General features: G+C 50.4%; 1 protein-coding gene across 2 annotated transcripts; it reads left to right on the top strand.

Annotated features, from left to right (window-relative positions):
* Positions 1-21590: 21590 nt before the first annotated feature.
* PFKFB3 (6-phosphofructo-2-kinase/fructose-2,6-biphosphatase 3) lies at positions 21591-43425 on the top strand. 2 transcript variants are annotated; one of them, XM_082310670.1, is made up of 15 exons: positions 21591-21786; positions 26720-26845; positions 27168-27264; positions 27762-27828; positions 27983-28057; positions 28366-28422; positions 30248-30372; positions 31141-31348; positions 32202-32348; positions 32724-32828; positions 33845-33974; positions 34185-34247; positions 34418-34482; positions 36092-36262; positions 40427-43425. In XM_082310670.1, the coding sequence occupies exons 1-15, from the start codon at positions 21708-21710 to the stop codon at positions 40454-40456; spliced, it is 1545 nt and encodes a 514-aa protein (XP_082166796.1). In that variant the 5' UTR covers positions 21591-21707; the 3' UTR covers positions 40457-43425. The 2 variants fall into 2 exon arrangements, with proteins under 2 accessions (XP_082166796.1, XP_082166797.1); XM_082310671.1 differs by lacking the exon at positions 36092-36262.
* The last annotated feature ends 11902 nt before the right edge of the window (positions 43426-55327 follow it).

The following is a 55327-nucleotide window of genomic DNA, read 5'->3' as shown; positions in this document are numbered from 1 at the left end:
CGTGCGGTGCCACCTCGGAGGGGTGGGAGATGGGAGCAGCGGGCTCTGCTGCACCGCTGGCTTTCGGGGGGAGGGTGGGGGACACCCCACGATGCTGGAGGCGGGGGGGGGGGGGGGGTGTAGAAAAGCAGCCTGCAAAGGGCAACTGTCTCCCCTCCGCCTTCCCTTGGCTGTGGGGTTTTTCGTCTCTCCTTGCTCTGGGGGAATAAGCTGCTCTGGGCAGTGCAAGGGCTGAGGATGAGAAGGATGAAGGTTTCTGGGCAGGAGGGTGATGCTGGGGGTTGTTTTGAGCGATGCAGGCTGAGAACTGGCAACCTGCGTGCGTTTGTGGCGGTCCTTGGGAGATGCTCAGCTGGAGGAGCTGTGCCATTGGGAGCCTGGGAGGAGAGACCGGGGAGGTAAACGGCTTTTGAGTACCCCACCTGGGCAGCCCTCTTTCACGCCGTGGTGCTCTCCGATCTACACCCCAAACCATCTCTTTTCCCAAAACCTCCTTCCCAGCAGTGGGCAGAAATCCCCCCCTTGCCATCCCCTGGCTTGGAAGCATGGGGCAAGAAGGACCCAGCTATGAGACCTAAAGCCCTGACGACTGCTCCTGTGCTGCCCCACGGGGAGGATGGATGCGTTTTCCATCCTCTCCGGGCTGCTGTGAAGCAGACGCCCTTAATGTCACCTCCTCCTCATCCCAGCAGGGTATCATAGTGTGGGCATGGTGGGCAGGATGCTCATGGTGGCCCCTTGTCCTAGCAGCTCTATTGGGAGGAGAAACGGAGGGGAAAAAGTCTTCTCCAGGAGACACAAAAAGCAGGGTTAAGTCAGGGTGTGCAAGGACACGGGGAGAAGATGCTGCTCAGCATCTAACCCAGGTGCTTTGCTGAAGCAAAGCAGTGTTTCTGGACCAGTGGGCAGCCAGTGCCGTGCTGGGAGCTGGTGGTGCTGGGGCAGAGGGTACCGCTGCGGAGATGTTACACACTGAGGCTGGCATGGCATGAAAGGGCAGCAGGGAGGGAATGAAAATTTGGGAGAGAGGGCTGGATTTGGTTTTGTCACCTCTCCCTGCTCTGGGGAGGATGTTTTGGGTGTGCGGCAGTTTGCCCGCAGTGATGTTCGTGATCTCAGGCGTGGAGATTTATGTTGCCTTTTAAGGCTCAATGAAGCATGATGTGGTTCACACCCTCACATCTTGACAGCGCAGCAGACTTCAGGTCTTGATTTAATTTGAGGTGATAAACGGATTCGTTTAGAGCAGAAGGAGAGATGCTGGGGGGTGGGCGGCTGGAGGAAAGCAGAGCGTGTCAGGCTTTGAAAGCGCTGAGCCCTTGGGGGTGAGCACGGAGAGCCGGGGGGAGCTTCCCATGCTGGAGGGCAGCTCACGCGGCCCCGCTGCAGCCTCAGCAGGGATCCCAGTGACAGAAATGACAGGCAGGTCTTCAGTGCTTGGGGACGCATGGTGGGTTTGCAGTAATGAGGATGCATTTCCATCCGGTCCTGCCCAGCACACCCGAACTGGGGAGGACCCATTTGTAGGGGCACCATACTGTGCTTGCCGTCGCTGGTAGATACCTGGGGCACAGCTAAGCTGCAAGTCCTCGGGACCTTGCTATGGGCAATTCGGTTCTGCAGCGATTGTATCACCCTTGCAGCCGTACCTCCTCTGCAAACATCCTCTAGAGGTCAACCTTGAAATGCCAGAGCAGCTGCCAGCAGCTCCTTGTGTCAACTTGCAGCTCCACCTTGGGAAAGTCCAACGTGGCAGAGAGGCCAGCGTGGATGGGTTTCATCCATCACTTGCGCATGTGCATGCTCAGCTCATGCTGGAGACCCCCAAGGACCCCTTCTTCTTGCAGGGGGAGACTGTAAGACTCACTTAGACTAGGACAGACTGTGTGAGTTTGGCCATGACAATGCTTGTCAAGGTCCTCTGTTAGGTCTGGCTGTGGTCTGTGTAGACGTGACCCCAGCTGATAGCATCCCGTTGGGCTGGTGGGACCCCATGTCACCAGCTGTGCCTAAAGCACTGCTCGGTGGCTGCAGCTGGGCTGCCTGGGCTTCCCATGGGCACATCTATAAGCCACTGGGCAGGAGGGTTGTGGAGAGCATGGTCTTCTGGCTGCCCTTCAAAAGCTGCACAGAGTGAGCTGTGCATATCCTCAGTTTGCAGAAGAGACAGGCATGAAGATATTTTCCCTGTAGTTCAACTTGGTGCATTAAAAATCCTTGCTGAAGGTGGTGGCCTCAGCCGAATTGGAGTCAGGATGCCTGTCCGATCCTCCCAGAGGAAAACGAGGACTCCAGCCAGCTCAGTGAGGAGGCTGAGCCTTTTCTTTGGGAGCCTTTTGGGAGCAGCGTCTCACCCCAGGGCTTGCTCACGGCCACCCAGATCCGGGGTGCAAAGAGGAGGCTCTGCCTAAAGGCTGCTGCTCTGCAAACCCCAGGTAGCTTGAGGCACAGGGAGACTCCGAGATGTGCATTTTGCAGGCCCTGAGCTGTCTTTGCACACCCCTGCGTGTAGAAATGGAGTATCCTGGGGAATAAAATGCAAACTCCACCCCTAGCTCTGCCGGTTTCTCACTGCTTGCAGCTTTGGCATCACTTTTCTGGGTCTCCCCAACAAGTGCTAAATCCTCGTTGCCTTGGCTCTGTTCTGCGCACTTTCTCTCTGGGCATCGTAACCAGTGGCATCGCCTCAGGATCTGCGCTTCATGTCTGTACAACAGTTGCCATTTAGCTGACCTTGAGGCATTTGGCAGTTTCAGCTATTAAAGAAAGGTATTTCTAGCAGAGATGCTGGAGGACAGCTGGAAGGAAGGAGCTTAGGGCAGGAATTAATTTCTTACAGCGTCACCGCATCAGCTGGGAGCACAGGAGAAAGTCCTGATCCCCAAGCGGTGCCGTTACCCTGGCAAAGCCCCATCCATGGCTGCAGCAGGAGGTGTTGGGAGCTTTCACCTAAAATGCCCTTTGCCCCTCCTGAAAAGTATGATTTAATTACTGCAGCTGACGTGAGGAACCCTGGGAGTGAGCGTGCAGGTGATAAGCGGCCAGGATATTGCCAAAGAGCGGGACGTTTGTCATTTGTCAAAGGACAAATGAGATCCTGGTGGTGTTGCTGGCTGGGAAGGAGCTGGAGATAAGACTGAAAGCCAGGGAGCAGAGATCGAACACACAATGCTGGGAGCGACTGGCTCCCCAGGGTATGGGCACAGCCGTTAGCAAGTTGGCAAGGGCATGGCAGATGCGTGGTGCAAGGTGCTTCCCAGCTGAAAAAAAAATGCATGGCACCATGAATATATATATTTATGGATATATGTAAAGGTGTAGATTGGCTTTGAGCTGTTGGATGGGGGACCTGCTGGGTGCTGCTCGGATCACCAGTCATCAGGGCATGTTACTGCTTGTGTGAGCAAAGGATCCTATGTGGTGATGCATGGCTGGAGTTGGGCAAGAAAGAGGACTTGGGGCCCTGCTTGATGAGGGGGCAGATTCTGGAGGCATAGAATCATAGAATCATTTAGGTTGGAAAAGACCTTTAGGATCATCAAGTCCAACTGTTAACCCAGCACTGCCAAGTCCACCACTAAACCATGTCCCTAAGCACCACATCTACCCGTCTTTTAAATACCTCCAGGGATGGGGACTCAACCATTTCCCTGGGCAGCCTGTGCCAGGGCCTGACAGCCCTTTCAGTGAAGACATTTTTCCTAATATCCAACCTAAACTCCCCCTGGCGCAACTTGTCATTGGTGTTGATTTTGTCTGTTGATGGTCTTCTCTGGGACCGCCGAGGAGGATCATGCTGGTGGCAGAGGTGGGTGCAGGCTGTGGTTTGGAGAGGTGATGGTGGATGCCGTGTCCCTGCAAAGGGGCTTTGCTGCTGACATGGACATCAGCTGTGGTTCTGCAACACCGGTGCAGGCAGAGGCAGAGCTTGGACGACTGCAGCCGGCTGTGCTGAGCATGCTGTCTTCACAGGATAAATGAGAAGAGCTCATAGCAAGGTGGAGATTAGAAGAGCCATGGGCATGATGGACCAGCACTGGATCATGTGCAGCATCTGGAGGAGCAGCCACAGCTTGCAGAGACAAGAGAAGAAGGAAGGATGCCGGAAAAAGCACAAGCACAGAGGTTGGGGAGCTCCTGAGGGGTCTGAGGCTGAAACCTGAGCTCTGTCCTTCATCTGCTGGGCTGGAAGTGCGAAAGAAAGCCATGTGTCGTGGTTGCTGCACACGAGTTGGATTAAACATCTCTTCCCAGGCTGAGAATGATCTGGTGGGCATCCTGGCATATGTCACATGGGGTGAGATGGCTCTCACCTTCCTTAGCTCTGTGGAGTGAGGTGTACAGCGTAAGCCAGGTTGCCCCAGGAGGCAATGAACGGGCGGGCCCAGAGGAGGGTGCTTTGAGGATGGAAAGGCACAATGGCCCCAGTGGCAACCTCTCCATTGCCATTGACCTCAAGGAAAGCCAGGCACTTGGGTCCAAGCTGGCAGCACACAGCTGAGATGAATACGACCTCAGGGCTAGCAAGGGGCTGGAGGAGCTGAGCACCCACCACGCAGCGGGAAGCATGAGGTTTGAAAAACCAGCCCTAATCTTCCCAGGGTCCTCCCTCCCCACATCACACGTACCTCCACAAGGACCTATTCACTCACCTTCAGCCAAGCTGTTTGGAGATCTTGGAGACTCTATAACAGCAACCCCCAAATCCAGCTCTCGGGATGCTTGCAGGGCACAGAGCTGCTCTGCAAAGAGACCTCACCGTGTGTCGCATCTTCTGACCCCACTGCAGATATGTTTTGTTGGATGTCTCTCAACCACCACATCCCAGCCACGATGGGGTGCTTGTCTGCATGGAGGTTTGCAGCATCCCACGATGCTGGGTGGAGAAGAGCACCTGGTAGACCTGCACAAGCCCTGCTGATGTCCACCTTCCCGTGGCTCCTCTCTGCCGGTGGCCATCAGAGCAATCTCCTGTGAGCAGCTCCTATCCAAAGGTGGCAGAAGTTATTACACAGCAGGAAAAGTGATAACAGGAGTTGTCTGGGCAGGAGAAATGCCACTGAGGAGGTGATTTCTGCCACCAAGCCCTGCAATTTCCAGCCACATGGTGGGAGGAGCGGGTAGACAGCCCGGCCGCTATAACAATACTGCTCTTTATTAAGCCTTTTCACTCTCTGTTAGCAGAAGTTGTGACGCCTTCTGGTCTCATTTCTGCTTGCTGAGATCAAGGAGGCTCTTGTTAGCAGGAGCAGAGGTGCCTTTTGCACATAAGCATGAAGGGAAAGGGCAGGGCAGTGCCACGTCCCGGCGTTATTATTTCTGCTGCGTGTCCCCTTCTCTATCGAGCATTTCCTCGATACCACAGCTTCTGCAGACAGTCAGACTATAACACCCTCTGACGGGAAACTGCTTTTTCAGAGTGATTAGAGCTAAGGGTGGAGATTTGCATTTCTACAGCTTTTTGGGATAAAAAGGGATAATTCTGTCACTTTGGGCTGCTTTCTGGCTTGCTGGCAATGCCCTGCAAATCCACATGCCGCTGCGTTTGCTGGTCACGTCACCCGTCGCTCCTTGATGTCGTGCTTTCTTGGCAGGCTTGGAAAAGTTTTTATCCAGCGCTTCCCCTCAAAGGCACCAGGGAGGATTTACGAGCATCAATGAGCAATGCCTCCAAGCAACACGGATGGGGAGAAGCCGAGCGGGGAGTCGGGAGCTGCTTGGGGGGTTCCTGCCCACCGCAGCTCCCCGCAGGGGCCATCCCGGTGACGGTGACGGTGACGGTGATGGTGTGGGCGTCCGCTCACAGCCGTCTGCTCAAAGGGCACGGAGGAAACGTGCAGCAGAGCTGGCCCCAGCTCTCCTGACTCACCAGCTCGTGCCTGAGTCAAACTATCACCTTGTTTTCAATGAACACCTTTCCTGGAAGGCTGGAAACCCCCTTGTGTCCTGCTTTGCCCCCTGGACAGTGTTTCTTGCCCGGGTATTTTCCGTCTGACTCCTGGTTTCATTTCATTCCCTTTCTCCTCGCCGGCCTCTTGAGCGAAACACGAGTAAACGACCCAAAGGAGCAGGTGTCTGTCCCCCCATCACACCCGTCCCAGCACGTCCCTGCTCCCTGCAGCTCCAAGAAAGCACTTGGTGAGCACGACCTCTCCACTGCCTCTTTGACATTATGCTTTCTTTAGCATTTACGACCACTCATGGAAAGTTTTTAATGGGTTTAAGGAGCCACTGTGCCTAGCAGTTGTGTTCCCGATGATGCTCCCGGGGCTGTGCATAAGCAAGCAGCAAAGCCCATCACGTCTCACAGCGTTGGTGCAGGGGAGGACACGCCAGGCTGTGGTGGGGAGGTGGGATGTCCTTCGCTGCCAGCAGCTGGAGATGGGACCACCACCCAACTTGAAACTGGGGAAAGAAGCTTGTAAAGGGTGTGCAGCTCCCTATGGGGGAGCTGTAAGGTCCAGTGGGGGTTTTTGGGACCCGCTCTGCACCCCGATCGCTCCACAGAAACCAGCCGGTGGGAAGAGATAAATCATTACAGCCTCTCAGACTTCCTGAGTCTGGGAATTGAAACCACGTAAAGATGCAGTCGCTGATAGCATCTCCTCATCTCCTAACCTGGGAGCAGGCTGATATGCCTGCAACCTGCCTTCCCAGGGCCAGCAACCCCACCGATCAACCTGGAACGCTGGAAAACCTTCCTCTTGGTGTCTTGCCTCACTCCTGCGTGGACTGAGAAAGGCTCTCCTGTGCTGTATTTACATGGTGAACAGGCATGACCCCGGTGCTTTCTATCCATGCCACGGGCTGAAGACTGGGCTTGGTGGCCACGTTATGTAGGAAAAGCTGAGCTGGCTGGGCTAGGTTGGACTTGGACCGTGGAGAAGGGTCTGACCCCTCTGCAGGGAGCTCAACATGGGCTTGGACTTCACCCCAGCTCTCAGGTCACACCACCAACACCCCTTGGGCCACTTCTCTACCTGGCATCCCACCATCTCTGACGTTCCTCTTGCCATCAGGAGCCCGTGCCGGCAGGGCGGCTGGCATGCTGAACCCTTCCCTAACACACCCTCAACGATGGAGAAATTAATCTCAGCATAAAACAACTCCAAAGGCTTTAAATCAGATGACCACGGGTTTTTCGTGGAGGGACGTGGGAGGATTTCAAAACCAGCAGCCAGCGAGGCGTGATCCCTGTTTGCCTGGTGCGTGCGTGCACACACGCACACGCAGGCACGCACATCCCTGCAGGGCACCCCACTTTTTTTTCCCCTGCATAACCACATTTTAAGGCTGAAAAATAAAGGAGATGGGGACAGGCCCTGGTTGGGAGTCCAGATCAAACCTACACAAGCAGTTTCAAATTTCCCTTGTGTTTTCCCTTGGGGGATTCCTTGTCCTCCCAAGAGGTATTAGGCTTTCCCTAATACCTAGGCAACGTTTCCTATATCTACCTTCAACCTTCCTTGGTACTGAGGACAGTTACCATTTTCTTTATAACATCCTTTTTCAGACCGAAAGCTGTTCCCATATTTTCCACTCCAGGTTTCTCCTTCCTGGAGCACAAAATCGCTCTCATTTTGTGCTCTCCCATATATCCCATTCTGGAAACATCTCCGTGGTGTTGCCCACCTTGTTTCATCCCAGATTAAACCTCTTCCCGGAGTGAGATGTGCCCTTCCTTGGTGCTGAGGAACCAGCACCATCCGGGCGAGAAAACCGAATCTCCTGCATCTTCTATACCACCCTCCTGTTAAAACACTCTGGAATTGGGCTTTCCTTTTGGATTTTCATTATTGTTGTTTTTTCTCCAGGGGCATCATGCTGTTTGTTCATAGTGGGCTGCTGAGATTTTTTTTCTTCCCCCTCTCCCCAGTCCTTCAGTCCTCATTGGAGAATTTCCAGCTTTATCACTCGAGGCAGGGGAAACTGAGGCACAGGAGGGTGCAGCGGTACGCTGGAGGCTGCTGTGGTTGTGGCTTTAGCTGCTCTTATCTGCAGATCCAGTGCTCTCTGCGTTAAACCTGGCCGTGCCAGAGCATCCTGCAGCGTGTCCCCCATGTCAGTACGTTTTGGTGTGCAACGCTGGTCCAGACCTTACCGCAGTGCAACGCAGAGCCTCAAAATCAACCCATGGGGGCAGGAGCAGGGTGTTAAAACCCCACCTGGGGAGCTTTGGGTTGGAAATCAGGGAAAGCTTTGCTCAGCCCTGGAATAGGTTATTTGAGGACAGGGTGGGGAGTCTGAGATGGACAAGTACCTCCCTATGAAATGGCTTGGGGAGAAATGATGCTGCTTCGGAGCTGGGAAAGGGGTGACGATAAATCCACTGGGAAAAGGTGGTGCTGCTGTGTTCTTGTGCAGCCCCAGCCCCAGTTTGGGCTCGCCTGGTGGGGCCAGCAGCCTCCCGCAGCCGGCATTTGGGCAGGGACGCAGCAAGGCTGGCGTTAAATGGCCGCAACCCTCCAGACAACCTGATTTATTTCCCTCCCCAATGCCTTGGCAGTCAACTCTAAAGCTTGTTTGCCCAACCTGATGCAGGGAGAACCTTTTGCAGGGCAGCGAGGTGAACTTGTTTACTGATTTGTTTATTATTTTTTGGCCGTACATGGCCCGCTGGCATGTGGCCATCGACGGGAGCCCATGCTCGGCTGCCCGAGAGGGATGACGGGGACGCAGGGCTGCCGGAGCACGTGCCGGCCCCGGGAAGCCGCACGGGCTGTGCATGCCCCGTTCACATGTACACAGGAGGAAACGCTGCCGGGCTCTGCTTTCCTGACCTCTCCGTCACCCAGCACCACCACCGTCCCTCCCAGCAGCTGCAGCCTCCTCCGGAGACATGCGAAAGGGGCATGAACAGCTATCGCCAGTGCCGGGGGACTGCCGGGCTTTCTGGCTATTTCCAGGAAACATGGAGAACAGCTGAGCCTGGTAAACAACAGGAATAACATGCTGGGATAGGAGTGTTTTTCTTCCAGTGGTACTGGGAGAAAAATTGGGCGTCTTGCCTCCTGCACCCAGATCTGGCCACAAGCCTCAAGGGGGGATGTGAGTTCCCAGTTTCGGTCTCTCCGGAGCTGGGATGCTCCGGCTGCTTCTGCCAGGGGATAAGGCTGGGTTGCACTGCGCGTGGCTTGCTCGTGGGCTTGAAGGCGGGGACTGAGTGCCTGGCCCAAGAATCCTGAATTATTCTGCCCCTAAAAATGCAGACGGGCACTGCCGGGTTATCCTGCACAAGGGGAGAATAAAGGCTTCTTAGTCACTGATAGAAATTTATTTGGAGGAAACTTGTCCCTTCATCCCAGCTATGATCCAGGCGAGCATCCCACCTTGATGCTAATAGGAGACTCTAGCATGCCCAGTGCAGAAATTCGAGTTTTTGACTTGTTTTTTCTCCCGCTCACTGATTTTCTTAGAAATCCTCCTTATTAGCAAGGGATTTCTAACAGGAACAGTAGGATGTGGCTGAGGCTGTGATTTGGGCTTGGGCAACCCCATGAAGCCCCTCCATCCCCAGCACTGCGGGATGATGCCCCAATTTGTGCCAACCCCACAGCTCCAGGGATGGATCCACACTTGCGAAACAACATTCCCTTTGCAAAAAAATAAAAATATCCAAGAAAATAAAAGCCTTTTATTTTTTTTTCCCAGCCTGGGTCCGTTTCCCAGCTGGAGCACTGGATCCAGTTCACAGCTGAGGACAAGGTTTTGGGGTGGGAAGAGGGACTCGGAAATGGCTTCACTGCCGAAATCTCCATGTTGTTGAATTGACCCGAGCAGGACGAGTCCAGACAGAAGAGGCACCTGCCAGCAGTGATTTTTGTGTTTATTTGTTTCTCCAAGGTTGATTTGCCAAGGCAGGGAATGGATTTCCACCTCCTACCAGCTGTGAAGAACATGTACGTGGGGGAACACAGTCAGCAGAAGCCTTCGGTTCTCTTAAACATGAAATCACCTCTGGTTGCTGCCCTGTTTCCCCTCTCCTTTTTTTCTTTTCGTAATTTTTGGGTGCAGCTGAGCTGCTCAGAAACTAAACCAAGTCAAACGCATTTGCACCATAAATAGGAGAGCAATTTAATAAACCATTAAAAGGTTTATGGCTGTTGCAGCGGCAGCAATTTGGGCAACTTCTTGGTAGAGGACATGAGGGCGGGAAGAGGCCTTTTTTGGGTATGGCTTTACCAGTCCAAATTTTGGAAAACCTGAGGTTGCCTTTTCTGGCTTGGCTTTGGATGTCCTGCTATGCTGTGCTTGCAGTAATGGAGCTGGGTGGCCTTGGCGGCTAACGGCCCAGCTGCAAACAAGACAAGACAAGGCAACGTGGGATGAGGCTGGCGTGTGCCAGCGCCGAGTCTTAGTCACCCCGTTTCGTCGATGACTGACTCTGTCTGAATGCAAAAGGACCAGATTTTTGAGTAGCATCCGAAGGCAGCAGCGGCGCAGGCTGCCAGGGATCGAGGCGGCTGCGTGTGCTCCTGCACGTGTCTGAGGGAGCTGTGCTTGTCCAGGCGTGGAGGGCTGGATTGGACCCTGCATGAGATGGGTTTTCAGGACTATTTAGCTGGTGAGCTCTGGAATGAGCATCTGTGTTTAAGGCAGGACAGGGAGGGGACACGCAACGCATCCGTGCTCAGAGCATGTCCTGCAGACGTGGGGGACTGCGGCTACTGTGACCCTCTGGCCACCCTTGCCTTCACCCCAGGCCCATGCTGGTGGGATCCCCATAGGCCACAACTGCAGAAAGACCTTTCTTTTGCGTAGCTGGCAGGTTTGGGAAGTGCTCTGGGCTCTGCCCATGCAAAGCTCCGTGGGTCTCGGCACCCCGATGGGTGCAGACTGTAGCTCCTGTTGGCTCAACGCACACATCGGGAGACCCAACCATCCATCTGACCCATGAGGCATCACAAGCACCTTCACCCAGCAGTGGGAATGAGGTGCCCATCATTTAGGTGCCTGGGACTATCCAAGGCCGGGTGACAAATGCACAACATGAAGCAAAGAAAAGTTGTGCCTTGAGCCCAAGCCTGGCTCCCTCTCTTTATTGGGAAGTTGGCAGGAGAGCCTGCCCGGGAGTTGGGCGGCTGTCAGATCTCTTGTTGACTCAGGCCACTCTCTAGCAGTTGTTTTAATTCAGCCTGAGCGCCGGGTAAACAGCCGGGCTGGGAAATGTGAAACCCTCGCTCTGACCTTGCCGTCACCGCAGGCGTCAGCCCAGGGAGGTGCAAGCAGAGAAGCATGGACCCACCAGCGCAGTGCAGAGGAGCACGTGGGCATGGTGCGGGTGAACACGTGGGGTGAGCCCATGTCTCCTGGAGGCATTTGTTTGGTTCTCAAGGAGTGAGAAGAAAAAATTGAACCCTGTTTGGGGCACAGAGTTTGTGCTGTTGATTCCCTGATGAATGGTGTTGCCAGAAATACTGAAGTAGATGCAATAAAAGTGGTTTTCCCCCTTCTCCATCATATTTGGTGGGGATGACTCATGGTCAATGTCCAACGTGTGGTTCCATCTGTGCTGTCCCCTCATGGCTCTGGCTCTCAGCTCAAGTAACAGTAGTTGTTTAGGGGGGAAACTGGGGCACTCCCCAGTGCTATGAAGCACAGCATCTTCCCTTGTGATCCCTACCAAACTGCCAGGTACCCAAACACAGGTTTGCTACTATATGTTAAACTCCAGGGCAGAAATCTAAACATTCAACTGGATTTTCTTTTTTTTTTTTCCAAGGAGCTGTTAACAGCTTGTCATTGCGGGTTGGAAGATGTAAATGCATTTGAGAAAATATGTTGGCAGCAAGCTCCCCATATTGTTTCAGCTTGTCCCAAAATTCCAGAAAAATTTCCCATTAATATTTTTCATGTCTGATTGGAAAATACCAGGGAGAGAATAAATAAATTCTGTAGATATTTTTGGACAATTTTAGCCTTTTTTTTCCCCAGCCAGGTCTCCATGGCATGGAAAAGTTTAAATAAAATGCACAAATTAAAAACATCTGCTAGGAATTAGATAAATGGAAATTTTTGCCCTATAAGCAGAAAATTTTTAAGAAAACCCTGATAAGGAAATCTGGTTATTTAACTTCTGCATTCCAGCAATCTGTGTGATCTGATTCCAGTGATTTGGCTCCAAAAATTGGTTAGGAGAGTTGTTAGGAAATTGGAGATCTGAAAGGTTACCTGCAGGAGGCTTTGACTGTAGAGAGCTCTAGCAAAAGACATGGAAACTCAGACTGACTCCTGCAGCTGAAAAAAACCAACCACCCGCCTCGAGATGTCTGCTGTGTGAAGGGCAGAGCCTCAATCCGTCTTTCATCTCTTGATCATTTTTGTTCCTGGTGCAGAGAATTCAGAAATCTTTGCCATCTCATGATGGCTTTTCAGTTGGTTGGTCCTTGGGCATTTTTCAGTGTAGTTGTGGACCTTCCTATTCTATATTTCAACTTATTGACCATAAGCTTTCCCTCTTAGTTGTGTTTCACAGACTTCCTAAAAGCAGTCCCTGCAGGTCTCAGGTTTAAAATCACATGGCAACAGTCTAGAGAAGTGGGACACCTAGACCTCACCTCTTGATGCCTCATGGTTTCCATTGGTTGATTGGAGAGGTGAACCCTTGGGGAGGCTGATCCAGGGAACAGCTCAGCCCAAGGAATGGTGTTGATCCCAAAAGTGGTTCTTCTTGGACGGGGTTGAGGTGCGTAGGACACTGTTGGGCAACCATCACCAGCCATTGCCTGTATCATCCCAGCCCTGTGAAGAAGCAGGGACAAGCGGGTTGTCGATATGGCAGACGTGCTCACAAGCGTGTGGGTGGAAAGAGCCTCAGCACGTATGAGGTTTCGAAATGTATCTCCTCATCAAAGCTTTACTCTTCCTCCTTACACGGGACTCTGGATTGAACAAGGAATTGTGTTTTGGGTCGCCTCGTGCTGGAGCACACCGAGATGTGCGTTGGATGGCTTTGGACGTAGACAGCACTGAGGTCTCCCAAGATGCTTACAGGCTACAAACACCTCCAGGACACACCTCGTCCTGGTTTACAATCACAGCAGGACAAGTGAGCTGCTCCAGGAGTGCCCATTTCTCTCCATGGATGGTAGAAGGGGTCAAAAGTGACCAGCCCTTTTCAGACACCCAAAATGACATAAATCCTTCCCAAATACTACTCACAGCTTTCCTGTGGATGGAGGCAGACACAGCAGGAGCTGTGTGGGGCTGCAACGCTTCCTCCCTGCTCAGCATCCCCCAGGGAACGTTTCCATCCAAGCCTCCCAGATGGTGCAGATCGTCCTGGGATGCTGCTTCGTTAGGATGGCGTTTAATCACCCTCTGATCAAAACCCCCTGTGTCAGGAACTGTACTGATATTAGTGGGGGTTGATAGCAGAGATAAAAATCATCCTTTTTCCTAGGCTATGATTAATGCGGCGCATGCTGCTGCCTACAAGCACCTCCTCCTTGATCACCAGGAATACAAACCACCACGGTTTCTTCCCGAGAGCTTTGTGTTGTAGCTTTTTGTATTACTTTGAAGAGATTCCCCAGCACCTCTCGGGTATCTGGCTTCATGACAGCATTGCCTGCAACTCTTTAGAAGCCTCTTGGTCACCATGGCAATGCTGAGGTTGTCACTGGCCTGGGCTTGTTACATCATAAGGTGAGTCAGCCCCAGAATGAAAGGCCACAGCCTCTGCCATTGTTGGATTTAATAACCTGCAATGATGAGATAACGATCCAGGCCCTTAATGAAAGGTGGGTGTTAATAAGATGTTAGGAAATAGTTCAATAGCAAAGTCCATGGGATGACAGGCTGTGATTTCCAGAGGGTGACCATCTTCCACCTTCAATGGGTTGAATAGACTCATCCTTTGGGGGTTTCATGTCCATCACTGGGGCCCTGCAGGCAGGAGACTGGGAGAGCTGCATCCCAGATGCCACACTGGGCTGGGAATTCAGCTTTTCAGGAACACAACCAACTTCAACCATTGGGCACCTCCATGGAAATGGCTCCTGTAACAATCTGTGCTTAGAGGAGGGCTGGGATTTTAGCTCCTTCCTGCTGGATCTCCAACTTGCTGCATCACTTTGCAGCACAAATTAGGTCTGGATCAGGTGGGAGCACAGGGCTGTATTTCTGCTGATTTATCTGGAGAAGGCACTACGGTAACGTACGCCAGGTTTATGCTGGCAGCAGCAGGAGGGGTAATATCTGATCTGGCAGCTGGGACAGAGTAACCCTGTCAACACACTTTTCTTTCAAACCAGCAGGATTTTTGTGGTGGATCGGTGCCTTGTCGCAGGTGGTTGTGGCATCTTGCTTAGGGACGAGGTAACCTAAAGTCAAGTTTAACATCTTGTGGATTTACACCCTAAATCAAATCCCAGGACTTTCAGTGGGGATTTTTGCACCCTAAAATCACAGGGCAAATGGGGAGGTGTATCTTTGATGTAACTAAAAGTACCTGGGAGTAGGAGGCACAACCCAGTGTCAGGCTAATGTGAGTATTGGCTTCTCGGAGTCACTGACAATGCCAAACCCTGAATTTTGGCTCTCTGACTGATCCGCACCCTTCAACCCTTTCTGTTGGGACCAAGCCTGAAATTTTGCAGCCAGATTTCATTTCAAGGAGAACCAGTATCAGATTCCCGAGACTGGAATATCCCCAACCTCTTGCCATCTAATTACCCTGTAACCACTTTTAAAATCCCATATTTGTCTCCGCAACCTAGGGAGTAAATTAGCTTTATGATTTAGCCTGTTTATGGGGTGAGTTTTGTTTTACACTAGCCTTGTAAGGTCAGGAACTTTTGCAGGACGTTGCTCAATCCTCCTGGACCTGTTTCTGAGCAGACCTGCCAGCGTTGAGAAATGTCCCTGCTCCAATGGACGTTGCAGGTTCAGAACGTTATTTCCAAATTTATGTTTTTGAGAATTACAGAATGTAATTCTCAAAAATTACAGATGAAACTCCTTTCCTAGGATTTTAAATAACAACATCGGTCTTGGAGGCTCCTTTGGGGTCATCAGTCCTGGCTACTGGACACCCATCTTACACCTCCTCTTCTCTGGCCTTGAGCTTTACTGGGTCTTCCCAGGGACCCTCCAAGACCTGAGCACAGTCAGGGGCACCCACCTTTCTCTGGGGATGATGAAGGGATCCTTGAGTGATTTTGCTTCTAATCTGGGGAACTGAGATTAAATCCAGGCTCTCATCCTTCCTTCTTCCCCATATTCATCTCGGCCAGGCAATGTGTTTGCAACTCTCCCGTTTCCTTTCCTATCGACCTTGAACTCACCCGATTATAACCAAACGCCTCTACTTAGGGCGCAACTCTGGCAGCTCAAAAGAAACCAAGTTTGAACCCTCATCCTCCTGCTTGAAGGGCTCCTAAGTGAAAAAGAATTAAAACCAATAAACTGCTTTTAGCAAGGCTGAGGGCATAGCACAACAGGGGGCTGACTTCAGGCAGGATTTACCGTCCCTGAAATAGTTTCTGCGTTGCACCCAGCACGATGGCTACAGCGTGGAAGGGAGCTCAGAGCAGAGGGCTAAGCAAAAGCAACCCGGTTCCTGCACGGGCTGTCGGTTGAATATGGCTGGAAAAATGCTTAAAGAAAACTATAGGGAGCCCCTTTTGCCAGTGGACAGTGAAATGATTTTTTTTTTTACCGCCTGGGTAGTACCCATCGTTGCAAGCGAGGTCATGTGCACAAGAGCTGGTTTTTGCTGCTTGTTGTTTGAGTGCTGGGAAAAGTGGTCCCGTGCATTTCTGCAACCCCTTCGTGGCTTTTCCTGCCTCTTGGCTGCCAGGAAAGGCAAGGTCAGCTCCGGGCGCGATGTTTGACCGGGGCTGATACAGCAGGGATGAGCAATGCCCCGTGCCTCTGCAGGGATTTCCCCCTCTCGGGCTCAGCACTTGTTTCTCAATGTCAGAGACTGAACCCCTTTGAATTTTCCCCTTCTCTGCTTGCAGCTATTTTTAAGAAAAGCTGCACCCAAAGGCATGCATGCGGCAGCCCCGAGCGCTTGCTCTGCTGGTATTTCAGTGCTCGGCTGTTGTTAGCAACTCGCTGAATTTCTTGCGATCGGGGAAGGAAGACGTTTCATGAGCACATCAGGTCCAATTACAGAGTGCAATAGTCTCAAAAACTGGACAGCTTGTCCCCGGACGGGAGAACGGGCGTATTTCTCTGATGTTTGAGGGCTGGCTCAGGGGCAGCCCCGAGCACGCAATGTTCCCTGCCTTGCCCTGATCCTGCACCCCTGGCAGGGTTCACCCCTCCCAGTTGCAGACCCAGAGGTGTCAATGGGGAGGTCGCCTCTGATTTCAGGGCAGGGGACTGCGAGTCCCGTGCTGAGCAGCATCCCGTAATCACTGCAGGAAACCCTGCCTTGAAATAATACCGTGAAGAAATTATTTTGCCCAATTTCTGTTGCTCTTTGGCCAGCAGCGGGGTCGATGCTGCAGGTTTGATACCGTTGAGGAGAAAAGGGAGCGTGTGATTGCGAGGGCGGGGGGGGTGAAAGGCAAGAAATGAGGAAGGAAAAACCATCTCGTTAAGAGGAGAGGAGAGAAAAAGCTCTTTTCCATGGTAGAACCACCCCGATGCGTTACAGGGGCTGATGCAGGAGCCCATCGCTGTCCCCTCGGCAGCAGGGCTCCGGCACAGTGATGGAGAGGGTGAGGTGAGGAGAGGGAGCGGTGAGATCCCGATGATGTAGGTACCGTTCCCACTTAACTCCTTGTTTATTGATTCTTGCAATCAAAATACCTGTGAGGGGCGAAGGGGAGGGAGGCGACTGAAAACGTGCAGACACAAAGGACCATGGACTCCAGCTGCCTCTCCAAACCCAAACATTTTTTATCCGCCTTTGCAAAACCTTCCCCACCGTAAGCCCAACCCTCAGCAGATTTTGCAAACTTCGAGTCCTTGCAAAGAAAGTGCCATCAGCAGCAAAACCAGCTCAGCATCTGGCAGGCGAGAGGAGGCGGCAACCATTTGGTTTCATCCCTGACCTTTCTGAAAGCCCCCCATTCCCCTCAAGCATTGCAGACAATTTTCTTGGCTTCTCCAGGATCCCACTGATTTTTTCTGAAAGCGCAAAGATCTTAGTGTTTTTTTTTTTTTTTTCAAATAAGTGTATAAATACCCCTCAGTCAGCCCAGAGGAATAATTTTCTCTGTTGCAAGAGAGTGTTGTTAATGCACTAACAAGAATTTGGGCAGCTGCTGCCTGACTTCTGCAACTTCCCTCCCAGGGTAAGGAGAACTATTTGTGCCCATGTCCCAGGACGGTAAACTGAGGCCATGCTGGAAATTGCTGTAGGTCAAGCTGCCTTGCTGTTAACCGAGCACACATATGGCTGCATCTTTATGGTGATGTATGCACAGCTGCCAGCCACCGGCTCCAAATTTGAACCATGCAAAGAGTTGCTGGGTGCAGGGTTGGACCACACGATCCGGATCCCAGAAGGCATCACGCACGCTGCACTCTGTCCCCTCCATGACACATCCTAAGGAGATAGTCCGTGTTGCACTGAACGTAGGCATGAACGTGACTTGTCCTTTCCTTCCAAGTTTCCTTTAGATGGGGGAAAAAAAAAGGGAAAAGAAAAAAAGAGGAGGATGAATCATGGCTTAGTCAGAGTTGGGGCTCGCCAGAGCAGTCGCTGCCGTTGCCTGCATTTTGATGCCGGGGGAAGGGTGCCAGGGGAGGCTGGCTGCTGGTCCCTTGGTACCAGTAAGTTCTTCCAAAGGGGATGGGGAATTTAGTCCAGGATTGTGATTTTTGGGCCATATCCAGAGCCTAATTCCACCGTTCGGGGTGGGTTGCTAGGTCAGTTCGGTGTTTGAGCAGCAAAGAAACAAAAAGGGCAATTGAGGGGTTTTGGCTTTGGTGTTTTAGAGAAGTTTGCAGCCTGTAAACCCTGTACAAGATGGGTGTCCTGTTCTCGCAGAAATGGTGTTTTTCACCCTTTTCCATCAGACTTCCCTCCTGTGCATTGCCCTCCCCTCTCCCACCCCTCTGGACCTGCCGCCTCCATCCCTCGGATGCTCGAGGTCATTTTTTTCCCCCTCTACCACCAGGACCTTCAGATTTCAAGCCCTGGCATTACATTTATACTCCTGACCCCTTGCATTTATTAAATCTCCGCAGGTTCCTGCGATGGGGTAGGTAAGGCAGCACCTCCAGCGAACGCTGGGTGATTTATTCCTCCCTCCGCAGCTTTCGTCACCCGGCGAAGCAGAGGATGCGGGACAGCACCGCTGGCCATCCCATGGCACGCCGTGCCCGCGGTGGCTCTCAACAAGCTGCTGCACCTCTTACGAACAGCATTTGCCCCCCTTGGTGACTTGATTTCTTGAAAAATCGCTGAGCTAAGCACCCAGTGGGCTTCTTTCACGGCAGCTGTGAGCAACAGTTTATTTACCGGTCCAGGCTCTATTTATAGGGAGTTGTGCTTTTGCACAGCACGACTCGAGAGGGGAAAATAGACCCTCTTGGTGCACCTACTGCTGTCCTGCCTGCCACGCTCTCCCCGCGGTGAAAGTGCCTTATAAATAGTAATGACGCTTCTTCCAGCTGACCTCGCTTGGAGCAGCTGGGTGCTCGTGCCTTTGAAAACCAGGCCATTTATTTAGGAGTTGAAGCTTTCCGCTCCAGTTATTTAAAGAGTTTTTAAGCCAAGAATTACTAGGTGGATCTAATTTGAAGTGACTGTGATTTTAATTCAGGCGGGGTTTCGCTTTCGGACTCCTTTCGATAGCGTGGGGGTGGTGGTTTTTGAAGAGAAGAGCTGCAGGGAGGAGAGCTGGGCTGCTGGAGGAAGGGGGATGCCCAAACTCCTTGTCCTGTAACATCACGTGAATTTTCTTCCTCCTTCGTGTTTTAGCTGGGAACCAAATTTTCATTGTCCTCCATGGGAAAAGATCTGAGATTTTAGAAAAAACCCCGCCTTCCTGCCCTTTTGTGAGGATGGATTTTGTGCACGGTGGTCCGGGGAGCGCTGCCGTGTCTCACCCCCATCCCCACCTTTGCCAACCGGGGCGCTCGCTGCTCTCCCCGTCTTCCTTCCCACATCCCAAATCTCTGCCTCTTTTCCAGCTCCCTCATAGTATCTTTTTTTTTTTTTTTTTTTTAAAATGTGAATATTTTTTTCCTGCGTAGGAGAAGGAAGGATTGTGCGTTTTTTACTCCATCCATCTTGGCTCCATGTAAGGAGATAACCAAAAATATGTTCTTTCTAGACCCGTTATATAAATACAAGCCTTTGCTTCTAGAGAAGGGAAATGCCCTACATAATTAAAAGAGGCTATTGAATACCTAAGTATCCGAGACGATGAGCTTTAAATTTTCAAGCAAAATTTGCTTTATTAAACCCCATCAAAGCAGATGCTCCCACCTCCACAGCTCTTCCCAGCTATAATATATATATTTCCACGATTCCCCCATTCGCCGCCCAGCACCAAACTGGTGCCGAGCAGGATCCAGCCCATCGCTGCGGCTGCGGTGGGGGCTGCGGGCCCCTGTGCGCTGGGGGCTTCGGTGTCCCCAAAGTGGTTTTTTTTTCCTCTGGGTGGCCCCTGGATGTCCCCAACCCCACTGTGCTGCAAACGTGGGCTTCTTGGGGTTGTTATTGCTGGGTGGCTGTTCACAGCCTGATTTAAGGTGGAAAAGTCACTTGCAGGAAGCTGGCCACTGGAATAATAATAATAATAATAATAATAATAATAATAATAATAATAATAATAATAATAATAATAACAACAACAACAACAACAACAATATCAATAATATCAATAATAACAATAATAATACAATCAAATAATAAAAATAATTTAAAAATAATAAAAATATACTAAATAATAAATAATACACTAATAAAATTAAATAATAACAAAACAAATGATATAATAATAAATTAAATGATATAATAATAATTAATACAAGAATAAAAATAATAAATAATAATAAAATAAATGATAAAGGATAAAATAATTACTAATAAAATAATACAATATTAAAAGGAATAAATAATAAAATGAACACTAAAGCAATAAGAATAATAAATAACAATAATAAAATAAATAATGAAATAATGAAGAAGAATACGGTCGTGCCCGTTTGAGAGCTAAGCTTCCCGGGGGAGCATCCCCAGCGCTGCCGCTGTTTGCGGGGAGGGACGGAGGGGCCGGGGGCGGGGGGGGGGGGGGGCGCTGAGCCGCCGCCCGGGCGTTTTGCGCGTCCGCGGAGCGGGGCGGAGCGGTGGCGGTCGCCGCGGGGGGAGGCCGAGCCGCCGCCGCAGCCAGGGCATCCCCGGCGGGGGGGGCGGCCCGGCCCGGCCCTGGGCGACGTGAGCGACGTGCGGGAGCGCGGCCCCCGGCCCCCGCCGCCTCCCGCCCCCGCCGCGGGGCCGCGCTGCAACCCCCTGCCGCCGCCCTTCAGTGAAGCCTTAGCTTGTTTTTACTTTTTAACCTTTAGTTTATAGCTTTGGTTTTGGGGGGGGGTTGTTATTTTATTCAATTTTACTTTTTATTTTTATTTCACTTCATTTTTATTTTTTATTATTTTTATTTTCTTTTTTATTCCTATTTTCTTTTTTATCCCATTTTTATTATTTTTATTATTCTTATTTTTATTTCATTTTTATTATTTTTATTTGTATTTCTTTTTTGTTTTACTATTTTTATTTCCTTTTTCGTTTTTATTTCATTTTTATTATTTTTCTTTTTATTATTTTTCTTTTTCCTTTTTATTTCCTTTTTATTATTTTTATTTTTTATAATTTTCCTTTCTCTTCTTTATTTCCTTTTTTCCCATTTTCACTTTTTATCCTTTAATTCTTTTAATTGTCTATTTTATTTCGACCCCATTTTATTTAACTTGCTTTTCTTTAGCTTGGGGACCGCCTGCAAGCGTGCACACCCCACCCCCCCCCCCCCCCGGAGCAGCCCTGAAGGCACGGTGAGGGCCGCTGTATTCCCCCCCCCCCGCAGAACAAAGCCTCCCCGGGCCCGGCGGCTCCTCCTTTGTCCCCGCTGCAGTGCGGGGGGCCGGCGGCAGGCGGCAGCGCGGGCCGAGCCCCGCCGGGCCGCACCCCCATCCCCGCCCTCCTCCTCCTCCTCCTCCTCCTCCGCGGCGGCGCAGCGGCCGCCCCCCCGCCCCCGAGGGCGGGCGCCGCCGGGCCCCGGCCGCGCCGCCGGGCTAGAAATAGGCGGCCGCCGCCGCTGCCGCCTCATCGTGAGCGGAGCGAGGGCGAGAGCAGCCGCCGGAGCAGCCAGGGCCGCCCCTTCCCAGCTCCATCGCACTGAGATTTTTTCTTCCTTTTTATTTTTTTTGCAAAATAAAGGGATTTTTTTTTTTTTCATCCAGATTTATATCAAAATTAGCGGCAGGACTCGCCCTCCCTCCCTCCGAGCACGCAGCGGCGGTGTTTGTGCCGTTCCTGCCGGCTTTGTGCCCTGAAGCCCCGTCCCTCCTCTTCCTCCTCCCCTTCCTCCGCCGTAAAGCCTTCACGAGACTCCGAGAAGCATCCGAAAGCGCCGCAGCCGCTTGTTCAAACCACCCCCAAAGCGACGACTGCAGCAAAAAATCTTGGGTTTTTATTATATTTTTTCCCCACTCTCCTTCCTCTTTTTTTTTTTTCCTCCCTTCCCCCGCCCCGCAAACGCATCAAGGTGGACGCGGAGCGCAAAAAGACCTTTGTTTTAAAAATGCCCATGGAGCTGACGCAAAGCCGCATCCAGAAGATTTGGCTTCCCAATGACAACCGCCCGGCTCTGCCCCGCCGCTGTGAGTACCGGCACCGCAGCATCCCCGCCGGATGGGGTGGGATGGGGTGGGATGGGAAGCAGCCCCCCTCCTCCTGGCACCCCGGAGGGATATTATTCTATTATTTCCCCTAATATCCATGCAGCATCCCGCCCTCCCCTGGCCTCCTCCAGCATCATCCCGGTCTCCGCATCCCACCCGTGGCTCACTTCCAGCCCTGGGAGCTGGGGGAAGGTGCAGCCATCACACGGCAGCTCCCCCGGCCCCGTGGAGCCGGGACACGCGTGTCCCAATTTCCACTCCCTCCCCGCCCCCCCGGAATTCCTGGGATTAAAAGGGAAGGGAGCAGGTTGCTGACCTCGGCACCCGGGTACCAGCTCAGCTGGGATTTCCAGCGTATCTGGCACCTTGCTCTGAGATTTATTAATTTTTTTTTGGGGGGGGAGGCAGGATTAGGGCAATATTTGGAAAAAAAAATCCCCAGCTGTTTGCACTTTACCCTGTGCTGTGCTTGGGATGAGATAGGAGGCAGGTGGAGGAGAGGGCAAAAATTAATGCTGAAACTTCTGCAGTGGTTTCTAAGCTCGGAAAGCATCTTGAGTGTTTAAACCCAACCTCCGCGCTTAAAAAAAAATAATAAAAGCAAACGCTTGGGTCACCCCGCTGTTACTATAAAACAAATCATGAATCATAATACAATACTAAAGCTCAAGAGGCAGCTCTTTTAACTCGCCCGACAGCTAAACTGACAGCCTGCCAGTTGGGCAACTCGGCGTAACTACCTAAGCGTCGCAGGAATCCGCGGAGCCGGGACGGAGGCGGTGGCACTCCGCAGCCTGGCAAAGGATGGAGGTGGCTTGGGCAGCTGGGTGAATCAGGCTTTCCAATCCTTTTCTTGAGCAGGGGGTTTTTAAAGTTGTTTTGGACGTTTATTTCCCTTGGCTGCAAAGTTCCCCCCTTTAAAAAATAATAATAAAAATAAATTCCTATGAATTTGCCCCATGCTGGTGCCCCGTGGCTGTGGGTGCAGCTGAGCCCCAGAGCAGATGTTTGCCTGTGCTTGGCGAGGGCAGCTCTGCAGCAGAAGCTGCTGAGGAAATGGCTTTCAGCAACAGGCTGAACATCTGGGTTGCCACGGGGCTTTGCTTTTAGTGGGGCGAAATGTCTCCTGGCTTAATGCTTTGCAGATGTATCTGTTTGGTTTGATTTTTCTCAAGGGCTGACACCTTTGAAAGAAATCCCTTGTGTATGCAGAGCCTCCCTGTGGTTTTTTGCCGTTTTATTCATTCACCTGGTTTCTCAGAGGAGAGAATTCCCTCCTTGGCAGAGCAGAAAATTAACATACTTTAATATATTAAGTCATTGAGGGGCTTATTAATACCGTAATGTGGCTTCTGGTTATTTTCTCTCTCGGGGTGGGAGCAAGCCATGCTGGGCATCATTCGTTGCGCTGTGTGGAAAGAGCATTATTGGGCTTTTTTAGTTTTTTTTTAAACTTGAGGTGGCTATTTTAAACTCGAGGCGCTATTAATTCCTTGGCAGCAACAAAGAGCAGAGCCACAAAGCCGGGTGGGAATGGAGGTATAACGGACACGAGGCCAATGCGGTCCCCAGGGAGGGGACGAGGGAGCGGGAGCATCCCTCAAAAACCTCCCGCCTGGTTGCTCGCTGCGTGTGAAATAATTAGTCCGATTGTCCGTTTCCTCGTCAACGGGAGGCTGGAATGGATGCGAAGCGATGCCTTCATCTGGCCTTTTGACGGCGATCCATTAAATTGCTGTCAAGCTGCACGTCTCTCACGTAGGGGCTGGGAAAGTCAAGTCGTCGCAGGCGGCTGGATGGGCAGAGCCAGGAGAGGGGAGGGGGCTCGGGTGGGGATGCTTGAGGAGAAAAGGGGCCGCTGCTGCTTTTCTCTCTCCCGTCGCTCCGGCTTCTCCCATCGCTCCGGCTCGGTGGACGAGGGCACATGAAAATGCGGCAGCGATGTGGGTGCAAAACCACAGCTCGTACGGCGGCGGGGTGGTACCGGTTCCACGCGCGTCTGCGCGATGTGCAGCGCAGGAACGCGTTCTCGTGCATCCGCGAGGGTGTCGGGGAATTGCACTGGGAAAGAAGCTGGAAAAGGGGAATGTAAGACTAACGTAGAACATGTGGCGTGGGCTTGCAGGAGGCGTGTGGGAACGCTTCTTACAAGGAGACAGTAAAAATGCCTGAAGTGGGGAGGTGGCTGTTTTATCTAACCTTTTATAGAAGCAAATTTCCTTCCCTTTTTTTTTTTTCTCCTTCCTCCCACCTGCTCCAGTGAAGCATGGGAGCGCATCGCCGCTGACTTTCTAGCAGATAGAAGGCACAAGTGATGAGCTGCTTCTAAATATCCTGATTGAGCCTTTCAAAAGTCATCCCTGACCTTGGCTTACCTGGGTAGATGTTGATAACGAGTAATGAATATGCGCTGAAATCCCCGATATCTCTCCAGCAGCGGTGAAAAGAAATGATGAATTAGGTCTTTGTGAAGCACTGGGAGCAAAACACTGGTTTCTGTTACATCCCTGATGCAAAGTTTCCTGGAGGCTTTTGTGATTTAGCTGGGTTTGGGCTCAGGTTGCTGATTAAAAGATGCACGCTCGATGTCCTGGTGTTTTGGGAGGTGCTTCCCAGGTCTGTAAACAGATGCTTTTTCAGGGTCCAAGGGGAACCTGGATCTTTCCTTTGGCAGCAAACTGAACTGGGGAAAGATTCCTCAAATACAGGTGTTTAACGTGCCCACTGCAGCGCCAGCTCTGGGACCATCTCAGCTGTCTGGAGCCAAAGGGATGTGAACAGTACCTGGCATTGTCCCCGTCCCTATTACTTTAATGGCCCCAAATCCTCTTGGCTTCGCTCTTTGAGATCCTTTGTCCGCTGGCAGGTAGGGAAAGGAGGAGTCTCTTTATTCAGGTATTATTCCTTCCCCCCTCCCTTTATTTAATATGTGGTTGTTTTTTGTGCAAAAAGAAGACTTGCACCCATAGGTTGGTTGGGGATGTGAGACTGTTAGAGGGGAAAAAAGACATTTTTTCTGGATATGTTGCACAGCTGCCTTGGTACCCCCGCAGGCAAAATCAGCGCTTGCTGCTGAAATCAGTGGGAGCTGGCCCAGGCTTTTGAAACGCAGCACCAGGGATGCAGGTCACACAAAGGGAGCAAGTGTGAGGGCAGCTCCAGCCTGAGGAATGTGGAATATTTAGGAGGGGGAAAAAAAAAAAAAAAAGAAAAAAAAAAAATCTCTTGTAGATAGTTTTCACATCTCTTGCCTGCTGAGTCTGTTTGGTGAGACAGCCAGGCAGCTGATGGGTGGCTCTTCTCTGCCCTTCTGGGCACCACTGCTGTAACTCTTCCCTGTGGTCTTAATTCAGCTCCTTTAGCTGTTGGATTTTTTTTTTTTTTTTTTATTAGAAGAACGAGGGAAATCCCATATGCTTTGCATGCTGTCTGGCTACCTCTCCATCTGTTTGCCCTTCCCAAATCTTCGCTGAGAAAAATCTACCCCAACCCACCACCCCGTCCCTTGCATCCCCGCATCGCTGCTGCCTGGTCCCACCTGCGGCACGGGCAGGCAGAGCTCTCCACCCAGACCATAATTAAGCTGCGTTTTTATGGTTCTGCCACCAGCCGCTCACTCCCTGCATTCCTTTCCCGTGAGGTCTCTGGCCTCACCGGCTGGATTGAAGGGTGGGTGAGAAATCCCCCGGAGGGTCTCAACTATTGGGGCTGGTCTCTGCCTTTGCCGGGAGGGCTCCTGGCGTGTGACGCCGGGCGGCATGAAAGACTAATCTGAATTCCATCAGGCATCATTAAGATCTTCCTTTCCTGTATTTAAAGCGCTTGGCTTTGTGCCTTGGCCTTTTGCATGTGCAGCACCATGTGAGAAGCAATTCTGCAGGGCAAACCCTGGAGAGGAGCAGGGGTGAGACATGGGAGAGGGATGCTGCCGTGTTACGTGGTCCGTGGGGTGAGCGGTCCAGAGAGTCCAGATGCATCCCATGGCGCTGGGACCAGGCTGTGGAGGACTAAAAAAATTCCCAAATTGCATTCCCCATCCTACAACTTCAGCAATTTCCTCCAAACTGAACCAGGAATTTACTTTCGAAAGGATTTATGGGGGGAGAAGCAATTCACCTGGGCAGCCTGGCTGCTTTGTCTGCATTTTGGCCATGCCATTCAGGTGAATTGGAGAGGAGTTTCTCTTCACTTGCCAAATCATCACTAAGTAATGCCTCTGGATTTATTTCCAGCTGTTTGACATGGACCCTCTTCACAACAACAAAAAATCCCCCAGCTTAAAACAGGTTTATGAGGAAAAAGGGATAAGTCACTCATATATCTGCTTTTAAATGCTGGTGGTTCTGCAGTCCTCGGGCCCTGCTTGTCTTCAGAAAAAACAGTTAGTTGGTTGCATTTGCATGTGTATCAGCTAAAAAGCTTGCAGAAGTTTTTGGAAGGTGCTTTCTGTGGGTGAAGCTCTTGGTGCAGACCCGATATTTTAGCACAGCAGCCGTATCTGAAGTGTGATGCTGCGAGGACTGGACCAAAGTCCTTGGCCATCCTCTAGCTTTTCCCAGAATTGGCCAAACCGCGGGAATGGGAAGTTGTGTTTGCCTTGATTTTTGTTTTGCAAATGGGGAAACTGAGGCACAGAGATTCTGCTGGGAGGCTGGGGTAGGCAGCTGCTGGTTCCTTGCCTGCTTTGTAGCCATCAAGATGTTCTCCTCTTGCCATGGCTGTGAGATGAGAGGGAGGCACAGGAGATACTGCAGAGATGATGGTGCACAGGGAGCAGAGGCTTTGGGTTTCCTCTGGCTGCTGAAGGACTGGGGGGAAGGTTGGGTCAAGAGCAAGTGCCTTGTAGGGTTGCTACAGGATGAGCTGGAGGATTAACGGCTGCTCATGTTGTGCTTTCTCCTCTTCCTCGTAGCCTGTGGGCCGCAGCTTGCCAATTCCCCCACTGTGATAGTGATGGTTGGCCTCCCAGCCCGCGGGAAGACCTACATCTCCAAGAAGCTGACTCGCTACCTCAACTGGATCGGTGTCCCAACAAAAGGTGAGGCTTTCACTGGCTGCCTGGGGAAAGCATGAGGTCTGGGGTCCTTGGGAGGTGCTCAAGGAGCTCAGCCCTTTGGGGAGTGGAAGGTGGGGGGGGATCAAGATCCCATGGGCCAAATATCAATGTCGTCCCATCGCTTCTGCTGAAGCTCAGGTTCTCCTTCACTTTGAAGACCAAAGGATGTCCCTGAGCCTTTTGCTCTAAGGATGTCCCTTCTTGGCCCGTTGCTAGAAAGCGTTATCTGCAGGAGCTGCACAGCTGAGTCAAGCTGTGCTGACGCCCGCTCCTGGTTTTGATGGTCTTTGCCTTTCCCACACAGTTTTCAACGTGGGGGAGTATCGCCGTGAGGCGGTGAAGCATTACAGCTCCTATGACTTCTTCCGCCCCGACAATGAGGAGGCCATGAAAGTCAGGAGGTAAGCGTGGGCGCTGCGTCTGTGCTCATACCCAGGTCCTTAATGGGTGGTGGAGCCCACGGCCGGCAATGGGGTTGCCCAGCTTTTTTTTAGGGTGTGATGGACAGAAAAGCTGGGCTCTAGCTTGAGGTTTCCCTGCTGCATAAGGAGGGCCTGACTTGGGCACCAAGAGCTGAAGTTGTCAGGGCTTGGTGGCTTCAGCGTAACCAACGCATCACTTTCAGGCTCGGCAATGTAGGGTATGAGGTCTGCCATGAGGTTTGGCCTTTGCTTTTTAATCCACCGTTGCCTCTGCTGTGAAGATCGGCACACTGCTTGGCACGTGTGGCTCTTGTATTTTTGGCAGACTGAAAGTGTCTTTCCTAAATGTCCCTGGGAGAAGGGGGGAGGTGGTAAGGAGGAGCTGCAAAGCCTGCCCTCCTTTGGGGGTCTGCGCGCTGGCTGCCGCGAGCATCTCTGAGGACATCAGGACCATGCATCTCTCACCTCTTTTGCAGGCAATGTGCCCTGGCTGCCTTGAGGGATGTCAAGCTGTACCTGACGGAGGAGGCTGGCCAGATTGCGGTAAGCTCCGAGATGTGCTCCACGGCGTTTGGCAGCAGTCCTGGTCCTGAAGGCGCTGTGCCCTGTGCAGTTCGCTCTGCAGTTCCTTCTCTGAGGAATGGCTCAGTGGGAAACCAGGTGCTCTTGGTGCTAATCAAACTCTTTGCTTTTAAAGGTTTTTGATGCCACCAATACCACGCGGGAGAGGAGAGGGATGATCCTGAACTTTGCCAAAGAAAATGGGTTCAAGGTTGGTACCATTGGGCTGCTGCCTGTATTGCATAGTCCACGTTTAGTGTATTGTTAGCGTATCTTCTTTCACTAACACGTTGTCCTCACGATGCTCCTGTGTAAGGGAGATTTCGCTGCTGGATTTGGTTAAAAATGTGAAACTCTTCCCGCATTCCCAATCCGGAGCCCTGGAGAAGGAAAGGATGGGAGTGGGGCAGAGGTAGAGCTCTCCGATCGAGGAGGGAGGAGGTTGGGTTGAGCAAGGAGCTGGCTGAGTGCTACAAACCTTATTGCTGGCCTTCAGGTGAGCTTTGTTTTGCTTCGCAGGTGTTCTTCATTGAATCTGTCTGCAATGATCCCAGGGTAGTTGCCACCAACGTTATGGTAAGCATGGAAGTGTCTTGCTTTTGTTTTTCCTTGTGTCGGATTTTCCACCTGCACCCAGCTGGTTTCTTATCAGAATGTCTTGCCAGAGTTGGTTGAGGATTAGGAGGTCTTTATCTTTTTATGATGTGTTTGTCCTGGGATGAGAAAGGACCTTTTGTCTCCCAGGATCCAGGGCCACCTGGAAGTAATGAAAATAAAAGTTGTTGTAGCCTTTCCTCAGCTCCCTTCTGTGCTCTCTGCATATCTGTTGGTCTATAACTTGATATTAAGCACAGAAAACATTCAGGATGCTTTGGTGACCCCCCCCAAAGTCCAACTTTTTGGAAGTGATGGATGCAGTTAGGGGTTTAAATCCCATTAGAGAGCAGTCAAACTTGGTGCCTTCAGCCACATGTAGCTTCCCAAAATCTATTGGGGTCCGCTTTGAGAAGAATAGCCCAGCTTAGAGGTTTCTTGCCACTAGCTGAAGTCTTGGCTGGGAGAGCAGCATAAAACATTGCTTCTCGACTGCTTTGGGAGCTGCTGGATCTTTGATTTCCCACCAGCAGAAGAGCTCCTTTGCCTGTTAGGCTTGGCTAGGGCAGGTAGATGTTAACTGGTCTACCTAGGCACGATTAACTTGAATGAAAGCATCCTTTCCTCCACTGGGCTCTGCTCCAGCCTTATCTCGTTGTACATCTGAACTATGCGAGCCATTTTATGGTGTCTGGGAATGTGTTGCAGGATACCCAAAGTCTGTGAGAAGGGTTTTGTTGGGTTTTGTTCTGCCCTTGGGACGGGCTCCGCAGAGGGTGCTGTGGTGGCGACTAGAGGATGGCTTTTGCTCCTGCTGGGAGCTGGTGTCCCGTGGCCAGTGATCAGCTTTTTGGGAGGTGCATACAGCCTTTTCCGTGATGCTAATAAAATGCTCAGTTTGCTCCTTTTTTTTTTTTTTTTTTCTCTTCTCTCTCCGCCTTTGCAACACCCTGAAGCGGGATTTTTGGAGGATTTAATCCCTTTCTTTGGAAACTAATGCTTGAAGGGGGAGAAAATTGACTACCAGCTGAGCGTGGGTTTTTCCTCCACGGGGTGCTGCAGATGAATGGTGCTTTTAGTGCTGGGATCGGTGTGGAAAATACGCTGCGGGCCTGGGGCGCTGCCACGTGTGTCGCTTGGTTGTGTTATCCTGTTAGTTTCAGGATTGCTTGTGAAGTTACTAGTGTATAATGCTGCTGCTCAAACCCAAATCTTCAGGAAAAATAGCCTGTTAGAGTAGTTCAGGCAGCACTTAGTCCATGAGAGCTCTGGATATTCACATTGCCCATTTCTAGCATCTTTCAGCCCAGTAGCTTGTAGCAAATAATGCACAGAGAGGGGTTGAATGTTGTTATCCTGCTGCCTCAGATGGTGGACAGCCAGGTTGACCTCTACCTCCTGGGAGCTTTATTCACTCAAAAGGCCCGGGACAAGCATCTTGCCGAAGCTTATGCACTTTCCATCCTCAGCTTGAACTGTTTAAAGCTGATGCTTTTCTTTAGCCATAAAAACCCCTCGGTTTTCCCACTGTGTTGGGTGGTGAGGTGCTACCCCAACTCTTGGGAGAATGGGAGCAGACTGATATGCATCTATACCGGTCATGCAATGGTTTATACCAGATTTTCTCACCTTGTGCTTAGTTTTGGGTCTAGTTTGCTTCTTTTCTGTCTTCTCATAAATGATGGCTGTAAAGTGGCTCAGCCAATAGCTGGATGTTGGCAGGACTTTGAAATTTGAAATTAGTATGGTCTGGCTTGGAAAGCTTCCTAACCTCTCCTTGCGGCGTGTTTTTTTTCCCCTGCCGCAGGAAGTAAAATTGTCCAGTCCTGATTACCGGGACTGTAATTCGACCGATGCCATGGAGGACTTCATGAAGAGGATCAATTGTTACAAGGCCAGCTACCAGCCGCTCGACCCTGATGACTATGACCGGTAAGAGACTTTGCTGACTTCTGAACTGGCTTGAATGCCTTTCTTCTCCCAGGAGAGGAGTAATGAAGTATGGAGCTGTATTTCACTTTGTCTTCAAATACGTGACTGTGCTAGAATAACGTATGGCCAAGCCTCATCGTGAATTCAGCTTCTTCCTTGAAAATGCTGATTTTCCCCAGCCCTGTGCCAGGGAGCCGGGCACTGAAACCTTTGCAGACTCTCCGGGGCTCAGATACGCTGGTTCTGCAGGTCTAAATACAAGGGTTTTGGAAAAGCAGTTCGGTTTGAGTGTTTCCGAGGTGCTTTTGTCAGTTAAAGGAAGGGACTGCTTGAACAGGCTCAGACCACAAGGTTGAGCAAGCCCTGTGGTTTCCGCCTCCTCGTGTGCCCTGGGAAGACCTTTGCTGTCCTGCATGACCATGCAGGCACCTCCCAGCCTTTCCACTGCTCACAGATATGTCCGTGTGCCCTGTGAGGATAATCCCAGTCCTGCTGAGTCCTGTCCTGGGGAGGAACGTGCTCCCTGCTAGTCTTGTCTAATCATCTTTACTGCTGCAAGGAGGAACGGCGATTACACTGGTGTTACTTAGCTGTCCATGAATCGCCGTTACCTGTTGGCTTCCTGTTGAAAATAGCCTGCAGGAAATCCTTTTAGCTGGGTGATTATGTTGACTGAGATACCTCCCAAGGCTGTTTTTCAAGGATGGTGTTTCTTTCTTTCTGCTTTCCCCACTGGCAAGCCCCTCATCCTTGCTGTGCTTTTCCTAGGGAGCTTTCTCTCATCAAAGTCATCGATGTTGGCCGGCAGTTCCTGGTCAACAGGGTTCAGGATCACATCCAGAGCAGAATCGTTTACTACCTGATGAACATCCATGTCCAGCCCCGCACCATTTATCTCTGTCGGCATGGCGAGAGCGAGTTCAACCTCAAGGGGAAGATTGGAGGTGACTCGGGCCTCTCCAACAGGGGCAAGAAGGTGAGGGGGAAGGGAATATTCCCCTATGGCTTCTAGGAGTGATTTGGCTGTAGCAGATGCCATGCATTGGGTTAAGTGTGTATTTGATGACAGCTGGGGTGCTCAGAGGAATCATCTACAGGGCTGGTTAAATTTGGGCTCGGGCATGGCCTCAAAACAAGACTTTCCAGCCATCAGCATTGCACGTGGGCTTGCACGTAGTTAGGGGTTAACAGAGGTTGGGCTGCAGAAATGTCTAGGACGGGAGGGTATGAGTATCTTCTTTGAGTTGGTTCAGACCTTGCACAGGCAGGGCGGGATGTAGAAGGACTGCTGCCACCCTTCGGCAGGGATAGCCAACTCTGAGGCTGCTTTCAGATTGCTCACTACTTGAGTCTTCAAAGACATAGTCAAGCGCAATGCTTCAGGGAGGGTTAATAGCTATTTTGGCTTGCCAAACCATTTTGAAGTCCAAATGGAGTAATTTGAGGTGTAACTATTATCAAGGACTACAGGATACATTGATTTAGCTCTATGACAAATAAGCAGAGCTGTGGTTAAGGGTGGCCAGGGATCTTCCATAGCATTGTAGGAGAGCCCAGGTTGTGGTGCTGTTTCTTGGATGCTGATGTTGTTCCTTGATGACATTAGGTTGCTGCTTTCTCCTCTGCTTTCTCTCTGTTCTCATACCCCTCATAGCTTTTGGGCATCCATGCATGTGTGGCTGCTCCTCACCTCAGAGCAGAAAGCTAGTATGTCTGCCTGTGGAAGGCAAAAGAGGTCCTGGAGAAGGCAACGTTTACTGGGAAGCAGGGAAGAAGGCCCATTGGGAAGCTGTGGATCAGGAATCAACCTCTTTTTTTATGTCCCACAGTTTGCACTGGCACTGAACAAGTTTGTTGAGGAGCAGAACCTGAAGGACCTCAAAGTCTGGACCAGCCAATTAAAGAGGACAATCCAAACAGCAGAAGCTCTCCAACTGCCCTACGAGCAGTGGAAGGCACTCAATGAAATTGATGCTGTAAGTATCTTTGATTGCAGTAGGAACAGCTCGATCATGCTGGTTGCTGCTTGGCAGGGAGGGTAATAGCACTGGCCTTTTCACTTTTGCCTAAATCTCAACTTTTGTGGGGAGATTTTCCTTCTGTGGGAAAGGGTGGTACTTCTGCTCCAGTACTCACAACTTGGCTTCTGATCTTAGCTCTACCTTGTGTAGATGCTTCAAGATGTTGTCTTGAATGAGCAGGTTAAAATGATTTTTACTTGGAATTGCTCTGTAGCTGACCACTCAGAGGGTTATAGACAGTCGCTTTGGAGAAGGTTTTGCATGTTGGGTGTGCGGATGGTTTTTGACTTGAGCGTGTCCAGTAGCCTCATGGATGTCCTATTCTGGCAGGGTGTGTGTGAAGAAATGACATATGAAGAAATCAGGGAGCAGCATCCAGAGGAATTTGCTTTACGTGATCAGGATAAATACTACTACCGCTATCCTTCTGGGGAGGTAGGTCTGCATGGAGACCTTCAGAGATGTGACTTTTACGTTAAAGACGGCCGCCTTGTCTTCATGCTGTCCTCTACACGGAGCAGGGGAGCAGCAAGTGCTCCAAAAAACTAGAATCAAGAAACGTCAGGGCTCATGTTTACCTTTTGCATTGAGCTTTTATGAAATCGTGGTTACGTGAAGATCTCATTAAGAAATGTATCAATTAACAAACAGTCCCACTGACTTTATAGCAAATTAGTAGGAAGGGGGCTCTGGAGGTTTCTAGTCCAACCTCCTCCATTACATCTACGCAAAGTGTCGTGCTGCCCCAATTTCTTTTTCTTTCGTTTCCAAAGAAGTAATTTCTACCCCTGCTCTCAGTATCATTCCCTAAGGGTTGATGTTGATGTCTCTGTTCCTGGCAATCTGCTTTCAGGGTGTGACACAATGAGGTGGGAATTGACATCAGTTCTGGATGACAGTTTAGGTTGTGAATTGGGCTTTTTATCTCCAAATTAAAAGTTACATCCATAGACGTTTTGGAAAAAATCTTTGGAGAGATCCTCATGACAGTGTGTCTAACAGGAGAATGTTTGGGGATGTCTGACGCTGACTCTGGGTGTCTGGGGTTCCTTCTGGCTGCTTGTCATGGTTCGTTGTGAAGTCCTTCAAAACCCTGGAGGTTTTCAGGTTGCTCCAGACTTTTCAGAACTTAGAAATCCTGTAGAAAATCAAATTTCAAGCTGATAGAGAGACACTGTGCTCAAAGCCCCTGTGCATTTGTTGCTTACCTTAATAAACTCTCCAGGACTGTAACTGAGATGAGAATGGCTTCTTTCTCCTCTGACCAGAAGAAATAGCTATGTTCTAGAGTAGCCTGAAGATGAGGATTTGTTGAACTTGGCTTGTTTTTAGCAGTAATTATGTTGGTTTAGTCAGAGACATGGAATCAATAGTTGTACCAAGACTGTTTCTTGTGAGGTGCTCGTTTTCTTGATTCAGTGTCATATCTCCCTTCCCTTCTTCTGTCTCAGTCCTACCAAGATCTGGTGCAGCGCCTAGAGCCGGTCATCATGGAGCTGGAGAGACAAGAGAACGTCCTTGTGATCTGTCACCAGGCTGTCATGCGCTGTCTCCTGGCATACTTTCTGGACAAGAGTGCAGGTGAGCTCCCTATCCCTGGGAAGAGGATTGATCCCGCTGGAGCAGGGGTGATAGATGGAGTTCTGAGGAGATGAGAGATGTGTTCAGGTCCATGCAGGGCCTGGAGAATGCATCTCTTTAGTGTGGGATAGCCTTAGGTGTTGATGAAGATGTCTAAGCCTGCTTTTGGAGAGGGGATGGGATAACCCTCCTGCTTTGCTTTCTCTGCAGATGAAATGCCCTACCTGAAATGTCCCCTTCACACAGTGTTGAAGCTGACCCCGGTGGCCTATGGTAAGTGGGGCCTTTCTACTAAACATATCAAGGGGTTCACCTAGTATCTCCTCCTGAATCCAAGCTGCCTCTGGGAGAAGAGCAGAGGTCTGGGGTGGAGCACTTCATAGCATCCTGTGCCTGTTGGGTTTGCTGATGGCCTCTCTGTCTCCTTGTGCTCCCTTCTGCAGGCTGCCGGGTGGAGTCCATCTCGCTGAACATCGAAGCCGTCAACACCCACAGGGAACGGCCAGAGGTAAGTGTTGCTTTTCCTCAGAGCCATCCCTGGTGTCCCCCTCCTTTCCCCTATGGTCAGCTGGCAGCGAGGATGCCTGGGTTGGGCATGGGGAGATTGCTCAGCTAGATGCTCTGAGTGCTGCTGGAGGACTGGAGCATCAGATGGGTTCTTGCTCTGCAAAGACATGGCCGGTCGAGGGTTTTCCAAGGGAGGAGGACTGTTGCATGTGCCTGCTTCCCACTGTGTTTGTCCAGATTAAAGCTGTCCCAGGGAAAGCTCCTCCCTGGTCTTTAAGTTTCACCTGTACGGTCGTCTGCTCACCTGAGCAGGGAACAGAGCCTTGGACGGAGAAGGTGACTTCTCCCAGGTCTCCCAACTTGGCTGGCAGAGCCCGGGCTCAATACCTTGCCCAACATCTCCTGCGTTTGTGTTTTTTGTGTTTTTTTTTTTCCTAGCCTGCCCATGGCTCCGGGTGGCTACTAGAGTGCCGTTCTGTAGGGTGAGAGGTGACGGCACTGGGCTGGGGGTGCTGTAGCGAGGGGACCCCTCGCATGGAGAAAAACCCATGTAAGGTCAGGTCTATTTGCCTTGTGCTCCACTGGGAGCACGCCAGCACGGTGTCGGGGCTGGGCAGCTACCCAAGGGGGACCCTAGGGACCCTGGCAGTGCCCATGTCCCAGCCGCTGGGACCTTTACAACTTGTGTGTAGCAGTGATGGAGCCTGGCTGGATGTTGGATGGTCAGAGCCGTCCCCTTTTGGCCCACATCTCCCTTCCTTTGCTTCCCAACCTCAGCAGGCGGCAGCATCTGAGCCGCCTCTCCCTCCCCATGGCTGTAGGTGGGGAAGCTGGTCCTTCCCCACACCGTGGGGGTCATCGATGCCCTCCTCCACCACTCTTGCTGGGGATGGTAGGCGAGCCATGGGCTGCGGGTAGGATAGAGCAAGACGCGTGTGAAGCGCTTGGGTCCCTCTGCTCGGCTGCGCAGGCGCTGCCCCTCCATCCCGCCTCGCTTGAGTTGGAGCTTGGCGCAGTGCCGGCCCTCACTGGCTGCTCTGTCCCCACCTCCCAAATCTTCCTTATCAGCCTGGGCTGGCTCGTCTTCCCTCTTCTTGCTTCACACCCCTCCCTGGGTTGGAGGGACCGGCTTCGAGGAGGAGACCGATGGGTGCCTCTCTCTGTCATGCAAAGTCATGGCTTTTGATTACTGCTAGATTTTTTTAGCAATCTATATTTACTTTTTGGTGAGCAGAGGCTCAGGTGAGGAGAAGGTCTGTCTTGTTTCTGAGTGCAGGGCCTTTTTGGTTTTTTTCCTCCCCTTCTTAGGAAATCACGCTGCGTTCTTGAACATTTTGCATTAGGGTTTTTTTCCGGTGTCCAGAGCCTTTCAATGCATCCTTTGCACGTTGACGGCAATTGTGGGGAAAAGCAGAGGCCACTTTAAGAAAAAGGAGGGAGAAAAAAAAAAAAAAAAAAAAGAAAAGGAAAAAAAAAAAAAAAAAAACAAAACCAACCAAAACAACCTGCTTCTTTTTTTTTTCCTTTATAACTGTCGCCTTCTTCCCTTTTTTTATTTTATTTTATTTTTTTTATTTACTTTTTTTTTTCTTTGTCTCACTCTAATTTAGGAAGCAAAGAAGGGACCTAACCCGCTCATGAGACGTAATAGCGTTACCCCTCTAGCAAGCCCAGAGCCCACCAAAAAACCGCGCATCAACAGCTTTGAGGAGCATGTGGCTGTTTCTTCCGCCCTGCCAGGCTGTGTTCCTCAGGAAGTGCCCACGCAGCTGCCGGGACAAGTTAGTTGAACTCCTTTTTTTTTTTTTTTTTTTTTTTTTGGTTGTTATTCTTGTTGTTTTATTGTTTGTTGTCCTCCTCCTGTCGCTCCTGAAGCTGGGGAACAGCTTGCACTTGTCGCAACCTCTGCTGCTGTCTCTGAGATACATCTTTCTCCCACGGCTGCTGTCTCTCCCTGCCTTGGGTTGGTTTCGGGAGCACCCGGCGAAGGGTTGCTGTTGATCCTCTCTTTGGGTTTTGAGAGCATTGTAAACCCTCCAAAACTCTAGCTGCATTAATTTAGTGCCTTCACCATCTGGCATCGTGGTGTCAAACCCCTGGGGAGCCGCATCTGTAGAGTGGGCAGGACTGAAGGGCTCGTGCCTTCCCCCCTGGATGCGCTCAGCTCTGGCATAGACCTGGGCATTGCAATAAGGCAAATATTCTTGCGCTTCCCTCGAGAAGGAGCTGCCAGAACCCATCTTTCACTTCAGGGGTTTCCTCCTTCCCAGACCAATAGGCAAAATGGACCAAAAATGAGTAGAAGCCTCTTGGCATGGTGAACCCAGTTGCCTTCTGCAGCCCTGGGGGAAACCCTGTGGGTAGCTGCCGTGATGCTCATGTGTCCTCTCCTCTTTCACCCACCCATGAAGGGGTGTAGAAAGAGAGACTTTGCTGCACACTTCTCCAGGTATAAAACTCCCGTCCCTGTGCTTGTTAAGGAGCCGGGGTGGTACCGGAGAAGGAGCATAGGTATACAGGAGCCCCTTTGCCATGCTGCCCTTCCCACCAGCTGCCTGTTGGATCTCGCTGTCTCGCCCAGCCCCTCTTCACGTTGTCTGTGTTGTCTGATGTCCTCTTGCTCCTCCTCGACCAGATCCCGGGCAGGTTAGGAAGGCTGCTGTGCTCCTCCAACCGCTCTGCTTGGTGGCCGCTTCGCATGAGCCTTCCCACCCTAGCAAGCACCGAGTGGGACAACTGTTTCTTGGCTTTCAGGGCTCTGCTTGGGCTGGTTGAGTCTTGCAACAAAGCCTCTGGCAGTTTTGGCTTTGGAAGCTCTCGCTGTTCGGGTGCTCCTCGCTGCCGTCCGGTGTCCTCTGCCAGGTCTCGCGCGGCGTTACTGACACCTCTTTCCATTCTCTCTGTCTCTCTGCAGCCTTTACTAGGGAAGGCATGCCTGTAAGTACCTTCTTGCGTCTTATTCCCCCTTTTGCCCCCTTTCCATGTCTCTTGCCATCCCACCGGTTGTTTTGTTGTTGCTGTGAAACCTGGCTGGGGTGTGGACTTCTTGGAGTTAATGTTTCTCTGTGTATGTGGGATTTGGATGAATCTTAGGAAAGGTAAAGAGGAGACTATGGGTGCTGCTTTGTCCAACCCCAAAGTATCCTACCTTGATTAAATGTCCCAATTTTGTTGAGAAATGAAGCAAATAATCACTTGTCCTCTATCAATGATGTCTAAATTCCTTGCCTCCTCCTTGGACAGTCATGGGATGGGAGATGCTATTGGGTTTTCATGGGGTTATCTCCTTTGTGATAGCATGTTGTACTGTAGGTGATAGACCCAGGTGGTTTGTCCTTCCCAGGGGCTCCGAGTTGTGTCTATGAGTGATGGCACCAGGCTGATCTCTGAGAATGTTCTGACCTCAGCCCCAAGCAGGGTTTTATCACCTGCATGGGAGCAGGAGTATGTTTTCTGGAGCTGAACTGATCCTGGGTCCTGGCATCTGCGGTTCTGCAAACCTGGATTTTGGGAACAGTCTGCCTAGATGTCTTGGGCAGAGTAGATGCAAGGATATTGTCCTCTAGCTCTAGTAAGAAAGCAAGATGCCTTGAGCATTTAATGCACTAATTATAAATAATCAAGGCTTCAACAGTTTGGCTCAGTGCTCTTAGATCCTTGGGACAGGATAAATTCTGGATAAATTTGAAGCCTTCGGACTTAATTCATGCTACATCATTGATTTGAGAGCAGCAGTTGTTGGCAGCTGTGCTCAAACGTCTTCTCAAAGACCAGGGAGACTTTGGGGCTGAGCTGAGGCTGGAATAGTGCCCAGGGGTCTTTTTGCTCCCTATAGACCAGTTTGAATCAGCCTATGTGCATCCCTGTGCCGGTTCATTTTGTGGGCTGAAGATGGAGGAATCTGCTATAACATGGCTGGGCCTCAGCCTTGCTTGCACATAACAGCTGGTGAACCTCACGTTACTTCCCCTTCTAGAGTAAATGTGTTTGAGAAAAGGGAAGTTAGGAAGGTCACACTTGGCTTTGCTGGCAGATGGGTTGGGGAAGATCATCACGCTTATGCTCCTGGGTGAATGTAGAGGTTGAGTTGCTCAGCATGGCCTGCATGTCTATGCTCCTTCCCTTGCTGCTCATGGGCACAAAAGCCCCTGATGAAGTGCCTGGTCTTCTTGGGTTGCTTTGAAAGCATTTTTGGTTTTGTCTGTCCTTCCATCCACCTTTTTCCCATCCATGTTGTAATTAAAAGCACTGCATGCCTCAGTGCTGGCTGGGACACTGAAAACACGCTCCGATGTTGAGTTTGGGAGGTGGCTGCACCAGGTTTTGCTAGACCAGGAGCTCTGCTGGAGCAGGCAGTGATGGTACCCATCCAAGCTGTAGGCTGGCAGCAGCAAGTTCAAAATCTCCAGCTGCTGGGAGCCTGCCTCCACCTACTAGTGTGGGACTTAAAGGCTGCTTTTGAGGGAGCAAAGACGACATCCAAAACCAAAGACCTGGTGTCAGCACCTCTTGGAGGCTGCTGCCTCATACGTGCACGTGTCCAGTCCTCACTATGTCCCACCACAACCCGTATGGGGTCGGGGAGGTGGAAGGTACCTCCTTCCCAATTCGCACCATGGGACTGGATTGGCAGTGGGTGCTTTGTTGCATCAGCCCTCACTGTTGGGGTCTTGACCCCCATCCAGGAGGACCAGGGGACACCTGGAGAGGCTGGGGGCATGGCTGTGTACCTCAAAGTCCTCCTGACTGTGGGATCGAGCTAGTTTGGGGTCATGGGACTACCTGGCGTGATGATTTCTTTTCCTTTTGCTTGGTTTGTGATCCAAAGTGCACTTTTTAACAACAACCTGATCCCCTCCCTTCTTCTCCCCTTCACTTTTCATGCTTAAAGAAGACCCGTTTGTCACTTTCTCAAAGTTTTCTCTTTGCTAATATTTCCAAGGTAAATGGCTGTGGTGCATGTGGCTTTTCCTAACCCTCCTCCTGTCTCCTTAGATAACAGAGAGAACAGCTCAGCCCGCTCTGCCTCGTAGCCTGGCCAAGATTCCTGGTGCTTGTAAGAGGCAGTTTAAGTAGTAAAAGCAAAAAGGAAAAAAGAAAAAAAAATGTTGAGAAACCTTCCTAGCTGTTTCCTGGTCCTTTTTTCCCCACCTCGTTTTGTGTAGTTTTGTGGATTGGGAAATGTCCTTGTTGTGATCATCTCCCCTTGGGTTTCTCCTCTAGTGGATGCTCTCCTCCAGCCACCGCCCCCGGGGCTGGTTCTGCTTGTGTTTAGCTGGTTGTCTCTGGTTTTGTGGTCCTCACCGTGTGCTGGTGGGTGCCTGTTGTCGCCACCCTGCACCAGGGCTGTGTCCAAATCAGCTCTAGGGCCCGTGAAACCTCGTGGGGTGTCAATCGGGGGAGTGGGTCCTCCTGCCATACTGCTGCTGGCGGCTGGTCCCCATGCCGGCTCCTTGGCACAGCCGGCAGGAGCTGCATCTTCTTGGTAGTGCCAAGGGTGGACAAAGAGTGACCTCCTAGGTAGGCAGGGGGGGACACTGCCCACCCTCAAGGGGAGCAAGAACGATATGTTTAATTGGGCTCCTTGAACGAACACCATGGTCCCCTGTCACCTTGTCTTGCACGGACCAAAGAGTAGACTGGGTGGAGTGGCTGGGTTGCCTTGTTTTTAGCTTAGTTTTTAGGGGTATCTCTGCCAAATTCCCACCCTGTCGTTAAAGCCAGGCGATGCTTGAGGGGAGGGGTGTGGGTAGCAAGTCAGCACATACCCCCCACCTCTCCTTAGGTGGACAGTGTCCTCTCCTCTGTGGTGGATGCTTTCGTAGTGACCCGTGCCGTGGCTTTCTGTTACTCCTCCCGTCCCCTTCTTAATGTGCACGTAGCAGATGCTGCCAGGATGGGGTCTAACACAACCCCCAACCCCGGTCCTTCTCTTCTCGTTGCAGAACATGAACAACTCACAGAAGCCGTCGTGACTCCATTGGTGCTGTCGCGAGGCCACCAGCGACGCCAGCTTCCCATCCCATCGCCATTTCCGAAGCTTGCTTATAAACCGGTCTCCTCCGTCTGTGGCGAGGTCGACTCTCGGCTGTTTCTACCCGCGCCCGTTCATCTGCAAACCGCTCTGCTGAAGGAGTTGCGGGAGAGCGGAGGAGAGGAGCCGAGCTCCCCGGGGTCACCACCAGATCTTTAGACTGCAGCATTTGCTCTCCTCTCCGGCGTCCTGTTAGATCGTAGCAAGCTGTAAAGTGCTTCTAGCGCACAGGAGTTTAATTTTCCTCTGTAAGCGGTTTTGATCTCCTTTTGTATAGATGATTGGTACCCATCCATCTCCGGGTGGGGTGTATATATGTGGATGGTGCGGGGTTAGCAGAGAAATAGGGGGAAGAGGGGGGAGCAAAGGGGTTTTGCATTTTTTTTTTTTTTTAATTTTTATTATTATTATTAATTACTTTTTTTTAAGAAAGCCCCTAACGCGCTGTGCTGCAGTCCTTTACCCACGCTACAGCCTGTCGCACACGCGCAGCCCGGCTCACCCAGGCGTGCGAGCACCAAGGAAGCAGTTGTGTGAAGTCCTTCACAGCAAGAACTGCTGGGTTTAACAAAAAAAAAAACCAATACTTTTTTTTTTTTTTTTAATCAATACACCTTAAAGGGGTTTGCAGAGAATGTAGATCTGCTTCTAAAACTGGTTGCAAGCTGCCTGTAGTGTAGGGTAAGCCACACCGATGGTGGCTCGGGTGATGCTTTCATCTTGGGGAGCACCTGGGAATGCTCTTGAGTTCAGGTGTGTGTCGATTTTTGGGGAGACTGAGCACCAGTTGAGGTGCTGTGCCGGTACTTCATCTCCCCTTTCCTTTTCCTTGGAGGAAAGCGGAGATTTTGGTGAGGGTTTAAATCCCCATCACAGGACTTAGCATGTGAGCAGGCTGGGGTAGATGTGTTTTGCAGACACACAGATCTCCTGGAGGAGGCCAGAGGTCTGGCTGGGATGCAGGAGTCCCTGTGTGGCTGCAAAAAGCCACAAGAAGGGATAGTTTTGTCTGTGTTCTCTTTTTTTTTTTTTTTTTATTTCATATATATACATGCACACACATGTGTGTATATGCGTATACCTAGAAACCGCTTGGTTTTTGCACTTTATTTGTGGCAGGAGCATAACTATTCTATTTTTTTTCAAGTCGTGTCCCTTAACAGGGGAAGCCTGAATACAGGCAACTTTTTTTAGTTTTATTTTGCATGCTGGAAAGCTGGAACTACAAAAAAATAGTAGTTACGGTGTTCGAGGTGTGTGTGCGGGGAAAAAGAGGGCGAGGTCCTGACTTAGACTCCATCAGCCAACTCCCAGGGGTTTGATAAGCGAGATCCCTTCTTGGCAGCCTGTCCTGGGCTGTGAGACAGTGGTTAAAAATGGCAGTTAACCACTATTGCTTTGTACAAAAGTCTGTGGATTTTGAATTTTTTTTAGGGTTTTGGGTTTGTTTGGTTTTTTTCCCCACTTCTATGTACAGCATCTTCTCCATCCCCATCTCATGCTTTTTGCCTGCGTGGCTGAGCTGGAGGCAGGAGGCGAAGGCAGCCAAGCCCTCCTGCAGCGCTGGGCTGGGGGATTGGAGATGGGCAGCCCTTTGGTTTCATCCTTCCCATGGCTTTCCCCAACTCCCTGGGTAGGAAACAACATCCCTAGAGATGGGAGCAGGTTTGGGGAGAATTTGTTTTTTGTGTGTGTGTGTATTTTTGGGGGGGGTTTGGTCTGTTTTTCCTTTAGGAAAAGGCGAACCACAGTGCCTAGCGCTTCAGCCTCGTGCAGTCAAAGCGCGTGCTAGGAGCGGCACCGACGGCGGGAGGGGGCTGGGACCGTGCTTGGTCCATATCTGACCGGGGTAGACGGTCTTGGTGGTGCCCTGCCTGTGTGAGCTTGTTCATATGTGTATTATATTCCTGTATAGATGAAACAGAGAACACTTTTCCCCCTGGTTGGGTTTTTTTTTTTTGTTGTTTTTTTAAATAACTGCATTAAAAGCAGACTTCTCCCTGTGTGCGTGGTTGACATCTGCGCTTTCAGTTTCTCTGACTTTGAGAAAAAAAACGCATGTTTTGGGAAGGCGAGTCACTTGCCTTTTCAGCCTCCTTCCTGGGGAGTTTTATCTTTCTCCTCCTGCTATGAAAAGATAAGCCGGCAAATGCAAACATGACGTCTGGCTGCCCCGTGATCAATCTTGTAAACATGTAATTCTGCAGATGTTTTGGCATGTATTTGTGTGTGTGTATATACATACATATATATATGTAAAAAAAAATATATATATATAAAAAAATTGAACAGCAAAAAAACTTAATGACCCTAAACTTTCTTCCTTTGGGAATAATAGAAGTCTCAGTAAGCCCTACAAAAAGATGAAATTTGAACCTGGCAGTTTTTCCAGCAAGGGGAAAATTGGTCTCTGAGCAGCGGAGAGGTCCTCTCGTGCCGGAGGCGTTGATGGTAGGTGGGATGGTGTCAGCCCCGTGCCGTCGTGCTGCCCCAGAAGCTCGCTGCCCATCGTGTTTCGGGTAACAGAGCCGAGGGCCGGGCAGCGATGCTGCAGCCAAGGCGGTGGGGAGAGGGGACTTGTTGAACCACACCAATGATTTCTTCCCCCTTCTTTTTTTTTTTTTTTTCCTGGTTTTGTTTTCCTTTGTGATACTTGAATTTTATTTTTTTATTATTTTTTTTGATAGTAAAGTGCTCTATTTATTTAATGTATACTGCAAAGCTTGGAGAGAAGGGTAGTTACTTGGGAATTTTTTTTTTTTTTTTATTTGTGGTATGTTAACTGTACTGTATATACATCTGGAATAATTGCCTGATATAAAGCTGTGCCAGCTTAAAAACAGGGTATGCCTTTCAGAAATTTGTATATTTTGCAGTTGCTGGACCAATAAAATATCTTGTTGAAATACAGACGTGACCTAGTTCTTCCTTGCCTTAGGAGTTATGCTCTCGGGCCCGTCTCGCGTGCGGCTTGGTGGCCCCAAGGGTGACCATGTGCCAGGCAGTCCTGCCTTGCACACGTGTTCCTGTGCCTCATAAATCCCGCCGACACCACAGTGGGTTTTCTGAGGCTCATCTCCAGGGGAAACCATTTGGATCCCATGGCTTGATCCTTTTTTTTTCTGGCCACGTTACAGCAATTTTAAGTTTCTGTTACCGTGACTGAAGAGCTCATCAGTGGAGTTGAGGGTGTCATTCCTCCAAGCAAGTGTTGACACCTACTTAGGGCAAGAAAATACCCCCCACGCTCTACCCACTACATCACTGTTGAGTATAAAGGTGATGTGCTGGAGTATGTCCTGCCTAGATCATCCAGGCTGCAAGTTAGGCAGGACTAGCCATTTCTTCAAACCTGGCACAGTTCTTGAAACCAAATACCTGCTTAAAATGATTTGGTGCTAAATGAAGCCAAAGGGCTGGACAAGAGCTGTCCTCTGAGATCACGGCTGTCTTTGCCCTGAAGGCAGGAAAACGGCAGATGCCACCTGCAAGCAAAGTTGTAAAATTGCCTTCAAAGTTGGTTGTTTCTTCTTTTTTTTTTTTTTTCTCTTTTTTTTTCCCCTGACTCTGAAGGAAAAGAGGGGGAGAGGAGGCAGGGAAAGGTGTAATTTGGTCATGCTCTGGAGCACTTCTTGGGTGGATGCTCCCCATGTGGTTGGAGGCTCATCCCCCTTGAGCAGTTCTGCCTCTGAAAGCTTGTTAGGAGTGAAAGGGGGGAAAAAAGGTGTGGACCACTGTGTATTCAGTGCCCAGCTCTGTGGTTACCTGCTGCTGGCTGATGTGCAGCCCTTGCTCCGATCTTCCCTGGGCTTTCAGAGCAGGTTGAGCCTTGCTTTGGGTTGGGGCTTGCTGTGATGCAGCCGGGATGCACAGGGGCCATCTGCCTTCTCCCTTCTCCTGGTTGCTCTGTGTGACAGGACCCCTCACCTGGGAGAGGGGGCTCTGATTTTGAGCTTGGTTGAGGCATCTTCAATAAGGTGTGCATGCAGACTGCGCGAGGCTTTAGGGTGATGCTCATCCCTGCAAGCATCCTGGGGGCAGGGATGACCTGTGCTCTCCGGGAAAGCCAGAAACGACAAGATTATTATTTTTTTTTAATTTTTTTTTTTTAAATCCCCAGCATTTTTTTTAAATCCCCAGCAACCTGTCCGTCTCCTTGACGAAACGCTCCTGCCTTATTTTAGGGCAGGGAGCACAGCCTTGCAGAGCGTGCCACAAGGATGCGGGGGCTTCGATAACGCTGCCAGCCACGGTGGGCTGAGATTGCGTGTAGCCACAACAGCGCTCCTGCTCCCCTGCCTTCCCTGGGTGGGCAGGGGCTGTTTTGAAGCCGTGATAACCTTGTCCTTGCAGGGGGAGCACAGGGGGAAAGCTTTGCCTCCTGGAGCGTGGCTGCAGGCAGCGCTTTCAAGGCTGCCCTGCAAGAAAACACCCGCTCTGAAAAGCCTTTTCTTCTCTTTCTGCGTGCAGGGGGAACGATGGGGTTTGTATCATGCGTCCGTGCAGGACAGCCATGCAAGGGAGGGGGTTCATGGGCCAATGCCATCCCAGGCAGCATCCTTTATTTTTCTTCCATGTGATGCATTTTGTAGCATCACAGAGAGGAGACATTCCTCGAGGCAGGGCGGCTTTAAAGGTTACACTTGACAGTGGGAACATTTCTCTGCTTCCAGTCAAGTCCCATCTTCATTTAAAAAAAAAAAAAAATAAAACCCCAGCTCACTGCTGGCAAACAAGGCTAGAGAACTTGTGATTGCTAAAAAAAAATAAAAAAGGACAGACCAGTCACGCTGGCTGACTCAGCTCTGATTGATGGCTCAGGAATGTGTCTGATACGTGCAAGGGATTAAATAAACCATGGGCAAACCTTTACAGCGCGACATGTTGGATGAAGCGCAGCCGGCACCCCTCTCACCTGCCTCCGGCTGGGGAGTGACTGCCATCACGTCATGGGGTTTGAGGGGTTTTCTTTTTTTTTTTCCCCACCTGTGAGAAAAGATAAAAAGAAATGGATATTTTGGGGGGTTGCTTTGCAGGGGGAAACAACTTGCTGCTTGTGGCTCTAATGGGAATTACTTGCAACAGTTCCAGGTATCTAAATGCATTTGTGCACTTTTGCTACAACAAAGACCTCCTGGGAAGGCATATATTTCTACTAAAATATGGAAAAATTTTTTTGCAGCTGTGCACAGACCTGTGTAAATCACAGTCTCGCTGCTCCGTGCCCAGACCCTGCTAAGTGTTGGGGTCCCTTCCCCATCCCCAGGGTGGGCTCAGAGCCGGGGCTTTGTTCGTGGCTGTGTGGATGTCAATATTTGACCCTTGCATTTCCCTTGCTGGTGTGTGCATCTGTGTCCTCTCTCCTCTCCGAGACTGAGGGGTGTGATGGGGCAGCACTAGGCCCCTCTCCCCAAGCTGCCCCCTCCCCAGGTGTGAAACAGCCCATTCCCATGAGCGGTCAGGCTCAGCGTGGGTCTGGGGTGCAAGCTCACTCCCAGCAATTTCATACCCCCAATAAAACCCTTTTGTTGTGGCTCCTGCTTCAGAGCCTAAGCCCTCCTCTCACCTCACCCCTGCCCATTGAGGGGTCCCTGGCCCTGGCACCACACATCTCTGCCGGCCTCCCCAGTCAAGTGGGCAAGGGTCCCACACTGGTCCCATCCTTCAGCTCACCTGCCTTCAAGGGAGTCACCACTAGCTGCTGGCTCCCCTTCTTCCCACCCGCCCATCATGGCACTGAGAGCCTCTTCCACCCCTGGCCATGCAGGCCTTGGCTTTTCACCAGGCAATGTCCCACCAGCAGTAGATGGGAAGACCTGCCACGCTGAAGTCCTGCTCTTTCAAAAAACCACGCAGACTTAGAGTGTTTTTGAAAAACCTCTCTGAATTTAAAAGGTCAAGTAAAAGAGGACACATGTAGAAGGAAAGAAAGGGGACAACAGCAGCCATGCCACCAGCAACAGCCATCCAGTCTGCAGCTGGACCTGCTCAGATGCTCCTAAGCCCTGTGAGTTGGTCCTGCTGGAGAAACCTCTATCTGCAGCCCCCCCTGTTACCCTCCTGACCGGTGCAGAGCATCCTCCCAGCCTTGCTTCCCACCCTGTGCAGCAATGGGGAGCAGCCATCAGAGCCGTTTGAAAATACTTCTGCCTTTGAGCTGCTGCTTAGAAATAGCTGGCCAGTGACATAGACCTTGTGACAGCCCCTTGCAACTTCCTGGATAAATACAGTTTTGTTTTTTTTTTTTCAAACAAGTCACTTGACAAATCAGATTGTGTCATTTCTCCAGCCATGTGCTTTTTCTTTCTAATCTCTTTCCTCTTGGAGTATGACCTGTTTGCCGTGGATGATCTGGCCTCTGTTTGCAGAGCTGCTATTCTCCGCAACCATGGCAGGATTCAGGGGAGACCTGAAAGGTTTGGTCATTTGGCTTCTGCTGGGAGTGCTTCTGAGAAGGAACTACTTAGAAAAAGTGAATTGAAACTGAATCTAGTTGTCAGCAATGCTAGAAGAAATTACACCATTTGAACGGAGGAATAGTGGTAAGAGTCAATACCAAAATGGTTGGCATACTCCTGAAATTCAGGTACAGTGCCTACACCCACAAAGTTGGCTTCATGTCTCACTTGCCCTACTGCATCCTGCTGATCCTCTGTCTTGTTCCATGGTCCACTCCCCAGGACCTGCGCCTGGTCTGGGGAGGCCATGGGGGGAACCAGTCCTTGCTGCCGCTGGGGCCAGGCTGGGCTCTGTGCACTGGGAAACCTTCATTGCAAGGTTTGCTCTGTGCTGTCCTTGTGGTCTGATGCACCAGCCAACATGTGTCAACATGAGGCAGTCCACAGAGCAACAGAATACAAAGAAATCAGTCAATGGTGTACTGAGCGTTGCCAGGCCTCAGATCTCCTGGTAGTCTCTTTCCTCATGAGCCACCACTGTCCCTTGAGGACCCAGCAGCTCCAACCCCACTGACGATGGGCTAAATGCCTTTAGAGGTCTTCTGGAATGTTATCTCCCACGATCCTAAGGGAAATTTAATTTGCAACTTGATAAGACCATGACAAGGTTACTGAGTCTGGTGAGCTTCAGACAAAACCCAACTGATGCATCTGTCCACCCAATTTGTTGGCAAAGTGAGAAGATAATTTCTTGCTGATCTGAGAAGACTCAGAGATAGCATGATCTGAAGGGATGGTAATGAGACAACGTTCAGGATCACACAGGCTTTGTGAATTGCTTCTCCCTCTAGTGCAAGGTACAGACTCTTATATTGTGTCCACTCCCGGTCAGACACCCAGCAAACAGTATTTGGTCTTTACTGCCACAAAAGGTATCTGAGCGCTCTTTGTACTGAAATCCATGTTGGTAAAAATTTGTACCAACCGGTGGCCTGGTGCAGAAGTTAGAAAAGTGAATGCAGCAGAGGTTGTGACTGAAAAGCATGGCTGAATTGGAGCTAGAAAGAGAAACAGTAATTAAGACCTAACGAATAATTATCATGGTGGAGAGCAGCTCGAGAATGAGCACAGCCCCAGATCCAGATATTTCTAGCTGCAGCTCAAACCCCACAATTAAGCTGTGATTTTGGCCATCATGAGGAGGTATTTCCAGAGCTGGGTCTTGCCTTTCGCTGCCTTTATCCACCAAAACAACTGACTCAGCATCAGCAGAAAGAAAACCCAGCATTTTGATAAATGTCATCCAAACCAGACTGGAGAGCCTGCGTTGGATGCCTCCACCAAAGCTGTATGCCAACCTGTGGGCAGAGCTGCCTTTTCCTGATGAAGAGAGGAGAAGGCTTTCTGGCTAGCGGGGGATGTGTTGGTTTAGGGGAGGTGGGAGGTACCTAAAAATACTGATATCCTCCCTCCAGAGCAGGACTCCCACCACATGGTAACATGGAGAAGCAAATGTCACCATGCATTTCTCTGGTTCTTGGTCCATCTCTAGCCACTCATCACTCCAGGGCAGCAATGCACCAGTAAGAAAGGAGGGGAAGGAAGCTGTAGCTCTCATACAGGTACCTGGTTGCACCATCCGCTCCATGCTGCAAGCACATTGTCCTCAGGGGTGTCTCTACAGGCAAATCACACCATCAACCTAGATTTCAGGGTGGTGGTACAAGTGTTAATGCCTGATTTCCTTCCTGGCTCTCCCACTGGTGATGCTGCAAGGACTATCACTTGCTCTGGCGGTTCCAGGGCTGCTCTTTTACCTTCCAGACAGTTATTAATGTCACCTGCTCCGATGGGTGACACCACCATACCAAGCAGGCTCCCTGACTCACTCACTTCCTTCTGCCCAGCCTTGATTCATCTGTGACAAGTGGCAGACGTGCTCTCCTGCCATGCATCCACCTTACTCTTTCTAATTGCCCCATCCTTTAGCATTTGCTAGGGATATGCAGCCCCACACATTTGCTTCTTGCTCTGTGTTTTATATGCAATGTGTAGGCATCTCTCAAGCCTGTTCTCCTTGCGCAGTACTCCAAGGCCACCTTTTATCCTTTGACAGACCACAGACATCCTTCTCATTAACCCACTCTATAATTGCTCAACCACCAGCAGCAGCTCCCCATGCCCAGTCTCTGCTGTATGGGTACAAGGGTTAGTTGTCAGGTTTTTTTTGGATCTGCACTGGTGGCTTTAACCTACTGGAGGAATGTGAGAGAAAAGACCTGCGAGTCACCCCCAGGGCAAGTTCTTGGAGGAGGAGGTTGCCCTTTCTGCCTGAGATGTACCCATCTACAGTGTCAGAGTCATTGCCACAAAATCCCAATGCCTTTCCAGCCACCACTTTGATTTATCTTTTTAATATTTTCTCCAAGTTTTTCCTCAGAGGATATCATCTATTTGGGCATGTTCTCAGCAACATTTTTGCACCATTACAGGCCCCATTGGTGTGGATGAGTCCACTTTTTAGAAGCTACTTGGGGCAGGGAAGTTATTTTCCTATTTGGCTATAAATGACCCAGCAGGGACTGGGTGCTGTATAAGCAAGGCATAATAAAATATTAAAGCACTAATATTCACCATAATTAATTTGTAATAATGACTGGGATGCCTTTCCAGACTTGCTAAACCAGCGTGCAGGCTTATAGTGAGTATTTCTGAACATGGCCATTGCACAGAGACTAATTTCAAGCCTCTTCTTCTGGCATGTTTTTGCCCATGACTGGGTCTGTTGCAGAGGTGAGAAGTCCATCTGCATCCGTTAAATACAATCACTTGCAAGAGTCAGCAAACTCTGTCGAGAGATGGGATTGGGAGGAAAGTGAATTAAGTCAGAAGAGTTGTAATAAAGGGTTTGCAAGACTCATGGTTAAAGCTGGCTGAAACCCAAGGCTTTCGGTTCACCAGAGATCTTCTCTTTTAAATGTAAATAAAAATAAAAATATCTTCCTGTCCAAACAGGATGGAAGCTGATATTTTTCAAAATTTCCAAAGCTCCTTTCAACCCCATGAACCTACATATAATTTTCCCTGTTTTGCTGAAGATGTTTTAAACACAGTGTTGACGTTTTTTGACAAAACATTCCTTTTTTGGAAAACACCACACTGGATTAACTTGCAGTAATGCTGGGGGAAGACACACCACTGATGAGAGAATGGGGGATGGCTCTTCATCACTCATGAAAGATGAAATGGGGGTTTCATTGCCCTTATCTCGCACAAGGATGGACGCCCACCTCGCCCACATAACAGGTCACCTCCAGGCACCTCCTGGGAGATCCAGCAGATAGGAGCTACGGGCTCAGGAATGCAGATATGTCCCTGACATCTCACTATCATCCCTTGAAATGCTCTTGGAAGCTACGTGACCTGGATGGCCAGCAATACCCCAGACAGGGAGAAAGGCTGGGAGAGATAGGCTCAAACAAAAAGCCCACCTGTGTGTCCTTGGTAGTTTTAACTCAGGTATTAATTACCTTCCTATCTGCTAAGCCGATCTGAGCATGTCTGCAGCTGGCTGCTTCCTCCTGAAGCTGCTCCTAGCAAAGCTGCTGCTGTCTGTGTACTTGCAAGGCTGTTCCGAGGGCCAGGAAGGACAGGACCGGCGCCGATTAAGGGCTGCAAGGATGTCAGCCAGCCTGGGAAGACTCTGCCATGGCTGTGAAGCTGATTTGCCTGCAGAGAGGCTGACTCAGCGGTGCTGTGAGGGTTAAGCTAAGCCAGGCAATCGCACGCCTGCCATGGGGTGAGACCCTGTTCATGTTGGGCAGCTGGGATTTGACTGACGGGCTGCCATTGCAATAGCTTGGTCATGCATCTGAGCCTGTAATATGAGTTTTGCAGCTTCTTTGGGAAGCTTTTTTTTTTTTTTTCCTCCACACTTGTAACCTGGAAATCAGAAACCCTCTGGTATTTCCCAACGGCAGTGCAATGCATTGCACAAGATTTCCATTTCTGGTTGTGCTGGTGGGTTTTTCTGCTGTTCTGGGAGGGAGGATTGGGCTTCTTGGCTCATCTTTGGTGGTACAGCCAGGGTTTTTGCAAAGCCTGATATTTGCCAAGAGCAGGCAGGACCCCACACAGTCCAGCCCATCCACTGGCTGTGGGATTACAGGAGTTCTCATGTCTATGCATCTCTTGCAGGTTATAGATCAAAGTCAGTGCAAAAAGAAATACAAGCAATAACCAATAAATACATATTGTCCAGGAAGTCGATATTTGAAGTGCTGATGAGCACACACAAATTGGCCATCGACTTCAAAAGGGGCTGCGTTTGCCTCTGTGCAAAAGTCAGATGAAATACTAAGCAGCTGTTATATCCCTCTGCTGTTCTGAAGAGGTGATTTGAGATAAACAGCTGTGGGACCCATTGCTGGAAGTGGTCTGGGTCCTGTTTCGTAGGAGGGTGTTCAAAGCCAGGCTGCGTGGGATATTGTGAGTTGTGATAACTCACAATCATTCTTCAGTACACAAATGCCAGAGGTCAAGATACTTCTGGATGAGTAAACATTTGCTGCAAAGGCTTAGGAATAAATCCACTGAAGGAAACGGGCCTAATAGCTATTGCAGAATCAGGCCTTGTCTCCCCTGTTGAACCGGATATGTTTTAGATAGATCCCATTAGCTGCAGCCGAGCCGCTCTGGGTTATCATCACCTCTGCTTGCCACAGATGAGACAAAGCACAACATTGAAGCATTCATTGCAAAACAGATCTATTCCAGGGTGGAAATCCAGTAGCATCTTCTTTCAAGTAATTAATCAAGGGACCAAAGCAAATATGCACAAAGAGCAAATTAAATCATTGTGGATTGGTCATGCCTGCAGAAAATAAAACTGTCAAGGAGGTTGTTTCTTATGCTGGCTGGGATTATTTGTAGCCGTGCTCTCTGTAGGAGCTCATCTGAGCAGGCAGGGAGCATAGCAGGGGCTGTGGCTGCTGGGAGAAATCAGCTGTGTTTAAGTGAGGCTGGGATTCTTCTGGGTGAGCTTTTTTCAAGCTGAAAACATTGGTTTGTCAAAAATTGAAGCTTTCTGCAGCAACATGCCAGGCTACGTTTATATTGGCAAACCAACAGGGTCAGGGCAAAGGCTGGAGCTGGGGCTGTGACTGTCCACGGTGTTTTGGTGTGTTCCCTGGTGTGGTGTTGGTCTGGGCTAACCAAGACCCGTGGTTGATGGGTGCAGGGGATGGCACGGCTCAGGGACGGTTCCTGGATGCAGCCACGCTATACCCACCACCCAGCTAGGGTATATGCATCAGCTGCGGGGTTCTCCTGTCCAAAGTGACTCTCCTAAAATAAATCAAAGTGCTCAAATTAGCTCCTTATTTGAGGCACACTGAGCAAGACCTTGACTACAGACGCAGTCTGTGGACCACAGGATTTTGTGGATTATACCTACGGGGTCTGTGAACATGGCTGAGGGCAGCCATCCGCTGTCAGGAAGCCAACATCCCTCCATGAGGGGTGAACTGGAGAAGACTGGGAGCAGCTGAGCAAGGAGAAAAGAGGGGGCCATGTTAGCGTGATGCACACCATGGCCATGCCATGCACAGCCCCGAGAAAGTCCCAATGCTCAGAGTGAAACTCCATCCCAACGGCCATGACCCCACTGCTTGCATGTGAAAGGGGAGAGCTGTGGGAAATCACCTGTTTCTCAGGGTTTTGGGGCAGAGGCAGAAAATGGTTTCACCCTCAGCTGCATGCCAGGTCTGGTTAGCCGAGAGGGTGGGCGAGCGGCACTGCTCCCCAGCTGGCATTTTGCTCATCTCCATGGGGGACCTCTCCTTTGGAGGTCATCACCCTGTGGAGCAAACCTGACAAAACCCCATTGCTGTCCCTGTCTCTGTGGCCCCCTCCATGCCTGACCAGCAGCCCCCAGCTAAAAGGCATGGCTGGGGTCATTGGACCGCTGAAAGTTGCCTATTTTGCTGGTCTCTGGGCCTGTATGTGTGTAAATCACCCCAAGGCAGGTCTGTCCCTTGATGGATGGAAAAGTTGTATTATTATTATTTTTACTATTACTATTATCATTCTTACTATTACCATTACTATTATTATTCTTGTCATTGTTACTATTGCTATTGTTATGTCTGGGAGTGGCATTCAGCATAGCTCTGCTGGAGCCCAAAGCCTTTATTTGGTTTCTTTGTCCAGGATGGGTCTGGGAAAGGAAGTGGTAAATTGTCTCTTTTCTCATCCTTTGTGATCCCCAGGCACACTTCGCTGATCCCTGGAGGGATAAATTCCTGTTGTAGCCTCTAGCAAGAGTCACATACCTGCCTGGATCTCCAGTAGTTTGAGTGACTAATGAACCTGTATGGGGAAGACATCAAAACCCAGGGTTTAGATGTGAAGTCCATCCCCAGGGCATCTCCCAAAAGACGGCCAAGGTGGAAACACAAATTCCCTGCCTTCCAGAGCCAACATCCCCCTTCCCCCACCATGGTCCCAGCTATGGATTTTCTGCAATCCTGAGACCTGGCATTAAGAAATCCTGAGCAAACTGTGTTCCTGTGGGGCTCTCACCTCACTCCGATCGCTACCTTCTAGTTTAGGATTTGCTGGGAGTCAGGGATTGCAACAGAAGTCATGTCATCTAATAGGGCAGATGGCAGACCAGTGGAGTCACAACACAGGGGAACCTGTAACTGGTGTCCAAGCTGGGTATTTACCCCATATTAACTTCTTGACATTGCATTTATTAGTGCTGATGCTTTGATTTACAACCTGTGCCTTGGCAAAAGTTTGCAGCCTCTTTTGCAGCTGGTGAGCAGGGTTTAATTGTCGCATTGCCTAAATCTCCATTGGGTTGGAAAAAGTAAGCAACAGCCAGCCTAAGTAATAAGGTTGTTTGACTTCAGGTGCATTTTGTCTATTCATTTCTAATAAAGCCTGTAGAAAACATGTGGGTTTGGCTCCTCCCTTGAAGGAGAAACTCTGAAGGCAGACAGAGGCTTTGAGTACAGCGGTATTTAAAGCCGTGGGTAGTTAGTTCCCGCCAGTAAATGCAGTCCTCTCACATGTGGTGAGTGGAAGAAGTGACTGAGATTTGCATCTCTGCCTGGCACTGGCTCAGAGGCGAGAAGCAGCACAGCTGCTCAAAATGAGAGAGCAGAACCACGGCTGCAAGCATGGGGGAAGAGGGGAAGCAAGGGGGAGGATGTCACCATGTGTCGCTTATAGCCGTTTCCAGTAATCAATGCAAGCTGCACAGCTTAGGCAAAGCTTGTGTTTAATTTACCACCAGGCAGATGTTGGAGAGTTCTCCCATTGCTTGGTCAGAGGGTTTGAAGTCTCCTTTTTCTTCTCTGCTGTTGACCCAACAGAGGCAACCAGCAACACTGATCTTATGATCCATCTCTACAGGTGATCTCCTGGTGAGAAGGTTTCTTCTAGTTCATTCATTTCAATTGCTGGTCTGGCAGAACTGCTCTCTTGGCCCTGGATGACTGAGGACAGGCATTGGTGGACCTGAATTTGGTCCTACCAGTGCCCCAAGCCTAAATTGCATGAGATGGGGGTCAGGTGCTTTGAGTTACCTGCAACGGGACTCCCAGCTCCTTCTGGCTTTGCTCAGCAGGCGGGTTTCAGAGGTGCCAAACACCCTGACCTCACTGGTACCTCCAAGGACACTGATGCCTTGGGAAACTCAAGTCCTCTAGTCAGTAAATTACAGGTGAGGTCAATTAAGTCATGAGGGCAATGCCTAGAGGCTGACCAAGATTCAACCAATACTGCATCAGGCCTTGCATGGATGTGGAGCTGTAGAGAGGCCCTTGCCATGCTGAATTAACAATCCAGAAGGTTTTATGCAGAGCCCAGGGGCTGTGGACTGGGAAGGCAGTGTGGGTGGGAGGGGAGGAGACGAGGAACCAAACCGTGCCCGTTGTTTAGGTGCATAAATCTAACAAATTCCTTGCCAGATAGTGATTGCTTTACACAACATGCTGGGAACAGTGTTCATTAGTTATGCAAAGCTGAGTGATTATGAAAATAAAGTCTCAGATAAGCCAAACTAGCCTGTCATGAGGTCCACAAAAACCAGAAAGTGTTTAGAGAGATGCAAAAACCGCCTTCTGCTTGGAGCACTGAAGCTGGGAGAAATGGCATCGTTGCTAGTCCAGGACTGTGCATCAAGTCCTATCTGATCTCCCAGACAATGCATCAGCTCCTTGTCTCCTCCTTCTCTTGCCCAAGGGATGTTTTGACTCCAGCACTCAGCAAAGAGAAAGGCACATGTGACCTAAATCAGGTTTTACTTCTGCTCACATCCCTCCAGCTTGAGTAAACAGCAGAGGATGTGACTGAGAGCACATAGGGTGCCTCATCAACGCCTCTTCTCTGCTTCAGGTTTTCTT

This window comes from Platalea leucorodia (assembly GCF_965183815.1).
Source record: "Platalea leucorodia genome assembly, chromosome: 4".
Classification (NCBI taxonomy): domain Eukaryota; kingdom Metazoa; phylum Chordata; class Aves; order Pelecaniformes; family Threskiornithidae; genus Platalea; species Platalea leucorodia.
The sequence above is the reverse complement of the archived record's forward strand: the minus strand, read 5'-3'. Positions and strand labels throughout refer to the sequence as shown.

Bases quoted from the DNA above. Each gene is read 5' to 3' on its own strand.
- PFKFB3 (XM_082310670.1), top strand. From the start codon at position 21,708: ATGCCCATGGAGCTGACGCAAAGCCGCATCCAGAAGATTTGGCTTCCC. The intron at 27,265-27,761 runs GTAAGCGTGGGC...CCTCTTTTGCAG, and splicing joins GAGGCCATGAAAGTCAGGAG to GCAATGTGCCCTGGCTGCCT. The intron at 32,349-32,723 runs GTAAGTATCTTT...CTATTCTGGCAG, and splicing joins CACTCAATGAAATTGATGCT to GGTGTGTGTGAAGAAATGAC.